At 40.5% G+C, this 72,089-nt stretch overlaps 3 protein-coding genes, 1 long non-coding RNA gene and 2 pseudogenes across 5 annotated transcripts in view; 2 read left to right on the top strand and 4 right to left on the bottom strand.

Annotated features, from left to right (window-relative positions):
• Positions 1 to 32,125: 32,125 nt before the first annotated feature.
• LOC148030982 (uncharacterized) lies at positions 32,126 to 32,669 on the bottom strand. The gene is made up of 3 exons (XM_087685650.1): positions 32,607 to 32,669; positions 32,369 to 32,515; positions 32,126 to 32,284 (listed from the first exon to the last, which is right to left on the bottom strand). The coding sequence occupies exons 1-3, from the start codon at positions 32,667 to 32,669 to the stop codon at positions 32,126 to 32,128; spliced, it is 369 nt and encodes a 122-aa protein (XP_087541776.1).
• Positions 32,670 to 34,608: 1,939 nt separating this feature from the next.
• On the top strand, positions 34,609 to 36,734 carry LOC148030981 (uncharacterized). The gene is made up of 4 exons (XM_087685523.1): positions 34,609 to 34,794; positions 34,885 to 35,243; positions 35,336 to 35,518; positions 36,605 to 36,734. Exons 1-4 carry the CDS (start codon positions 34,609 to 34,611, stop codon positions 36,732 to 36,734), a joined length of 858 nt encoding a protein of 285 aa, XP_087541649.1.
• An 8,006-nt stretch (positions 36,735 to 44,740) lies between these two features.
• Positions 44,741 to 51,499, bottom strand: LOC148030978 (uncharacterized). 2 transcript variants are annotated; one of them, XR_015691833.1, is made up of 5 exons: positions 51,222 to 51,499; positions 46,200 to 46,258; positions 45,596 to 45,809; positions 45,100 to 45,204; positions 44,741 to 45,005 (listed from the first exon to the last, which is right to left on the bottom strand). It is a non-coding gene; the product is annotated as an uncharacterized LOC148030978 (long non-coding RNA). The 2 variants fall into 2 exon arrangements; XR_015691834.1 differs by having other exon boundaries at positions 44,741 to 44,903.
• Positions 47,133 to 48,680, bottom strand: LOC148030980 (glutamate receptor 3.3-like; annotated as a pseudogene).
• LOC148030979 (U-box domain-containing protein 1 pseudogene) lies at positions 48,733 to 50,684 on the top strand (annotated as a pseudogene).
• Positions 51,500 to 69,946: 18,447 nt separating the features above from the next.
• Positions 69,947 to 72,089, bottom strand: part of LOC148030977 (uncharacterized) — a 24,407-nt gene continuing 22,264 nt past the window's right edge. The window contains exon 3 of the mRNA XM_087685522.1: positions 69,947 to 70,200. Coding sequence (XP_087541648.1) covers positions 69,947 to 70,200 — 254 coding nt within the window. The remainder of the gene's footprint in view (positions 70,201 to 72,089) is intronic.

Below are 72,089 nucleotides of genomic sequence, written 5' to 3'. Positions count from 1 at the left end.
ATAAGATCCAATCTGAGATGGAGATTTGGTGGATTGGTGCAGCCCAGGTACCAATTGAAAATCATCAAACGTTGAAATGGTTGTTCAACCATACAGGTATTCCAAATATCATTAAGTCTCAAAGTGAAGGCGAAATGTTGGTAGTTGATGGGGTTGGTAAATTTAATGTGGAATGGCATATGAGTGCTGATTTGAAAACTATCAAATGTATGCTTGGAATATGTAATGGTGCAAATGCAAAATATCCTTGCATTTATTGCATGGAAAGTATTGGATCCAAAGATTGGAGTAGTTTGCGACCAGTAAGAAGAGCCCCAAATAGAGACTCTATAGATTTGAGTAAATTTAAAAACATAGAAGACATCTGGGATCCCATTCTTTCCATCTCTCTTAAGAATGTTCATATTTGTACTTTGCATGCAGAGATTAGAATAATCGATAAGCTTCTCAGGTTGCATCTTGACTACGCATATTCCATTAAGCCATTATCCTTATCAGATGAGTGTATTGATAAATGCGAGGCATTGCTATCGAAAATGGGATTTCATGGGGGCAAAGTTCACTTGAGAAAGGATCCAATACTTTGAGGAAAAACAAGAGATATCTTGGCCGATGTCTCTATGGGAGGCTCAAAAGCTAGACGATTCTTAGGAAATCATTCAGGAAAGCAGGTGAATGCGGCTTGGGAGTGTTGGAGAGAGCTATGTGAGATCACAACAAATGTTGCAAGCATGCCGAGGCTTGCGTTTCTTAGAATGGAGGTCTGGATACACCTTGATGTTTTTTTGAAACTCCTCAGGCAACATAAGACAACATATACATATGGGGAAGAGTTCAAAAGATCAATCACAAAGCTTGTTCAGGCGATAAAAGAGGCATGGGGAGAAAAAGATATCACTTTTTATCTGGTAAAGTAATAATTATTTAATATCGGCTTATTTTGACAGGTTTTTCAATTGGTATAAAATTTGTGTTACTTTGTATTGCAACATATTCTTCATATTCATGGACCTTTCTTTGTGGAGGAGCATGGCCCCTTAGCAACTTATAGCAACCAAGGCATGGAAAAATCCCACTATCAAGCACGCACAAGTTATTTTCGAAGCACAAGGCATGGGGGAGGAGTTACAAAAAGCAATGCTTTGGAGGAGCTATTCAACTGGTTTTTTCGACGACAACTTCAAAGAATGCAAATAAAAGACGACAATGACACATGAGCAATCGCACTTTTATATATAAGAAAGAATATATACAAAGCTAGTTTTCCAAAACTCTCACATTCTCTTCCTCCTCAGGAATCTTTCCTCTATAACGTAGAAATTTTTTTCTCTTGTAGCCAGCTATAGATTTTACATCAGTTCTGTCTGCAGCTAAGACATAGGATGAAAACGCCAAAAAGTATCCTGCTCTAGAAGCAGAGTAACCTAGACCGTAGCCAAAAGTCCTAATTGCTGCAGTCTTTTCCAACAACATTATTTTGTGGGCATTATATTGTAATCCTGAGAAACCTAGAAGCCTTGTAAGAGCTTTAATACGAAGTATCGGCCATGCTGTGTCCTCTGAGAAACTACTATGAAGTACAAAAAAGGATTCAGGGTCAATCCTAGCCAAGTAGTGGCCGAGTGCAATGTCTTTGGTGGTGTTACTAGCAGCTCTCGATCCTTTGCCACGCCCGAAGAAGTTATCTGTATCGGCAATCTCCAACTGCAAATAAAAGCCATACTGAATGAGCATGAAATGTAAACCTACCAATGTGCAAAAGCAAATTCAAAATTATCTTACCACTTGATTTTCATCGTACTCCAATTTAAACGGATTCCATAAATTAATTGATGATGCTGTCTCATTGGTATTAGTCAATTCTTTAACATATTCAGACTCCTCTCTTCCAAAATTGGAAATGCCGAGCTCGCTTTGAATGTGATCGAAGTCCTCATCAGTAATACTCAACTCTTTTTCAGCTTCTTTGGCCTTTTCAAAACAAAGAGAGAATGCCTCACCAACATCAATAAACTTATCATCTAGAGTTTCTTTATCAAGTTTCAGAATCTCTTCCTTTGATTCATTTTCTGTGTCAATTATCCCATTAGCAGCATCAGATGCCTCTGCAATAATTGCAAGACAATAATCTTCCCTGAGATTAAAAAGTTTTTGAATATCTGATAGTAAAATGTACTCCTTGTCCTTGAAAGGTATACATGGCAGGGAAGGAACAATATGGTGAGAACTCTCATCAGGTTTAGGGTTTGTATCTCCTTGGCTCTCCTCAATGATAGTCTCAGCTTTGAAGTGAGCAACATCCAAATTCTCAGCAATGGAAGCCTCAAAATCTGTATCTACAACCTCCTCTGTTTCCCTTTCATCTGCCAGATCATCCAACATGCAAAAGCTGGCACTCTTTGCTCCTTCCAACTGTTGCTCCTCAGCTTTCATAGGGTATTTGACAAGGATGAATATAATAAAAGCAACAGATTTTCTCATCATCTTGCAGTTTTTGGAATGAGTGCAACAAAATATGTCTGTTGAATGAAACCTCTCCAGAGAGTGGGCCCTGCACTTCCTAGTAAATACTGCCTTTTCATTTCCTGTTGACCCAATGGGAATATGGACATATTCAATTGTGCCAACTTCAACAGAAGGACCTGCAAGAGTTTCAAACTCCAAAAAGTCCTCCACAATATATTTTTCACAAGATTTCAGAACTTTGTCAAGTTCCCAATCAGGATTAAAAATATTTTTCACAACTCCATAGAATGAGAGATCCATTCCATTCTGAAGCATAAAATCAAGTAGCCTCTCTGATGGAGTGATATCAATGAGCTCTGATACTCCTTGACCTCTCACTACTGGCGTTCGCTTCCCTGGAGATGTACTTGGCTTTCTCACACTGGTGGCAGAGGATGGAGAGGAAAAAGAATGCACAGGCTGATCAGTTGTTGATGCACTTGAGCCTTTTGAAAGCCTTCTTCTTTTACCAGTTCCTGAAGAAACCTTGGATTGTATGGGTTCAGACATGTTTCCAACTTCTGACGATACGGCGCGATAAGAGAGAAACGATTCAGACGGAAAGGCCCCCTCGCGCCGTATCGGTGATCCCAGTAAGAAGCGCAAGAGCCACAACAAAGGTGGTCACACGAGCTTCACGAACGCTAAAAGAAGACTAGATCTATAGAACCTCCAAAACGAAGCGAAGAGAGGAAAGCGAAGAAAACCAACAGTCACCCTCGCGCCGTATCAGCAATAGAAACAAAGATCAGAAACCGAAAAAAGCCGTACAGATAAGAAACACACCCTTATGTAGGCGCGGATTATGCCACCTGGCAGTATCCGTTAGTCTCATACACGTGGCAGTAGCCGTTGGGCAACACGTGGCCGAAAACCACGTGGCGAACAAGTGGACCGGTCATTACTTGACACGTAGCATACGGACCATAAATGCAGATACGTGGCACAATCAGTATCGGACACGTGTCATGATTTACCTGGGTATATAAGTGGTCATTTGTCCGACGTGTACACTTTTCATTTCTCGAGCTCTTCGCTAGCAAAAAGAGGTGTGCCGATACGGAGCGAGGGCGTCCAAACGGTGTGGTCGTTTTCTCCTAATCGCGCCGTATCGTCTTCTCATCTCCAATACGGAGCGAGGGCATCCAAACGGTGTGGTCGTTTTCTCCTAATCGCGCCGTATCGTCTTCTCATCTCCAATACGGAGCGAGGGCGTCCAAACGGTGTTGTCATTTTCTCCTAATCGCACCGTATCGGCTTCTCATCTCCAATACGGAGCGAGGGCGTCCAAACGGTGTGGTCGTTTTCTCCTTATTGCGCCGTATCGGCTTCTGATCTCCAATACGGAGCGAGGACGTCCAAACCGTGTGCTCGTTTTCTCTCTATCGCGCCGTATCAGCTTCTGATCTCCAATACGGAGCGAGGGCGTTGTTCCATTCTGCTCGCTTTGTTCATATCGCGCCGTATTGGAATTGCTCATTTCGTCACTTTCCTCGCCAGTTTGTGTTTTAGTTATTGTTCTTCTGGTTGTTATTTTTCCTTTTCTGGATGGCAAGGACAAAGCAAACTGCAAGAAGAGTGTATCTAGATGGGAAGGACAGTGGGGGTAGAAGAAAGTTAAAATTTGATGAATCTAAGGGGGTAGAAGAAGCTGGTCCATCACAGGCTGGTCCATCACAGGCTCCAGAGCATTTTACAACAGAAATCCCTCCTACACCAGGTGTTGTCCTTACATCTTCCATAAATGTTTCTTCACCTAAAGTTGAGGAAGCAAAGGATGAGGCTAACCTTGTGAAAGATTCATTCCCTACAATGGTACCTGAGCCCACATCTGCTGAAGCCACTGAACACCCCAAGCCACAAAAGAGAAAGAGGAAGTCCAGGTTCTTCTATATGCAAAGATGTTTCAGTGAGATCAGGAAAGCCCAGAGAGCTACACAGCATGTCATTCCAAAAGCTGCTTTTATAAGGGTGGTTAAAGAGATCTCTGATAGATTGTCTCAAGTGGCAACTGTCTCTGGTCTAAATAAGAAGTGGCAACTCTCAGCCATTCTTGCCCTACAAGAGGCGGCAGAAGATTTTGTTATTGATTTCATGAACGATGCTTACATTGCTGCCGCCCATGCTCATAGGATCACCCTTATGAATAAAGATTTCAGCATCATTAGCAGAGTGAGGTATAGGTTTGACAAAGTCCTGAGGCCCTTGCCTTCCAATGATCAAAAAGCCTTTGAAATCCCTAACATTCCCCCAAAATTGTCCAGGAAAGAGAAAAAGCTAAATGTTGAAGATGTTAGTGACCTTTACCCTACAAGGGGTGCCACCCAGCAGGAGGCTTTCTTGAGTGAAAAAAATCAGGAGGTGTTTGAAACTGAAGACGATGTTTACAAGAGGAAAGCCGCATCACTTGCTCCCGTCAACAGCGAGAGGATGGGCAAAGTGTATGGGCAGATTCTTGTGAATGTTGCTGGGGAATCTGAGGAGGAATATCTTAGTATATCTCCCGAGGACAAGCCCATGTTGGAAAAAAGGGATGTCCAACTATCTGACTCCGTGGTATTTTGTTGCATAAGGTAAGGTTTTTTGTTGCATAAGTTAAGTCTTTTCAATTATATTTTGGATGAAATTGGTATTGAATAGCTTTTGCTATTATCTGCAGGGCATTGGTGTCCTCTCTCACTCTCGATATCCGAAGAACCATATACATTGTTGATCCACTTCTCTCTGTGGGACTTTTTACAAAATCTGGTTGATCGAGCTGATTCTAGACAAAGCAATCACACCGTATGATCCTGACTCCCCTCTTCCTCCCAAAACTTCAATGGCAAAGGGCACAAGCAAGGGAAAGGTCAAGGGAAAGGGTAAGGACAATGGCAATGGTAAAGACAAGGGCAAGGGAAAAGGCAATGGGACCACTGCTGCAGAGTCTAAGAAAAAAGGAATGCCAGTGCTCTCTCCTCTTAAATTTGATCCATCCCCTCTTAAGCCCCAAGAAAGGAGACTACCTGTAAAGGTCAAATTTTTTCAACAATCAAAGAAAGGCCCTGTGAGAAAAAATATCTTTGAAGAAATCGATAAAGAATGAAAATAGCAAACATAAGCATACACGAGCCATTTTATTTTGGCTTTGTACATTTATATGCAATTTTTGTATCTCATTGTGTAATGAAAATTTTCACTTGTAAATTGAATGTAATGTACATTTTATACACGAGCCTTATTATTTTGGCCTTGTACACTTTTATGCAATTTTTGTACCTCATTGTGTAATGAAAATTTTCACTTGTAAATCGGATGCAATGTACATTTTATTTATACACATTCGAAAGGCGACTTGCTTCACGATAGCTTATGAAGTTCCCATCAAAAAATATCTTAAGGACAGTTTGTTAAGATAAATTCCTGCCAAGTTTTCATTCTTAAGGCCCCAAACTTACAATTGTGGGAGACAAACAACTCGTACAAAAGAAAGAGCGCTCGGCTCTTTTACCAATTGTTACACCATTCACTTTGAACTTATATCTAGGGGATGTATTGTCTAGCAATTCCAAGGTATCCCTCACATCTTTCAGACTCCAATTGGAAGTAACACTCACCTTCTTTACTTCTTCATGCGGAAAAACCTGCACCACAAGTTTATATGTTGTGTTCTCTGTATCAGAATCCAAGGGAACCCAAATACCCAATCTTAGTTTGTATCACCTCTAATCAAAGGCCAAAGCAAGATTTTGGCGAGGGATACTGTAAGCCAAAGCCAAGGATTGAGGGCATGCACTGCACCTCAAGATATCACCTTTATGATCGCACTCTCTAGATTTCCAATGCGTCCCTATAGTGTTGTCCAAATCCTCTTCCGAAAAGTTTCTACTTAACCAGGATACCTTCGTTCTTTGTAAATTTGCTGATTTGAAGCAAGCCACGAAGATATGGATGGGTACAAACCATGATAAACGTATTCTTCTTGAGATCCTTCCAGCTGTCATGGACTTTTTAATATCCTAAGATATTTTGAATTTGAAACTCTGCACTGTTACCTTGTCAGGAATCTCCCAATTTAGAGATGAAAGACTTGGCAATGGCAAATCTTCAATATTCCCATACCTATCCGCTTTAGAGGGAACCACATACTGTGCATAATATATAAAAACCTTGCATTCACTATAAAAAGACACAGTTTGATCGGCATAAATAATGTCTGCCAATACCTTATGAATGGCATGGAAAGTCCCACTTAGGCTTTCCACAGGTTGCCATTCAATACTTGTTGACGGAAAGATATGTACAATGACGAACCGTTTGTTAGAACTTGCATAAATGGAAAAGAATTATATACGTTATTCAACTTATAACTTACAATGTGTTTGTTGGGGAACACGTTCGTTTGGAGGCAAGTGCATATCCTTGGCCATGTAAACATGTTGCACCTTGACAAACCAGCCTTCGGGCATAATTTTGAAGGCAATGATACGCCCTTTCCAGTGATGTTTTATATCTTCTTGTTTTCTTCTTTTCACCTTATGGGAGCCCTTGCAAGATGGCAGCATGGTAACCCAATCATTTACAGCAAAGGTTTTGGGCTCAAAATTTCCATCTACTCCCTGGCTATAGACTATGCAAGAGTGTATTAAACGAGAAGGGCGCCTGGAGGAAGCCATGAAAAGAATGAAAGCGCAGAGAAAGAAGCTCAAAGAGGGGTGAATGAACTAAAAAGTAGCACCAAGAACCCAAATGAGTATGTATTGGGCGCTAAAAACAATATTAAAAGATCTCTCGACTTTCAAAAAACTCATTATTAATTTCATCATATCTCTGTCATGTATTTTGTCAGATTTGTAAGCAAATAACGTCTTTGGGACTCCAAAACATGTCAGACTTTAGGGGTTTTGGCTAAAAAAGAAGAGAGAATCACGAAATGGACTCCACTATCTCTAAAAAAGAGGAGACAAGAATACCATATTCTTGCACATGTGGCGAACTCTCTTTGGCCCTTTCCTTAATCCCGTGATTAACAAAAGTGCATTTTTTGAAGCGTTTTTGGCCCTAATGATTCTCACAAGGTTCATCTTGTACTATATCATGCATATCATCCATTATGGTGTCATCATGTACATCATCATTAATTGTTGGATTGCCATTTGCTATCTCTATGTCGGTAATATTACCATATATTGGTTTTGAACGATTAGATATAGGGATGACATACCACCATCGGTTATTGTTTACCATTGGATGATACACAACCTGTATTTAAAAAATAAAAGAAAGAAACTTAAATATTTATTATATTTTGTATATGTATCATATGTATATATATAAAAATTTTAGCTTTTACATGTATACCTGCTCGCATTGTTGAGGTAGTACTAATGTGTCATTCTTGTTTTGGTGAAATTTTGTAGAGTCAATGATTACAAAACCACTTGGATGATGTTTGATTGTGCAATGCTTACCATTTGTTACCACTTCTTTAAACCACTTCACATCCAGTACATATATAAAGAATGGTCTAAAGTCAAGCTTCAGAATATCTTGGATCAAGCCACAATAACCTTCCATGGTACCATTGGCATCCTCAAAGTGAGCAAGGACACCACAATCTTAGGTATTTCTCTTTTCATCTATATGTTGAGTTCGAAGATGTTTACCCTCACACCAAATAGCATTGAATAATGTGCACTAGTAGTAAAAGATTAAGATCAAACATGTAAATTTATTATATAAAATATAACTAGAAACAAATTAATTGATAGTATGTTTCACCTCTTAAAAGCAACCTCGTGCGTATTCCCACTTTTCTTGAGATATATTAATGTCCTCTGCTTTTTCCATTCTCTCCATTTCCTCATGTAACCAATCTATATCAATATGACGTGGGAGCGCATTTAGATGATCTGGAAATGAGACATTACGTCCATATCTGGTGCGAAATGCTTGTCTTTCGCTTTTTCTTCTTGCCCTTGCTTCATTATATAATATCACCCATTTGCTCTTTACATCATTATTGAGCACACAAAAACTATTTAACTTACGAAGTTCTTCTTTTGTTAGCACTTTACTCATTCCTTTTCCTTGAGGTATTATAGAGGTAATCCTCAAGTCTTCATCGTCTTTCCATAGTCGTGGTTGAGATGGGTCCACTTCAACAAGATATTCAGAGATATAAACAAGGGATGATTGCACTAACCAACCCTCAGCCATGCTTCCCTCAGGCCATGCTTTTTGCCTCACAAAATCTTTCAAGGTTTTCATGAAGCGCTCAAGAAAAAACATCCACCTTGCATGAACTGCTCCACAAAGTGTGATCTCATCAATCAAATGTACGAGTAAATGTAATTGAGTAGTCAAAATGGATCGAGGAAAAATTTCCTCCACCAAACAAACCACCTCAACAGATAATACTCGAGCATCTTGCAATGTGTTTCGATCAATTTCCTTTGAGCTCACGTATCTATCAGGATGTATTTGACAATTGTTTATTTTTGTGTAGAAATTCAAAGATATATAATGAAAAAATACAATGTATACACACCTCACAAGCTCTCCCATCTTGTAAATGATATCATGTACATCTTTGGATATACAATGGGATATGCTAGTAGGAAGTACAAACTGAATGTAAACAATATTCATAGATCAAATTATTAGTTGAGGAAAAAGTCATCATACCCCAAAGTTTACACATAGTTACTCCACTAATTATTATGTTCATGGTTAGAGATATCCTTACTTGAATCATTTTGTGCCAATCATGGGACTTCAAACCAGATAGTTGCTCCACATCTCTTTTCTTTTTCTTTATGAAGGCTCCCTTGAGACATCTCATACATCCTGTGGGTGTTCGAAAGCTACATATTTGTTCTTTCACTATTTTTTCCTCGTTCTTTGACAACATCCAAGGTGCATGGGGTAGCTCAATCTTTCCTCTTGGTCCAATGCGTGGCCAAGCTCATCTCATGCGACCAATGTTACGTAAATCCTCCCTTACATTGACTGAATCACGAGCCCCTATCAAGTGATCCCATAATGTAGATACATCATTTTTGAATATGTGCATGGGATCCAATAGGTGATTGATCTTGAGTTCAATCCAATACAAAAGACGAACAAATATAGAGAACCTAACAAACAAACAATATATTATGTAAAGAATTCATCATGCTAAATACTTTAAAGTCAATCGAGAGAAATGCACTTCTTACTGACTCATGCTGAGTGGAGGGTGACTGTCAGCATTAATCCATCTCTCCTTCCAATCTCGAATAGTTAGAGATTGTGGAGTCATTCCATTAGTAGGGAGAACATATTTGGGATGGTCAATAGGAAGAAATCGATGATGATTGTCATAGATAACCTTCTTTAAATGTGCCGGCCTAGAGGAAACTAGAAAGGGACCGCAAATAGGACATGAATGATATCCTGATGTGGTTAAACCTGAACAAACAAGTGAATTAATAATATGCAATTAATTTAAGTCTTGAATTTCAAATATAGAGTTATATACATGTACCTGAACACTCTCTGTATACTGGAAAGTCATGCATGGTCCACAACAACATGGCCTTCAATGTGAAATCTCTAGAGGATGCAGATGCGCTTGTATCTTGCACCTCAATACCTTCCCATAACATTTCTAACTCTTCAATCAAAGGCTCTAAGTAAATGTCCATGTTTTTTATCTTGTGCTTTCCAAGAATTAAAAGGGACAACATTACATGTACCTTTTTAATTGCCATGGATGGCGGAATATTATAGTTCACCAATACCACTGGCCATACACTGTATGATGTGCTTTTGATGCTAAATGGATTGATTCCATCCATACCTAAACCAAATATCAAATTTCTTGGCTCTTCTTTGAAAACAGGCCACAAATTATCTATATGTTGCCATGCTAGTGTGTCTATAGGGATCCTCCATTTTCCATCACTTGAACGATGACTAGCATGCCATGACACGAGCTTTCCAATAGACTTACACTTGAACATAAGTTGAATATGTGGAACAATCGAAAAATGTCGCAAAACATTACGAGGCACATCCATTGACTTCATCTCCACTTTGTATCTTGATTCGCCATAAATAGGATACTCTCGTGTGAACTCATGAATCCCACGAAATAAGACACAATCATTGACACATGCATGGATCTTGACATAATCGAGGCCTCCCAGAGATGTCAAGTAATGTCTTGCTTGCTCTCTCTTAGTTGGTAATTTTTTTCCTTTTGGAAGCATTTATGATAATAACCTGCATATATTTTTAAAAGTAAGTTAAAAAACCACCAACATATATTTGTGTCTCATTTCAAAATAGAACAATTAATATTATGATTCATAAGCCAAACTGAATTGATACCTACTTCAATAATGCATTCAAACTAACATTACTCCATCCATAAATTATTTGCAAGTTAAGTATCTCGAGGGACGTACGAAAAACGGAGTACGTACAACCTTCGTACAACGGAGTAGATGACGCTATGTATAGTGGGTCATCTGGCTTTGTAGAGTGAACTTCTCCTTGAATCGGTTGCGAAAATCGATTGTGTACTATGTTTTCCAAAATCTCATCCTCTACAACTTGATGGCACATTTCATGAGGGCTACTATCATGGTCATCAGTCTCCACTCTTCTTGAAGACTGCCTCCTTACGTCAACATTTTGCACCCTCTCGATGCCCAGGAGGAAGCATCTGAGGATGTGGCACCGCATCCTACCCAACCACAAAAGGGGGTTTCATGTACGTTGATATATATTGATTAACATAGACTAGCAATCTTAGTGTTAAAAAAAAATGAATATGGGTGATTTTTCTCGGTCCCATTCTCCATACATACTGAGGTGTGACATTGCAACTCGACGTGCTTGAAAAATACACCCTTAACAATAATTACACATGCATTTAATTTTTCATGATAGCCATGCATCTCGATTATGAAGATGTAATGTTTCATCCTCACTTGAGGATGTACTCATTGACTTATCAGCATGCACCACACTAGGTGATGACGACGACATGATTAAACCTAATTCATGACAACATCAAATCTGTTATTCATATGTTTACATAAAAACTTCAGGGCATATTATTTATACCTCTACTAGTCTCTTCATGTCTCACCTCCTCATGAATCACCTCTTCTTTCACTTCAAAGAGACAAGATGGGAAAGAAGAAAGCCAAGAAGAAGAAGAAAGAGAGAACAAAAGAGAGAAGAATAAGAGGAAGAAGAAGCAAAGAGAGAAGACAACAAGCAGCAAGCATCAAGGGAGAGTAACTCACCAAGGAGAGGAAGAAGGAGAAGGAAGAAGCGCCACCACCCGTCCACACCAAAGACCCAAGGTGAGTCCTCTCTCTCTCTCTCTATATATATATATATATATATATTAGGATCTATGATTGAACTTGTTATCGCACAAATAATCATGGATGGCGATTGTCCGATTGAAATCAGCCGATTGAGCACGTTTGACAGTGTGTGTAGATTTTAGTATAGACATCGACATAGACGCGCAGCTATATTTGTTGTCATCGTGTCAGCAGTCGCGTCTCCTAGCACGTGTATTCTGTCTCTCAGATGTAATAATACACACGCTCTGCCCAGAAGCTTTGACTTTAGAGTTGCGTCTCCAGGTGCGTGTATTCTGCATCTTAGACGCGAGAATACACGCGCTCTGCCCAGAAGCTTTGACTTCAGAGTCGCATCTCTAGGCGCGTGTATTCTGCATTCTAGACACGAGAATACATGCACACTGCCCAGAAGCTTTGACTTTAGAAGCACATCTGAGAGCACGTGTATGCTGCATCTCAGATGCGGATATACACGCACTTTGACTAGAGGATTTGACCTCAAGGACGCGTCTGAGAGCGCGTCTATCCTGTATCTTAGACGCGATTACACACGTGCCAGCCAGCTCTGATAAAAAATATTTTTTTATTTTTAGAATTGTATGAATTTGTCTTTTTCCTGTGTTTTGTTTGCAGAGGTTGCATCCTCGTTCATCTAGCAATGACCCAGATTTAGATCGCATGAATGATACATTGGGCTTGTTCGACAGAGGGGTTCGTGCTTTTTTTGGAGGTTTTCTTAGTAAGGAAGACTTCATGGGAGAGATGACTAGACACCTTGGTCGCTCTCCCACAACAGACGAGGTGTTGAGCATCATGTCTGGAATGTCTCTGACGTCTTTACCTGGCACTGCTTCCCAAACACCAAATGTCCAAACTCCAATTGTAGATACTCCACGTGCTGCACTTGTATATGCATCGATTGAAGCACAAGCGTTAGCCGATGCACGTGTATTTACAGAAGCATGTGTATCCAGCGAGGCAGAGGGTAGTCGACAGAGAGGGAGGAGGGAGAGTCGAGGGGGAGGACGAGGCTTGTGTGGGGGTTGCCTAGGAGGTGGTGAGGGATCACCCTCACCAGAAGATCACGTAGAGGAGCTAGTACGCCAATACTATAGAGTTACAGATACTGGTGGCATCTTCCATAATGATGAAGGAAGGGATGGAATGGCGTACATGAGGACTGTCGCGCATGCAACGTAAAAAGATTGTTTCATTTACTTCAAGAATCAGAAAAGTGGCTTGTGGCAGGAGGTATTGAGGGTACTCCATAGAAGGTACCCAAATCCTAAGGGTCAGCGATTCTCGAATGATTGGGGATGCACAAAAGTGAGGGATTTGCTTCACAACAAAAGATCCCATCTCATGACACGCGCCAAGGAGTCGCTGCAGAGACAGAAAGAGGGGGGTGGAGCATATAGCCAACCACCTATGTGCCACCGCATAGAGTGGAAGAAAGCCACGAAGAAAGCAGCAGAGAAAATGAAGAGTCGCCAGCACGCAGAGATGCGACGCATCCAAATGGAAACCATGGGATCGTCGCATTACGGATCGCAGCGCGGCAGAGAGTCATGGGAGGTAGAGTTTGTAAGTATATTTTGATTTTTAGTTTTTTAAAATTTATATTTCTTTCAATTCTTTATATAATTTGTTCTTATACATTGTGTCTCATAATTGTTTGTATATATCATAATTGTTTTGCAGACTACTATCGTTGGTAGGATATCTATTCCTAGAGAGGTAGGTTACCATCAAGGCCATAACCGCGCAGCCACATGGCTTCACTTCTATGAGGAGAGTCTCATCACTGAGGAGCATCACAACTGGGCTATGAGGATTTGACAGCTAGAGAAAGTATGTTTTTCTTACTTTCCTATTAATTATAGCTAATTATAACTTTTATTTGCAATTGTACGTAAGCAACCTTGATCTTTTGTGTGTGTAGGCGAACCCTGATGTGGAGCATAGCGAGGAGGGGGATAGCGACACTAGTAGCCATGGTGGTGCTAGTGAAGATGTTTCTTCTTCAGATTCGTAGAGGAGCACCATACCTCCTCTATGGCCTTGTTTCCTTGTATATCTATTATCCATCTTTGAGCCTACTGCTTGCGGCTACACTTTAGGTTGCAAGTACTTAAACTCCCCATGTAAATGCGTTTATCTATAATGAATACATGGATTTTTGTTTTCAATTCTCGTGCCTTCAGATCCATTGTGTTTTTTTCAAATGCACAATTTGATGTATGGGAGGGGAAAAAATAAACCAGAGAGCATTTGCAATCACATGCTCTCTGGTTTTTTTTTTCCAGTTCCCTTCTTCACGTCTATTTGCGTGTCTAAATTGCAAAAAACACGCATCTATACTCGCATCTAAAATGCAGAGTACACGCACTCATACATGCACTATATAATTCAAATTTAAAAAAAGAAATTAAACATCTTTTTAAAAAAATGAGATTTTTGGTTTTACGTTCGCGTCTATTAGCACGTGTAAAAGCGCATCTATTAACGCGTCTATATGCCTATCTAATTTTCCATGTAGACGCACAAAAGAAATTAAATAAATAACAATTTTTATTTTCCTATGCACTTGTATTCATGTGTGCGCATCTACCGCGCGTCTATTTTTGCGTGTAAATTTCCTCGTACATGCAACTGTAGACGCGAAATGGTAAATGCGCAAATAGATGGGCTGGTAGACGTGCTCGTAAGATTTTCTCTCAATTCAAAAATCACGTCTAAAAGTACGTCTAAGAGGCCTTTTTGTTGTAGTGTTTAACAGTTAGTATTTTGTTTTCTTTGCAGCACTCCATTACAAATCGCGATCCGACCGGCCTTGAGACTCGATATGCAGAGAGGTACAGTCTCATTGCATTGATCGACCGATTGTATAGATATGACGGCCCTGTAAGTCACTCATCTTTCTTGTCCGTAGTTACCATGTTTAATTAGAACGCATTATTGTATGGTGGACTGATATGTTGTTCTTTTTTTTTTGCAGAGTCCGCCGTTCGATGCTCCTTTGCAGCGGGACGAGCTTTTAGATGGCGAGGATATGTAGCTCGCCCTTGGATCCCTGGAGTTCACACACCTTTCTTTTTTGGTCGCATGATTTGTGTAGACATTTTCTATATAGTAGTAATATCTTGTCATGATTGTACCAGTTGCTTTCCTTATGTGATCATGTATTTATTTCATGTATGAGCGTTATGATTTCAGTATACTTTGTTTTTGTTTATATGAGTATTGTACACAGTGCAAAAACTATTTTGTATGGCCCAAATAAAGCACACGGTGCTATATGTGCTGCCACAAAAATTTTTCCCCTATTACCGTCGCTATTAGCGTTGCAAATTTACTCCTCGCGTTGTTATTGGCGTTGTTACTAGCATCGCAGAGCGTTGGTATCAGTGTCGTTATTGGCATCGGTATCAACGTGCAACGCTGATATCGACGCTGATACCGACTGTTCTATGGCATCACCAATAATAACACTTTTTGCGACGAAGGGGGCAAATTTTGTTATTTACATTTTCTTCACTTTTAATGTCGGTATAAGGCCTATATCTTGTAGTGTCATTGATTAAAAGTATGGTCAAGATACATGTGTTCAAAAGACTATTGGTCAAGGGAAGTTAAAGGATATGATAAAAATATATATGAAGAGTTCGAGACAAATTTTGTGATGAGAAATTATTCATTGATATGATGCCACTCACTGGAATGATTTCCTCCTCTTCCCTATGAATTCACTCTCAACTTCTGCCTTCAACAAGAAATGGGTAGCAAAGATAATGAGGCCATTGTAGAGAAAATCTCCATGTCTCAATGACTACATGAGCACCCATAAAATACTCCTTATCACATTTAAGGGTTGTCACAATTCCCCATAATTCTCTTTTAACCTGTGGATATCTTCTTTGTCGTTCAGTCAATACTTTTGCACCAAAGCGTATTGCATACCTTTCCCCTTCCTCATCATCTTGCCCAATTGCCCATTCAATCCCGATTGTGCTTGTATCAACAGTAATAATGATAGGCTTTCCATGTGAATAGTCAGCCTTTCTCAACGTAGGAGCATATTTTAAGAGTTGCTTCAATTTCTTCATTGCTTTCTGATGCTTCCTTTCCCAATCAAATTTCTGACCTTTCCTTAAAAGCTGATAAAGAACATCGACTACATTTGCAAAGTGAGGAATCCATATCAAATAGAACACACATGCACCCAAGAATCTACACACCTCTTATACATTCGTGCATACATCTTGCATTCTATCAATCCCATCTATTTTTTTTGGTGATGGGCTTCGCCCATAAGGCCCACACATATGCCCAACAATCAAAACCTCTTCAACTCCAAAGACAGAATTTTGTCAAGAAAGAGTTAAATGCACCTCTTCTAGACGTGTCAAAATCCTCTCACAATCCAAAATATGATCTACAGCAAACTGTCTGCATCCATGAGCATCCATCTCTTCATTATTTTCATCCACTGCACACCCTTTGATTGGAACATCATCCAAGAAGGGTGTAGTCAATTGTGGTATAAAATCCCTGAGAACCCTATTCATAGCATTTGTCATGTGTGCCAGTGAGTTTTTTGCACCCTGTGGGAGAGTACACATTCATACTAACCCCAAAGGAGTCTTCATGGTTGTGATATCCCTGCTTTCAATTGCAAGCTAAAATTAATCATACCCCGAGTAAAGATCACCCAGAGAATAGATCGCTCTACCTGCACTGCAAATTCATCAACCACAGGACCTGCACCCACATTTCTTATGGTTACTTCATTGACCGATTGCATGTCTTGAATAAATCTCAAAGCCCCATTATTTTTGGACACAGTAAACCAACGATTTGAGTGCAAGGTTGAAGAAGGCTCCAAGATCTTCATGCAAATATTTTCATTTAGAAAATCCATCAGCTTTGGCAAGTAAGCTTTAGGCACTAGAATAGGCCTCAAGTTCCATGGTACATGTGGCAATTGCAAGCTAAAATTAATCATACCCCGAGTAAAGATCACCCAGAGAATAGATCGCTCTACCTGCACTGCAAATTCATCAACCACAGGACCTGCACCCACATTTCTTATGGTTACTTCATTGACCGATTGCATGTCTTGAATAAATCTCAAAGCCCCATTATTTTTGGACACAGTAAACCAACGATTTGAGTGCAAGGTTGAAGAAGGCTCCAAGATCTTCATGCAAATCTTTTCATTTAGAAAATCCATCAGCTTTGGCAAGTAAGCTTTAGGCACTAGAATAGGCCTCAAGTTCCATGGTACATGTGGCACAGTAAATATGACCATAGGAGAGAATACAATTGCATAATATAATATACTAAAACAAGATCTCGATTGGGTTAGGGTAACCCAAAGATAATGAACATTGAAGATGAATGAATAAATACAATGCTCAATATAGCAAACACGCTATGCAAGGTAAGCATTAATCTTCAAGCTCTCGTGTCTTTGAAGGACTGTCACGTGCCTGCGTAACAATTCCCTGGAAGCACGCCTTAGTAGTCCATCTGGGAACTATCCTAAATGACTTCACCCGACACTCGTGAGAATGTACGGGTCTATCGTCTAGGTTTCCTAAATCCCACCTCATAACTAAAACTATAGGTTCTCCCCACGAGAATCAACATGCAAGCTCGGGGTCCTAATTTGACAACTGAGTTCTCAATACATCAGCTATTTCCATCGGAGGTGTCCCACAAGGGCTTCTCGTCCAACTGGAGCGATCATAGTTACCCTTGGTTCATGGAGTACAACACTTTTTTCCAGTAACTAGTTAGGATTTAGGGAATCTTAACAGAGTTCTCGGGGGGGGGGGGGGGGGGGGGGTCACTCGTGAATATATGTATATATAACATGAGTTCAAAATAAGGGGTTTTTAAAACACCATTTTTATACATTTTTTACATACAGAAGGGTGTCATATAAAGGGATTACTTACAGATTGAATAGAAAAGGGTTGTGTTTTATTCAAGAAAAATTCATAGGCTGGGATATTTATAAATAGGCCATGAATGCACGTTATATAGAGAATATATATATAGTGAACCCCTTGAGACAGAGTTCTGGCAGCATAACCACCACACCTTTCCCCTAAGAAAATTTTTTATCAAGATTTTAAGACCTAACCCTAGGTAAGTCAATGCTTAGCCCTACCTAATTTTTCCCAATTAACGTTTCATTCAATCTCTTGAGAGAAGTACATTAGGTGATAAATTACCTGAGGAAATGCTAATCACCACAAAATAGCTGGTCACCCCATGTGAATAGTGTGACCACAACCTCTAGCCACACTAAAAAATGTTGAGTTAGCTGCAATGGAGTTTCTATGTAGAAATGCAGGTTGAGAGAGAGAAGAGATAGAGACACACAATTTGTGGTATTGAAGAGTGTACCTCAATAATGATTTTAGATTTGTATATGTACTATGTACAACCTGGCCCTTACAGGCGAACATGGGCACTGCCCTTTATCCTAAACAACATCCCCCCTAAAGGCAATGTGCCCAGAGGTAGAGGAAAAGAATTAGCTAAGTCTAAGTATGTACAAAATTGAAGAGACTATACCTATCCAATATCCATCATTTGTCGGCAATGGGCAAACCTCTCTGATGGAAGACCTTTCGTGAGAAGGTGTGCAAGGTTATCATCAATGTGCACCTTGACCAGCTCAATGCTCTTGCTGTCAAGTATCTCTCTGATGAAATGATACTTCACCTATATGTGTTTTTTCTTTGCATGAAAGATAGGGTTCCGTGCTAACATGATAGCACTCTAACTATGACAGTAGAGAACATGAACCTCAGTAATCCCAAGCTCAACAACCAAACCTAATAGCCATAAGGCTTCTTTGCATGCCTCAATGGCAGCCACATACTCTGCCTCCATACTAGACATTGCAACACACTTCTACCAACCTAGATATCCAACAGACAAATCCCCCTGTGAAGCTAAACACATACCATGTAGTGGACTTCCTGCAGTCTGCATGTCTAGCATAGTCTGCATCCGTAAAGCCAATGACAGATGTCTTCTACTTACCAAAGCAGATGCACAAATCCTTTTTGCCCTTGAGGTATCTCGTAATACCTCTCAGTCCTCATGCATATCACCATGTAAGAATGAAGTCTTTACCTTCATCTGTATGAGATCCATTTTTTCAACTACAACCAAGCCCAAAATTCTTTTAAGAGTAGTCATCTTGACTACGAGAGAGAAGATCTTGTCAAAGTCAATTCATATCCTTGCTTGTACCCCTTTGCAACTAACCATACTTTGTACTTTAGTGAAGAGCCAGAAGTGACCTTCATTTTGCAAACCCACTTGCATGGAAGAGTTTTCTACCCTTTAGGCAGTTGCACTAAGTTTCAAGTACCATTCTTATTAAATGATTCCATTTCTAACAACATGGCGTTGAACCACTTCTTGTTGTTCAATCTATTCATTCCTTCCTTGATGCATGATGGCTCACCACAATCCATGAACTTGTGTGTCATGCAAAAAAAACACACACAACAAAGAAAAAACTCATAATGACACTGACTAAAGAGTCCAAAACCTTGGCAGAAAACTCCACCCTCACGTTTGTAGAGTGCTACATGTGCAGCGTCACGACAATGTCTTCCTTCTAGACTTGGTCTCGTGCATTCTTGTAACATGTCCCCTAGTATCATCCAGGACACGTCTTAGCAGTCCATCGGAAAGGATGTCTAGAAAGCTCCGCTCGGCACTCCCATGGAATGTTACGGGTTTTGCGATCTAGTTCTTCCCGTGTCTGCCACGTAGCGGAAGTATCCTGGCCGTTCCCACTTAGGATCGACTGGAATTAGGGTTTTCCTAATGGGTCATTGGCTAACAGCAACTACGTCAGACCCGAGCGAACTACTTTACGCAGAAACGCCAGGTCTGAAGCGGATTCACGCTGCACTTGGTTCAAGGAGAATGGGAAACGAGAGGGATGCAAAGCTCAACCTCTCTGCCATAAGGCATAGTCCCATTTCGTTCCCCTAAAACAGCGTAGATCGGGTAAGACGTAACTCGAGGTCATCGTTCTCGTTATTCCTTTTTGATGATGATTATCATTCCGCTGTTCTTCGAGATTTTTGAGAAAAGTTCCCGGCTAACCGGGACCACCCAACCGTAGGACGGACCCATGGCCCATCCTCCGCACTTTCCTTGGTTTGTTTTAGTTATGTAATTATCTAACACATTAATTTGACATATAACAATAAGCTTCTTTAATTAACCTTGTTAAGCACTGGTTCCTTCACGTAATCTTATCACGTGACATAGAAAAACAACATCAAGCAAGTTCTTTTAACATTTCATCATTTTATCTTTGAAATACAAGGAGTTCCGCCCGTAGGCTTTTCCATAATCTGCCCGAAGGCTAACAAGTAATCTCCAGGGATCACTATTCCAAGCTTTCGCCCGCCACCGTCAACTAGTATGTGGGCCTCGAGATCCAATCCCGAGTCACGTTAGCCTCTTGTGCAGGACTCGGAAGGCGAGGGATTTACGGCCAGAGCCCCCCCTAGCACCCAAGCGTCCTCCTGCTCCAAGTAGAACTCAGCAGAGAGACCTCGCGCGGCGGGTTCGGTCCACGTTCCCGACACGGTCAAACAACCCCCTTGGTTAGGGTCAGGCAGGCAGTCGGGGTTAACTGAAGCTGCCTCTCCCTTCAGGCTTTTAACCTAAAGTATAGGTACTTATTTAATTTGTAATTCATAATTCAAACAGAGCCCTAAAATCTCTAGCAAGCACAAATATTTCCATTAACCAACCCAGTTATATGGCAAACTGCTAAGGAAGTGTTCTTTCCTTTTTGAGTGTATCAGCAGTCGTTCTCAAGATGTCTTGTAACTTGGCAAGATCCCTTATATTTGGGTGTAGGGTATACCCAACTTGGTTAACCCTAAGGTACCTTAGATATGCTAGTTTCTGGTTTCTAACTTCCCTTATTTAGAAGGATACCCAAAAATACGTCTTTTTGCAAGATAGCTTGCGTAAGGATCTGCCGTCCTTGATGAGGGTTTTCCCCTTTTCTCCTTGTGAATCAATCACAAAATGATTTCATACATGTTGCGCAAGTCCTGCGATGGAATAATCTGTTTAGATTCCTTAAGCTGACGTATGTCAGGCCTAGGGTTTCCTAGTTTCTTATCTTTATGAAATTATTGTCCTTACGGTAAGGAAAGTAGTCAAGTGTTTAGGGTATGAATGTTTCTATGTTTAGATTGGTTCGGTTAGCTTTTGGAAAGATTGGTTCGGTTAGCTTTTAGAAAGTAATCTTACTCGTCTTGTCACGTTTTTACTATCCTTGTGACAATTAACTTTCCCAATCAATATAGTTTAATTTGGCATATAGCATAATGCCAAGATGATACAAAGAGCGACGATACTTCTTGGGACAAAGGCCTAGCTAAGAAATTAGTGTATACACACTTTATTAGTCCCAAGTCCTCAAATAGCAGGGGGAAAGTGTTAATAGAGTGTCATCCAGCAATTCCCTATTACATTTTCTTTCCAAATGAGTTCGTATATCTAATTTTTATACTTGTTAATTCCTAACATTTAACTTCCGTTTTCTTTAAAGATGAACTCATGCCAAATAACAGCAGTTGCTTTGCTAAGATGTGCAACTAGCAAAGATAACTCCCTTATAATTTGAGCATCGAAAGAAACCTTTCATGAATTTAGCCATTTTACCATGATTCGTTGCGAAAGAAATAATACTAATGGTGCAAGATATAATTTCTACACTTTAGGAATATATTACTATAGTAAATGGTTAATCTTGCTTATAATTTTATAATGCTTGATGCAATTTGAAGAAAGCTAATTTGTATACATTGACATTCATAAGCTAAATCCTTCGTTAAAAATAACTCGAACAAATATATCTTTTCTTAACAATTTTCCTTTGCATGATTGACTTAAAACCGAATTAACACCAAGAATAAAAACCTGGCTTTGAGGTGAGATATCCACATGGATACCGAGAGATGACCCTCCCACAGCTACACCTTGGATTTCTTTGGCGGCATCGTAGTTCGAATGCGAGATAGCCTTTTCCCTTTTCTTCTTGGAATTCCATCGTCTTCTCCTTCCTTATCTTTTACCTTTTTCCCACTCTTCCTCCTTCACTCCCTCTTTTTACTCCCTCTACTTCCCTCCCTATCTTTTCTCTCACGGCTATTTCTTCCTTACGGGATACCATACGAAGCCATGATGATGAATTTGATTTTTTTTTAAAAAGGGCATGGGAGCGTGTGGACACCGGCTTGTTTGATAAGATTAAGAACACAAAGCTCAACTACGAGAGCACTTGCACAAGAAGATTTGAAAGTGAGTGAAGGGGTTAACGCAAGAGAATGGAAGTCTGTAAGGTAGCCTAAGGACAAGGTAGGCCTATGGTTGTGACCTGAAAAATCTAAAGAGCTATGAGGAGGGAAAAGAGCAAGGGCTTGGGGGGGGAAATTAAAACCGGAAGGGGAAACAAGGGGGCTTAGGGGGGAAAATCCCGGGGGGGGGGGGGGGGGGGGGTAATAAGGACTTTTGGGGGATTAAAATTCGGAGGGGAACAGAACAAGGCTTAGGAGGGGATTATACCGGGAGGGGGGGGGGGGGAAACAAGGCCTTATGGGGGTTTTAAAAAAACCCAGTAGGGGGGGGGGGACAAGGCCTTAAGGGGAGGTTTAAAATCCCGGGAGGGGGGGGAAAACAAGGGCTTAGGGGGGGGGAATTTAAAACCCCTGGAGGGGGGGGGGGAGAATAAGGGGCTTAGAGGGGGATTTAAAACCTTGGGAGGGGGGGAGAATAAGGGGCTTAGGAGGCCCACCTTGGAACCTTCCAAGGCTTTCTGAAAGGCCACGTGGGGGAAAATAGGACTGACGGCGTGATGGCTAGGTGGCAGGGCCTACGAAAGCAAGCGACGTGCTGGGAGGCGGCTGCTGACTGGCACAGCAGCCCACGGCTCCTCACGACGGACTGGGGTTGAAGAATGGCGATGTGGTGGAGGGAGATGATGGCAACTCGTCTCCTCCTCGACTTGGTGTTATGGCGGCACGGCCCAGCCTCCTCTATCCAGCGGCCCCTCCCCTCCCCTCGTTTAAATAGTGGAGGGAGGGGGATCTTCTCCTCCTGCGTGTCGACACGCATGTCCTCCCTCCCTCCACAGGCTCCACCAAGGAGCTTACAACTCCTTCTATTTCCCTTCCCCCTCTAGCTCGTCCGTCCCGCTGGAGGGATAAGGGGGGGAAATTTTAAAAAATAAAACAAAAGTCCGATTTATATTTTTCCCCACGCGGAATTTTACATTCTCTCCCCCTTGGAGGAATCGAGATGTCCTCATCTCGAGATAAACTGGGGATATTGATGGTTGAGAGTGCCTTCATCTACCCAAGTGGCATCCTCTTTGGGATAATCTTTCCACTGGACAAGGCATTCTTTCAAGGTTCTAGATCTTAACTGTCTTTCCCTAACATCTAAGATCCTTTCTGGCCTTAGTTCAAGGACTCCTTGACTAGGCATTACAATTTGTTGGTCATTAAGTACATGATTAGGATTGGGTACATATTTTTTCAATAGGCTGATATGGAATACATAGTGAACCTTTAGGTTCTCAGGGAGTTGCAATCTATAAGCATTGGGTCCTAGGCATTTGAGGATTTTATACGGCCCACAATACCTTGGACTTAGCTTCCTGCATTCTCCTAGGGATAGAGAACTCTTTTTAGGGCGTACTCGAATGAAGACCATGTCTCCTTCTTTGAAGACTCTTTCTTGACGTTTCAAATCTGCATAAGCCTTTTGTCTATCCTTGGCTGCTTGTATGTCTTGTCCTATTGACCTTACTTGATCATCCATGTCCTCCAACATTTATCTTGAAGCTTCAACTCTTAGGGTTGGATCAGAAAAGTTTAGGGGACTTCGACAATCATGACCATACAATGCCTGGAAAGGGGTCATTTGAATGCTCTGCTGGTAAGAAGCATTGTAGGCAAATTCAACTAATGGCAAGTATTGAATCCACCTCTTCGGCTGCAGTATGCCCTAAGCATATCCTCAACGATTTGATTCACTCGCTCTGTTTGTCCATCCGTTTGGGGATGGTAGGCGGTGCTAAAACAGATTTGAGTCCCAATAGCTTCAAAGATAGCTCTCCAGAAGTGTGATGTGAAGAGAGAATCTCGATCACTAATGATTCTTTTAGGTAACCCATGTAGCTTGAATATCTCCTTGATAAACAATCTTGCAATGTCAGAGGCTTTATAGTTTTTATTTACTGGAATCAGGTGTGCTATCTTGGTAAGCATGTCAACCACAACCATAATGGAATTGTATCCTCCTTGGACTTGGGGTAAGCCCACAACAAAATCCATACTGATGAACTCCCATTTCATTTGGGGAATGTCAAGCGGTTGCAGTTTCCCTGGCATCATGACATGTTCGGCCTTGATACGTTGGCAAGACAAACATTCAGTGACATACTTGAGAACATCACCTTTGAGCCTCTCCCAATGGTAGCTCTTCCTAACTGCATTAAGAGTTTTTGCATAGCGAGGATGTCCTGTGAAAGGAGAATCATGAGCTTCCCATAATATCTTCTGCTTAAGTGACTGGCTTGTTGGTATACATAGCCTTGTTCTGTAGTAGACAAGTCCATTATCAATGGAAAAATCCTGATACTTAGCTTGTAACTTTAGATTCTGCTCCTTGGTAGATATTTCTTTTATCATTGTTTGGTAGGCCAAATCATGGCATGCTTCCTCTCTAGCTAGTTCAAGTATAGGGTTGTTTGGCATAGATACCTTTGTAGCCAGAGATCTGGCCGTTGATGGATTCTGCAAGATTAGGGAATTTAGGAATGCCTTGCGACTGAGTGCATCGGCAACTACATTCGCTTTCCCTGGTCGGTACTTGATTTCAAAATCATATTCCTCCAATACTTCGATCCACCGACGTTGCCTCATGTTGAGCTCGTTCTGGGTAAAAATCCATTTGAGACTTTTATGATTGGTTACTAGAGTAAACTTGTTACCCAACAGATAGTGTCTCCAAAGATTTAGAACATGGATGACAGCTAATAATTCCAGATCATGCGTGGCATAATTCTTTTCATGACTCTTCAATTTCCTTGAAGAGTATGCTACTGGATGACTTTCCTGCATAAGTACACACCCCAAGGCAAGAATGGTGGCATCAATTACTACCTCGAACTCTTTATTGAGGTCAGGAAGTTTTATAATAGGTGCTGATACCAAGCTTTGCTTCAATTTGTCGAAGCTATTTTGTTCGGGAGTTGACCATATAATAGAAGTCTGCTTCTTTAGTAAGTCTGTAAGAGGTGCTGCAATCGAAGCATAGTTTTTGATAAAGACCCTATACCATCCTGTCAAGCCAAGAAAGCTACGTATTTCTTTGACGGATACTTGTATTGGCCATTCAAGCACATCTCTGACTTTGGCTAGGTCTACTGATATTCCCTCTGATGATACTATGAATCCCAGATATTCAATTTGACGCTTGAAGAATGCACACTTCTTCATTTTTGCATACAGCTTATGAGACCTCATTGTCTCAAGGACAATCCGAAGTTGAGGTTCATGATCTTCTTCCTGTTTAGAATAGACTAAAGTGTCATCGAAGAAGACAAGCACGAAATCATCAAGATATGGTCTAAAAATTATCTTGCATTAATCTATTGAAGGTGGCAGGTGCATTTGTAAGCCCGAATTACATAACCAAGAACTCAAAGTGCCCATATCTTGTATTGAAGGCCGTTTTTGGAATATCTTCTTCCTTGATCCTTATTTGATAGTAACCTGACGTGAGATCAATCTTGGAGAAGATCTTTGAACCTTGAAGACGGTCAAGAAGCTCATCTATTCTAGGAATAGGATACTTGTTCTTGACTGTTGATTGATTCAACCCTCGGTAATCAATACATAGTCGAAGTGTCCCATCTTTCTTTTTCTGGAATAGTACTGGAGCTCCCCATGGTGAGTTGCTAGGCCGGATGTAACCCTGATCCAATAGTTTCTTGAGTTGTTCCTTCAACTCAATTGCTTCAGGTATGGACATTCTATAAGGCCTCTTCGCAATTGATGCAGCTCCAGGCACTAGCCTAATTTCATGATCAACTTCTCTTGGAGGTGGAAGTTCAATCAATTCCTCAGGGAATACGTCAGCGTATTCCTTTAGCCAAGAAGGTCCTTCATGAGACTCTTGCTTTTGATCTAACTTGTTGAGTTTGATCAGGTAAACGGGTAATCCTTTTCTGACTCCTTTTATGATCCGAGATACTTTGGCTAATTGGATTCTTGGCACTCTTGCCTCACCTTGAGTTGTGACAAACTCCCTTTCAGAGTTTCGAAAGGAAACTTGACCCTTTCCACAGTGGATGTGGGCGTCATTAGGCTTAAGCCAATCCATCCCGAGTAGACACTCATGGATACCTTAATTCATGACTCTGAATTTGACTGAGGTTTTCTTTCCTCCCAGAAAGAATTCTTCCTTAGCAGTTTGCTTGGTACAAGTTACCTCACGACCGTTTGCCAATTCCACAAGCAGGGTAGGTGCTTCTACTGTGGCTATTCCTAATCTTTTTGCACATGCTGGTGAGATAAAGGAATGTGTACTGTCACAATTAATCAAGGTTTTGAAACCTTTACCTTGATAGTCCGACGGTGTTTGAATCACCGAGAACTGGCGATTCAGCCCTTTCTTGTGTAAAGCGGCATGGACTGTCGCTCTTTCGAATTCTGCTTCCATAGTCGGATCTTCCTCTTCTTCTGCTTTGCATCTTTGCCTATTGGTAATGCAGGCACTTCTTCCTCTTCCACGGGTGGCGGCTCCTTGACCGCGGCCTGCACCTTGGAAAGGTGTTTGACGATGTCCCCCGCTGAGCTTGGGACATTGCCTCTTGAAGTGACCAAGTTCATTGCAGTGGAAACATCGGAGGTCTCGGCCATTACTTTGAGTAGGAACAAAGTTGTTGACGTTATTTGTCCTTGTTGTCTTCCTTTGTCCTTGATTGTGAACTTGAACTCTCTTCACTTGAGGTCTGAATGCTTCTCTGTTCGGGTCACTATAGGACCAAGTTTTATTACCCCTTGGTCTAGCTTGCACCTCCTGAATTATAGGCGCTGCTCGAATGAGTGCATCCTGAAGATCTGACGAACGCATAGATTCGAGACGGGTATTTACGGGTGGATTTAAGCCCACGCAAAATTTGGACACCTGCTGCGTCATGTCCATTTGTGGCGCATACTTTAAGAGTGAGACAAATTTAGAGTAGTATGCGTCAAGGGTGAGTCCTAGCTGTTTTAGCTCGTAGAACTCATTCATTTTCTGTGTACGATATGCAGGTGGCAAATATCTCCCCTGCACGGCTTTCTTTAACTTCTCCCAGGTAACGGACCCCTCTGAAGTCCCTTGATCCCTGCATCATTGTTTCCACCATAGTCTAGCTTCGCCGGCGAGTTTTAACTTGGCGAGCATGGCCTGATTGGTAGGTGCAGTACCAGCTGCTTCAAAGTAATCCTCCATAGATTCAATCCAAATTTCAGCATCAGACTGAACGAATCTGCCTCTCCCGTCAAACTTGGGTGGCTTTATCTGCTTGAGGAGGAACTTCTTCTCCTGGGTCACAGCAGTACTTGATGTAGGGGGCGAATTTGGAACCTGTACCTGGGGTTGTGCGTGGATAAAAGTTTTCTTAACGTTATTATATGATAATTGACGTTAGCTTATCTTTAGTTCAGCTATCTCGTAAATCGTGAAGCTACTTAACTTTTTTAACAACTCTGATGCACAGCCAGATATTGATAAAAGAAGTCCTTATTTATATTTACATGGGCGTAGCCTTATACCACGTCTTGTGTGATGATAATTCAATCATTACATTCAGTTTGGGGAGAACAACGTTGTATTGCATTTGTCTACAGGAATTGTGTAATAGTAGGGTTTTGGGTCATGGATCTTTAGAAATCGATAATTCATTGGAAGTTCGGGATACCCTTTTCGTTGGAATCCATACTTCTCATGGTGGCCCAACATTTTAATCCTGTCGGCTGGGATTACACGAGTTACTTCCTCATATACATATGAGTTCATTTCAACCCTCCGACCTTGGATATGTAAAGTCGAATTTACGTGAGCTTCCACAAAAATGAATAGCTTCACGACTTTCAAGTCTTCCAACCACTTGATCCTCTTTAAGTTGGTCTGTAGATAAGCGAACTGGTTTCTTGAAGACCCCGTCCATCTTCGTTCTATGTATAAGGGTGATGGATTATAAATCTGCTCCAGGATGTTCATCATCCCAATTCTTTGTCTAATAAGCGGAGAATGCATTGCAGTCATAAACATGACCCGAAACACCAAAAACTTGTTTCACGCTTCATAGTTCTGCAAGACAACATTTGAAGATGAGGAAATGTTTGGACATCAATAATTTCTTTATTTCATTTTATTGAGAATTCATAGAAACCATTCCGTTGTTGGTCCACTCTGATACCAACTGTAACGTGTTTCCTAGTATCATCCAGGACACATCTTAGCAGTCCATCGGAAAGGATGTCTAGAAAGCTCCGCTCGGCACTCCCATGGAATGTTACGGGTTTTGCGATCTAGTTCTTCCCGCGTCTGCCACGTAGCGGAAGTATCCTGGCCGTTCCCACTTAGGATCGACTGGAATTAGGGTTTTCCTAATGGGTCATTGGCTAACAGCAACTACGTCAGACCCGAGCGAACTACTTTACGCAGAAACGCCAGGTCTGAAGCGGATTCACGCTGCACTTGGTTCAAGGAGAATGGGAAACGAGAGGGATGCAAAGCTCAACCTCTCTGCCATAAGGCATAGTCCCATTTCGTTCCCCTAAAACAGCGTAGATCGGGTAAGACGTAACTCGAGGTCATAGTTCTCGTTATTCCTTTTTGATGATGATGATCATTCCGCTGTTCTTCGAGATTTTTGAGAAAAGTTCCCGGCTAACCGGGACCACCCAACCGTAGGACGGACCCATGGCCCATCCTCCGCACTTTCCTTGGTTTGTTTTAGTTATGTAATTATCTAACACATTAATTTGACATATAACAATAAGCTTCTTTAATTAACCTTGTTAAGCACTGGTTCCTTCACGTAATCTTATCACGTGACATAGAAAAACAACATCAAGCAAGTTCTTTTAACATTTCATCATTTTATCTTTGAAATACAAGGAGTTCCGCCCGTAGGCTTTTCCATAATCTGCCCGAAGGCTAACAAGTAATCTCCAGGGATCACTATTCCAAGCTTTCGCCCGCCGCCGTCAACTAGTATGTGGGCCTCGAGATCCAATCCCGAGTCACGTTAGCCTCTTGTGCAGGACTCGGAAGGCGAGGGATTTACGGCCAGAGCCCCCCCTAGCATCCAAGCGTCCTCCTGCTCCAAGTAGAACTCAACGGAGAGACCTCGCGCGGCGGGTTCGGTCCACGTTCCCGACACGGTCAAACAACCCCCTTGGTTAGGGTCAGGCAGGCAGTCGGGGTTAACTGAAGCTGCCTCTCCCTTCAGGCTTTTAACCTAAAGTATAGGTACTTATTTAATTTGTAATTCATAATTCAAACAGAGCCCTAAAATCTCTAGCAAGCACAAACATTTCCATTAACCAACCCAGTTATATGGCAAACTGCTAAGGAAGTGTTCTTTCCTTTTTGAGTGTATCAGCAGTCGTTCTCAAGATGTCTTGTAACTTGGCAAGATCCCTTATATTTGGGTGTAGGGTATACCCAACTTGGTGAACCCTAAGGTACCTTAGATATGCTAGTTTCTGGTTTACAACTTTCCTTATTTAGAAGGATACCCAAAAATACGTCTTTTTGCAAGATAGCTTGCATAAGGATCTGCCGTCCTTGATGAGGGTTTTCCCCTTTTCTCCTTGTGAATCAATCACAAAATGATTTCATACATGTTGCGCAAGTCCTGCGATGGAATAATCTGTGTAGATTCCTTAAGCTGACGTATGTCAGGCCTAGGGTTTCCTAGTTTCTTATCTTTATGAAATTATTGTCCTTACGGTAAGGAAAGTAGTCAAGTGTTTAGGGTATTAATGTTTCTATGTTTAGATTGGTTCGGTTAGCTTTTGGAAAGATTGGTTCGATTAGCTTTTAGAAAGTAATCTTACTCGTCTTGTCACGGTTTTACTATCCTTGTGACAATTAACTTTCCCAATCAATATAGCTTAATTTGGCATATAGCATAATGCCAAGATGATACAAAGAGCGACGATACTTCTTGGGACAAAGGCCTAGCTGAGAAATTGGTGTATACACACTTTATTAGTCCCAAGTCCTCAAATAGCAAGGGGAAAGTGTTAATAGAGTGTCATCCAGCAATTCTCTATTACATTTTCTTTCCAAATGAGTTCGTATATCTAATTTTTATACTTGTTAATTCCTAACATTTAACTTCCGTTTTCTTTAAAGATGAACTCATGCCAAATAACAACAATTGCCTTGCTAAGATGTGCAACTAGCAAAGATAACTCCCTAATAATTTGAGCATCGAAAGAAACTTTCATGAATTTAGCCATTTTACCATGATTCATTGCGAAAGGAATAAGACTAATGATGCAAGATATAATTTCTACACTTTAGGAATATATTACTATAGTAAATGGTTAATCTTGCCTATAATTTTATAATGCTTGATGCAATTTGAAGAAAGCTAATTTGTATACATTGTCATTCATAAGTTAAATCCTTCGTTAAAAATAACTCGAACAAATCTATCTTTTCTTAACAATTTTCCTTTGCATGATTGACTTAAAACCGAATTAACACCAAGAAGAAAAACCTGGCTTTGAGGTGAGATATACATATGGATACCGGGAGATGACCCTCCCGCAGCTACACCTTGGATTTTCTTTGGCGGCATCGTAGTTCGAATGCAAGATAGCCTTTTCCCTTTTCTTCTTGGAATTCCACCGTCTTCTCCTTCCTTATCTTTTACCTTTTTCCCACTCTTCCTCCTTCACTCCCTCTTTTTACTCCCTCTACTTCCCTCCCTATCTTTTATCTCACGACTATTTCTTCCTTACGGGATACCATACAAAGCCATGATGATGAATTTGATTTTTTTTTAAAAGGACATGGGAGTGTGTGGACACTGGCTTGTTTGATAAGATTAAGAACACAAAGCTCAACTACGAGAGCACTTGCACAAAAATATTTGAAAGTGAGTGAAGGGGTTAACGCAAGAGAATGGAAGTATGCAAGGTAGCCTAAGGACAAGGTGGGCGTATGGTTGTGACCTGAAAAATCTAAAGAGCTATGAGGAGGGAAAAGAGATGGGGCTTAGGGGGGGAAATTAAAACTGGAAGGGAAAACAAGGGGGCTTAGGGGGGAAAATTTAAACTCGGGGGGGGTAATAAGGACTTTTGGGGGATTAAAATCCGGAGGGGAACAGAACAAGGCTTAGGAGGGGATTATACTGCCAGGGGGGCGGGAATACAAGGCCTTATGGGGGTTTTAAAAAAACCCGGTAGGGGGGGGGGGGGACAAGGCCTTAAGGGGAGGTTTAAAAAGCCCGGGAGGGGGCACTACAAGGGATCGGGCTCATACCCGCGCTCCTAGCCGCACAAAATGACTTGGGAAAAAAAGTGTCGGGCCCATGTAATAACGCGTGTATCATCGCGGCCAGAGACATGCGTGTAAAAGCGCGTGTACAGTGACAGCCAGTCGCGCGAATACACGACCCCATACACGCGTTCTGCGCAGTTTTGCTGCAAATTTACACGCGAATCTAACAGACTATCCGCGCAAATATACGCGATTTTGACAGATGACACACGCTTATACACGCGATTACAGAGGGGGAAAAAAAATCCAGAGAGTGCTTTTGGGTGCCTGGATGCTGTTCCAGCATCCAGCCACCCAAAGGCACTCTCTGGATTTTTTTTTGGTGCATTGCACCATAAAAAAAGAGCGATTTAGATTTCAAGACACGAATCAAGACTCACTCTCTATGAATACACGATTCAATATTACTATCTAAAACTTAATACACGACTCAAGACTCACGATTCAATACATTGTCAATACATGATACATTTGTGTACAAGGGAGTCCATATGTCAAAATAGCCCATGGCTTTAATTAGGAACAAATATATACAAAGTCAAATAGGGAGCTAGGTGCAAAAAAGCCCATGGCTTCAGTTACAAAAAATTTTTGTACAACCACATCCTACAGTATTCTGAAAGCTAATCAGAGGATGATGAGGACCCTGTGCTCTCTCCATGATCAGAGGAGCTCGCATCGGTATATTCCGATGAGTGGTGCTCGCCTCCACCAGGAGCAGTGGCACGAACATCAGTAGTGGCGGCTGGATCATCAGGGACAGGAGCATCAGCAGCTTGTGCCTGTTCAAGAAATATACCGTATGTAAGTATACATATATATGCAATTAAATAAACCGAAATCATTCATTTAGAGTTTTCAAGTACCTGTCGACCGTATGGTCTCATGGCCGCGTCAAACTGTGCATTCGTAATACGTCCCTCGTTTCTGAAGATGGCCCATGTGTCACGTCTGCTATTGCGGCGAGCATACCCAGTCTCGTGGGCTGTGGGCCTCCTCCCCATAACCCGTCGCTGTAACATAATCAAGATAGTTTGTAAGATCAAAACAATCATAGAATCAATGAATTTGGCAAACAATCAAATAAAGAGGCAAGTTACTTACGAACTCTGCCTCCCACGACTCGACGCCGCCAGATCCGAAATGCGACGATCCAATGGTCTCCATCTGGATCCGTCGTGCCTCCACATGCTGCCTGCTCTTCACGCCTCCCTCTGCGCGCTTCTTTGCCTCCTTCCACTCGCGTTTGTGGGCAGTGGCAGGTTTCTCACAAGGATAGCCACCCGCAGCTACATTCACCCCATCATCGTACGCGAGTTTCTTAAGGTGAGATCTTTTATTACTTAAGATCTCCCTTATTCGCGTCCTTCCCCATACATCCAAGAATGTCGCTCGTGGGGGATTGGGGTACCGACTATGTACACTATCTAGGACCTCCCTAACTAACCGGCTATCCTGATCTTTAAATTTTACAAAACAGTTTCTATACATGTTTGAAACTACCCCCCGCATATACTCCATCACCTCTTTCCCTCTCGCATCCATGACTACCCCGCCCCTATCTGTAACATCGTAGAAAATCTCTCCCTCCACCTCTCTCGCCTCCTCCGACTCCTCACTGTCTCCTCGTACATGCCTCCCTCCATGCCCTCTCTCACCGCGTGCCCTACTACCCCCCCCACCAAAACACCCGCCGCATAATCCTCCACTCCCGCTCTCCCTATTGCGGCGTCGGCTCTCATCTGTACTGCGGGAGTGGCCATGACTAGGGGTGGCTGCACGTGACTGTGTACGTGACTGTGGCTGTGAGGGAGCACGTGATGGTGGCCGTGAGCCCTCACGTGATGGTACAGAGAAGGGTGTGCGTGAGTGTGTCCGTGCAGGGGTGTGTCTCCTCGGTGAGCGTGTATGCGCAGGGGTACATCTCGCCGAACTCGCAGGCATAGACGGCAGTGGAGAGGCTTGTGTACTTGGGGGCGCGGTGTGACCTGGGAGTCTAGGAGGAGGATGGGCATACATATACTCTGTCAGCTCCACTGGATTAGGATGGCGCCCAAAATGGTTTATCATCTCCATCATCCAAGTGGCGTATGCCCACGGATCGGAGGAAGAGCCTGGATCCATGAAGAATCTGCAAAGTGTCGAAATTCCGCCTCAATGAACCAAGCAAAACATGCATATAAAAAATAAACATATCTCCTACAATATATCTCCTCAATATATCTCCTACAATATATAACCTACAACATATATCTACCATTCTAGAAAATAAACATATCTCTTACAATACCAAACATCGAATTAGTAGAAGATCATAAGCCAAAAGAAGAAGTTCATTTCGAATTAGTGACGAAATTCATGAAAAACAAAAACTCTTTCCTCTATCTTGACGGACATTGTCCATCAAGGGAGAAATGACTAAACACATACAGAAGGGTTCCTTCTTCTCTCTTTCCTCTATCTTGATGGATGTCGTTTGTCAAGAAATAAATAGTTAAGCACATATACAATGTGTGTGAATTCTATCCTCTATCGCTTTCAAGTACACATAGCACGGGTGGAAAGAAAGAAAGCGACAGATTTGGCAAAACAAACAAACGACAACCAACCTCTTTGAAAAGTCTTTGAAAAGTGAGTTCGTTGATTCTTGCTTCTCTCTCCCTTTCTGTGTTGTCTGCACCCTTTGCTTGTTTTGGGTAGTCCAAGAGGGAGAAGGCTGGTTGGAAGAGGCAGGTTCGGGGGTTTGGAAGAGCTGGAGGCAGAGGTACTGTAGCGACAAAGAAAGAAGAAGAAGAAGTGTTTTGAAAGAGGGCTTTTGAAAGAAAGAAAGCGACGCAGAAAGAAGAAGAAGAAGTGTTTTGAAAGAGGGCTTTTGAAAGAAAGAAAGCGACACGCGCGGTAGGTAAACGCGAAAAGCACGCGTGTAAAAGCGCGTGTAAAAGCGCAGCAGAATACATTGTAGACGCGCCTGTACACGCAACACAGAGACTGTTTATACTTTTTTTAAAAACTGATTGTTCTTGTGTATCCATTGTTTTGTGCATAGGATGTGTATGATTTCACTAAAAACTAATCCTACTTCTGTATTGGTTATTTTGGACATAGCATGTCATCATCCTCTTCAAGTAGTTCTGGTGAGGATGAGACAATGCGTCATCGGGATCGTGACGTGTGGCTGGCACAAAGGATCAAGTGTACGTGTAATCGATGTCAAGGGTGCATTGTACGAGCGCGTCGAATTACATTGAATCACATCTCGATGTATGGAGAATGGATTCAAACAGGTTTAGAGGTGAGAAGATGTGAATTGAAAGTATTAAAATAACTCATGGTGTGCAAATTAATGGAGCGCGTTGTAATATATATACTGTGATTGAAGCAGGATGCAGTACCACACCCTAACATGGTGCCATACGCACGGCGAGAGCATGCAAAGCGTCGACGAGATGATGCTGGAGCTTCGGGATCTGTTGTCGGAGATGAGTGGGAAAGGGATGACAATAGCCCTGCACCCCACGAAGTTGTGGAAGAGGAAGTGTTTGATGACATGGTGCGGAATCTTTTTAGGGATGATCGCAAAGGTGTGGACGACAATGATATGGAACAAGAGCATCTCTACAACGCTTCATCGACACCGGTTTTTGAAGGGTGCACATTCTCTATTTTACGTGCTTCACTTGAACTGCTCAATATACAAACAGTTTATGGATGGAGCAATGCAAGTCTTGACGCATTATTGAAGTAAGCATTGTAACTTGCAAATTTGAGTTAGTGGTTTTTGGTTTACAGTATAGGGTTTAGGGTTATGGGCTAATTGATGATATTGGATGCAGGCTATTATCAAACATGCTTCCAAAGGGGAATAGACTACCCACCTCAAGAGACAAAGCGAGGCGCTATGTGACATCTCTTGGAGGATTGGATTATGATCTCATACATGCATGCGTCAATGATTGCATTCTCTTTCATGGGACGCATAAGGAGGCTCGACAGTGTCCCACTTGTGGTGAAGCAAGGTATAGAACAGATGTGAAGAGTTTTGATGTACCTCGTAAAGTCTTGCGACACTTTCCTATAATTCCTCGCATCAAACACATGTTCAAGTGCAAATCCATAGCAGAGCTCATGTCATGGCATTCCTCGCATCGATCGGATGATGGCATGTGGAGAATTCCTGCAGACACTCCTGCTTGGAAGCATATTGAAGATGAGTGGCCCAGCTTTAAAACAGAGCCCAGAAACTTGAGACTTGGCCTAGGTATGGATGGAGTGAATCCGTTTGGTTTCAAGAGCACCGCATACAGCGTGTGGCCGGTTGTGTTGGTGAATTACAACCTTCCACCATCAATGGCGATCAAGAAGGGACATCTTATGTTATCCCTTCTGATTCCAGGGAAACATAAAGTCAAGCATATGGATGTTTATCTTGAACCGTTGATTGATGAGTTGGAGGAACTATGGAGAGGTGTTGCGGTAGTGGACATTAGTAGGCCTCCCTCCTCTCGACACTTCGACTTAAAAGCAGTGTTGATGTGGACAATGCATGACTTTCCAGGATACAGCGATTGTTCTGGTAAGAATTCTAACTACCTCCCGACTCTAATACTACTAGCTATATCAATTATAACTATTGACTTTATTATTCTAACTTTTTTTTTATTTTAACAGGTTTGAGGACATCGGGTAAACATGCATGTCCTATATGTGGCCCTTCATTGGTACATGAGTATGCTGATGGTTTGTGTAAGACCATATTCGATAATCATCATCGATTTCTCCCATCAGATCACCCTAAATATGCTCCTAGTAAGAGGAACATTCATCCACAGACACTTCGTGCAAAAGATTGGAAGCGTATTTGGGAGTCTTCAAATGTTCTTCCTCCAGATGGCATGAACAGGTACATCTCCATTGTTTTCAATCTTGTTTTGTGTAGTCTCTAAAGTTGGAATAAAGATGACAGTCTGCAATCCCTTGTGTAGGTACTCCATTTTTTTCCGGCTACCATATTGGACCCATCTCAAGATCAACCATCTTCTTGATCCCATGCACATCTTCAAGAATGTGGGATCTAGTATTTGGGAACATGTTATTGGTAAAAGAGACAATGTTAGCGTACGGGAGGACTTGCAGGTCGCAGGACGTATGCATCAAGCTTGGCCACGAGAGGAGGGTGGGCACGTTCATCTTCCGCCTGCTCCCTGGATTATATCAAAGAAGGAGGAGAAGTAGGTAAAGCAAGCCATCACCACTTTGCGTACTCCCACTGGATGCATGAGATCGTTGAAGGGAGCGTTTACAACCACTAAGAAAAGAGGGGTTGAGCAACTACATGGGTTGAAGTCCCACGATTGGCACAAGATGCTCCAAGTAAGTGTTTTCCAATTATTGTAGGTTGAAATTAAATTTTGTAATGCCCTAACCCAAATATACATGTGCTCTTATGTGCGCAGTTCATACTACCTACTAGCATCGACCATTGTGCAGACAGGAGTTTGAAAAGATGTATTTATAAGATGGGCGAGCTTGTGAGGTATGTAAATCCCATGTAAGATCACCCTTCATTATACCTTGCAAAATGAATGTGCATGAGGTATAACGTACTGTGCATTTATTTTTCAGATATGTTAGTTCCAAAGCAATTGATCCAGCCACATTGGATGATGCGCGTGTTATGGAAGTGGAGGTGGTTTGTATGGTAGAGGAGACTTTTCCGCGAACCATTCTCACAAGTCAACTACATCTCATTGTGCATTTAGTGGATGAAATTGCTTTATGTGGCACTGTGCATGCCCGTTGGATGTTCTTCCTAGAGCGCTTCATGAAGACCTTAAAAGACTTTGTGAGGCAAAGTGCAAGGCCCGAAGGAAGCATGGCTGAGGGTTGGTTGATACAAGAGTCTCTTGTATATATATCAGAATTTCTTGATCAGGTGGATAGCTCTTTGCCGCGACTATGGAGCAATGAAGAGGACTTGAGGATGACGTCTATTGTGCCTCAAGGAAAAGGACAGAGCAAAGTAATTGAGAGAACATTGATTGATGATCTTAATTTCACTTGCATCCTTAATAGTGATGTGATGAGGAGATGGGTTACAAGATACGAGGATGCAAAGACAAAAAGGCAAGCAGACAGAGCTCTCTTTCGGAGGCAACATGGCTCTCGTAAGGCATACCCTAAGCATCTAGCAACACTTCCGAATGATATTCATGTTGATTGGTTGCATGAGGAAATGGACAGAGCAGAGAGAGATGAGGGGCTGCATATCACGGCGGAAGAATGGGAGTATGCACGAGGATGCATGTTAAAGGTACATAGAACAAATGTAAATTTGCATTCTTTGTAAGTGATTGGCTTTTCATATTTATTCACATTAATTGCTTACATAGATATTGCTTATATTTTGGTCCAGTGCACTATGTTTAATGCTATATGGTGTGAAGGCAAGCATTTTCGAACACAAAGAATAGATGAAAAGAGGAATACACAAGATTGCGGTGTCATTAGTAGCTTTGAGGGAGCCAATGGAAAAATTGATGATTATTGTGGCACAATCCAAGACATATACAGACTTGACTTTCGCCGCTTCTTTGTGTATGTTTTGGATGTCAAATGGCAAATGAACGTGGTGGAAAAAGGGCCTAACGCAACGATAAAACGCCATGCAAGTGGCTATGTAACTATTGACTCTACAAAGTTTTGGCAAACAAAGAAAGATAGGCTCGTATTGCCACAACAATGTGAGCAGGTATGCATTTTTTTACAAATGTGTTTCATGTACATATATATCTAAGCTCGCGCACCCCTTGACTTTTGATATGCTAATTAATTAATGAATTATGTGTATTTGAGCAGGTCATCTATCTGCCAATGGTGCATGACAGTAAATGGTGGTATGTCATCCCTATTGCACCACGTTCCAAAGTAATGTATAATACATTCACTGATATGGAGCATATGGAGGATGTGGCAAGCCGCAAAGAAGATGATGTCGAACATGCCAATGTAGATGATCATGATAATGAGGATGAGCGTGCCATTTCTCATGATCATGAGGATGACCCTTCCATTGAGGATGATGGTGATGATGATGAGAATGATCAAGGCATCGGTACCATTATCAATGGGCAAAATAGCGATAGTAGAATAAATTTAATCGTAGCCTTACAAATTGATCAAATGGATATTGATGTTGATCGTTTGGCAAGGATGGATCTTATTGAAGATGAGATCGAACCCTAACCAATCCATCACTGTATTGTTCCAAATTCATGACATTTCTATTGTATACTTTGTCTTTCAATAACCATATGAAGATATATTTTTCAATATATTACGTTGTTGTAAGTGCATATAGTGGGATTTTGTAATGGTTTGTAAACACTGCAATGCACAATGACATTTTTAAAACTTAATGGTTTTCTGTTTTGAAAAGAAATGGATTTCTGTAGTTAGGCTGTGTGTCGCGTGTAACAGAGCGTGTATTATGACAGACTTAACGCGCAAATACACGCGCCCTCACATGCAATTATACACGCGCTGTTACATGCATGTATACACGCGCCCGATATTGCTGTAAGTATAAACGACCATACACGCGCCCGTAACTTTTCGCGTGTAATGGACACGTGTATGGCGGCATTGTGTTGTAGTGGGGGGGAAAACAAGGGTTTAGGGGGGGGATTTAAAACCCCGGGAGGGGGGGGAGAATAAGGGGCTTAGGGGGGGATTTAAAACCTCGGGAGGGGGGGGGGAGAATAAGGGGCTTAGGAGGCCCACCTTGGAACCTTCCAAGGCTTTCTGGAAGGCCACATGGGGGAAAATAGGACTGACGGCGTGATGGCCAGGTGGCAGGGCCTACGAAAGCAAGCGACGTGCTGGGAGGTGGCTGCTGACTGGCGCAGCAGCCCATGGCTCCTCACGACGGACTGGGGTTGAAGAATGGCGATGTGGTGGAGGCAGATGATGGTGACTCGTCTCCTCCTCGGCTTGGTGTTATGGCGGCACGGCCCAGCCTCCTCTGTCCAGCGGCCCCTCCCCTCCCCTCGTTTAAATAGTGGAGGGAGGGGGATCTTCTCCTCCTGCGTGTCGACACGCATGTCCTCCCTCCCTCCACAAGCTCCACCAAGGAGCTTACAACTCCTTCTATTTCCCTCCCCCCTCTAGCTCGTCCGTCGGCTGGAGGGATAAGGGGGGGAAATTTATTTATAAATTTTTTTTTTCAAAAGTCCGATTTATATTTTTTCCCACGCGGAATTTTACAATTCTATACCATGTACTCATACTTATGGTTGATGTTATGTACTTGGATTTGATTTTGAAATGCATTTGAGCAGTGATTAAAGCTAATTTTTGGAACAACTTTACCTGCATGTCTATTGTTATACATTCAGAATAGTTTCTTGCATATTCAAGACAACATATCTCACTACCAAGAATTTTGATATGTTTCTGTGCAAGAACATTATGGTGATGTTTTGAGCAACTTTGCATGATGTTTAGAGCTCAATCTCAATCAGTTTGAGAAATTATTTCAATTCTAAATTTTCAGGAAAAATTCTTCCTGAATTTCAAGACTGAACTCCTGAATTGTAGGTTAGCCACATTTAGTGTCAGGAGTTTCACGATTGCACTCCTAAAGTGCAGGATAGCCACCTGTATTGTCAGGAATTTCAGGACGACACTCTTTTTTTTTCAAGAAATTGGTATGTTTACTATCATTGAATGCTTTTGAGGCATTTTGGGCAATGAATTGATGTATATTCTTTACTCCTACATGGGGATATTCTCACATACTACTAAGAGGATTTTGGAGCTTCCATTGCTTGTCATTAGCTACCATTTACTATCATACAATTATTTGGTAGTGAATCATGACTAGTAGTAGTGACAATTATCTTATGCATATCAAGAAGCTTGAAGGAGCACAAAACTTTGTAGTTTGGCAAAAACAGTGCTATAATATATTGTTGCAGAAGAAGCACACAAAGCCAATTATAGTAAAGGGAACAAAACCACCTGATGTAGAGCAAGGCAATTAGGATGAGTTGAATGAGCTTGCATACTCGACCATTGAGCTACAGATTTTTGATGCCTTGCCATTTAACATTGAAGGGTTGGATTTCGCTAATGAAATTTAGAAGTGATTGGAAGATTTGTATGCCTAGAATAGTATTGCAAGAAAAGTCTATTGGCTCTGAAGAAACTCATGGATTTGCATATGAAAGAGGCTACTGCAATGTCTACTCACCTTAGTGAGTTTAACTCCATTTTCAGACAACTTTCCGCTTTGAAGTTCAATATTGATGATGAGTTCAAAGCTATGTTTGTGTTTTGCACTTTGCCAGAGAGATGGGATACATTCAGGACTACTATGAGCAATTCTAATTCTATTCTTTTGTATGATGATGAAGAGAGTGCTCTACTCATGGTGGAAGAAATGAATTAGCAGAACAATGCATCCAATAAGTCTTCCAATGCTTTGCATACTAAAGGCAAATCACAACAGAAAGGAAAATCTAGTAGCAAGGGACACAGTAAATCACATAATAAGGATGTTGAATGCCATCACTATGGCAAGAAGGGTCACCTCAAACGTGATTGCTATAAATGGATGAAAGAGAAAGGGAAAGGCAAGAAGACAAATGACAACAAGGAAGAGAAGAAAGAAAATCAACCTGCTAAGAAGTGCAATGTAAAGATCAAAGAGGTGAATGTAGTTAGCCATGAAGTGACATTGGAAATGATGTACTCTTTGTCTCTTCATGTCTTAGTGCACATGCTTTGATCAATACGGATGATGACATGCACACTTGAATTTTGGATTCAAGTGCCTCTTTTCATGTCACCCCTCACCATGAGTGGTTTATAGACTATACGGGAGGTCAATATGGTGTTGTCCATCTTGGGGGACAATTATGCATATGACATTGCAGGTATTGGCAGCGTGTAATTGCAATTTTAGCATGGATCTATTCTTCAGAATGTAAGGCATGTACCACAACTCAAGAAGAGATTGATTAGTACTCGACAGCTAGATGACGATGGATTTTATACCACCTTTGGTGACGGGAAATGGAAGATCTGCACAAGCAAAGCCATAACACAAGCATGTATTGTCCACAAGGTATTGAACTGAAACTTCCCATTTGCATCTAATATAGCATGGCTCAAGGCTTTCTCATCAAATGGCGAATCCTTGTGACCCTTAGGACATGCATACTTTAATGATGTACAACCAAGCAAACAATACTCCACACAAAAATTATGAATGTACTGAAAGAATGTGCCTTCCCTAACTATGCACACCAGGAACAAGCCTCTCAAGTGGCCTCGATGGTTGGGTCAACCTACGAAGTGAAAGCTCAGCATGTGCTAGTTATTGCACCTACAAATATGCATTTACAAGTTGTCCTAAAATATGGGCCTGTAATTCTGCTTGTACAGGTTGCTATCCTGAAAATTCAGCATACTGTCTTGATAGTTTAGGATATCCTAATTGCATGTTTTCAAGTTGAAACTATGGTGTATCATGGGCAATACCTTGCTGGTCATTTCCAACATCCTTTCCTACATTTTGAGGAGTATTTATAGCACTATACACAGCTGTGTCCACTAGGCATAAACTGTTGTCCAATAGGTACATGCTCCTTGAAAACAACCCTCTTGACTTCCTCAGTCTTCTTAGGCTACTTATACATGTGACCTTCATGGAAGATGACATTATTGCTAAGTACTATCTTTCTTTTCTCAAGATCCCAAAGTCTATACCCCATCTCACCCTCATCACCATATCCTAGGAATATGCATTCATAGGACTTTGGTTCCAGTTTGTTGCACTCTTCTTTCCTTATGTACACAAAAATCTCACAGCCAAACATTTATAAATGAGCATATGAAGGCGGCTTGCGCGACCACTCTTCTTGAGGGACTTTCCGGCCCAAAGATCTGTTCAGTGACATGTTAATCACATGAACAATTGTTATAATAGCCTCTATCCAAAAGCCATGGGGTAATGTAGTATGAGATAACATTGTACAGACCTTATCCTATATGGTCTGATTGATGCGCTTTGCAACTCCATTCTGGGGTGGATTATGAGGGGCAGTAAGCTTCCTCTTTATCCCCTTGCTTTCACAAAATGTTTAAAAGACTTTGGACACATACTCCTCGCCGCTGATAGAGCAAAAACACTTAAGTGTCTTATTAGTCTGGTCCTCAACCAATGCCAAGAAATTTTTAAACCTGTCAAGCACTTTATCCTGGCTATGAATAAGGTAAACCCATATCTTCTGAGTAGCATCATTGACAAATGTGACAAAGTATTTCTTTCCTCCTAGAGATAACCCTAGCATTCGACATACATCGGAATATTCTAACTCTAGGGGCAAAGATTTGAGTGAAAGAGACTTTTTATGAGATGTCTACGCATGCTTACCATAAACACAATTATCATAGTGCTCAAAATCAGCATAACGAAGATAGGGCAAGTAACCCAAATGAGAAAGTACTTTCATTCGTATTTGAATCATGTGTCCCAATCAACCATGCCACAAGGAAACACTTGACTACTTGGTCAGAGCAACAACATGGTCACGCATACTAGATACATGGAGAGGATACAAAGCATCCCTCTTTGAGCCTCTAGCAATGTGCCTAGATCTTTCTAGCATTGATCTTGAGGGGGTTGCAAAGTAGTTTACTTCACAATTTGAGAGTTTGCTGATATTCTGATCTTGTGCAAAGGGCTTACATTAACCATATTGAGTGTATACGGTGCAATTGGGCTTAGGTAAGTTACACATGGATATATGTGTGTATCACCTAGGTTCAGAATAATGTATTTTTAAAATACCATTTTTATATATTTTTTACATACATAAGGGTATAATAGAAATTGGTTATTTAAAGATTGAATAGAAAAGGGTTAGTTTTATTCAAGAAAAATTCATAGATAATGATATTTATAAATAGGCCTTGAACACGTGATGTAGAAGATATACATATCATAACTTCCCCGAGCTATTGGGACTCTACAATATTCTTCTTGAATGTGTATACCCTCAAAATTTGATGTCATGAATTGGATTGAATTAAGAGGCATTAAGATTAGACATAAAAGCTTTCAAGGAAAGCGATTCTACTTGCACAAACTACGTGCATGGGATGCTAAACTTCAAAGGTTTCCTTGAAAGCTTTTATGTATATCTTAATGCCTCTTAAATTGCATAACATTTAAATTATGATATTTGTGATCTACGATGGTGGCTGTATATCTTCTATTTAATTCGCTAGGAAGGAGACGAGGTGATCTGGGCAAACAATCATTACAAGCCAAATTGATAAAGTATAATTCAAACAGCGCAATGATTGATTAAGCTTGATGAGAAAGTGATGACGGTGGCCTAGAAACGCAGGTTGACAGAAAAAAATGACTGATGTTATCAATAAAAATATAAGCTTTTCTTGAGCTTTTCTATCAATCACGAGCTTTTTCGCGAGAAAGAAAGCCGCATTAATGACTGTGTTTTTTTGTATAAAAAGGTTGTTGTAGGAGGCCGATGGAAATTAGGAGGTGAGGAAAGGACGAAAAGGAGGGAGTTGACGACAAGAATCAATCAATGTTTCTCAACTGAAGACATTGCAACAATGGTCAAAGAAGGAACTAAAGCAATAGCATAGTCATGACGTAAGGTGGCAACGAGACAGATGATGAAGGCGAAGACCTCGTGACCAAGATGGCGGTCTGAGAACGCAAATGGAGGGTTCAACAAAGATTGCATTGGGTGACAAGTAAAAGCGACAATGGGAAAGTTGACAATGACATGAAGATAATGAAGACTAAGTCAAGTTGTAGTAATGGAACGTCACAAATGTGAGGAAGAAGCTATAGAGAACATAAGAAAATGCCAATGAGAGAGAAGACTAAAGGTGACAAAGACTCTCGGTCAAGCTCTTTCACAAGGAACTTTAAACACTTTTCCATATAGTAAAAAAAGAGAAATTTTCTAGATACTTATCAAAGTATCTAGAAAAAGTCTCAACTAGTAAAAGTGGAACACTTTACAAGTTAGTGATCTAGTAAAATATTTCTATATAGAAAATTTTTAAAATTCCTAGTTGATCTAGTAAAATATTCCTAGATAAGAAAACTAGTTGAAACCATACATATAGTAAAATTTTCCTATAGAAAAAAACTGGTCGGAACCATTAATACAAGCCATTATCACACTAATATATCATGTTAAGAAAACTAATCACAATTTGTTCACAATGTTGTATTGTTAGCAATAGAATTATGATTGAATCCACTAAAAAAATTGTCTTGAACACTACATTCTCTTTGCTTCACCATGTTCTAGAGCACCTAAGGTAGGTCTAGAGTTGTCATCCTCTTCCGATCTGCTCCACCGTTAAAAAAATTAAGTCTTATTAGCTCTTCCTAAGCCTCCCTTCCTTTTTTTTGAAATGCAGATCCTTGCTGCTTCACCCACAATGTTGTCCCTAGATGCATTTTGTGTTTACAATTACCAAGGATATCAAAAGGCTTAAACATGCACATAGCAAAAAAAGCTCAAAGCAACAAGAGAAGACCTACCATTTTTAGTAAACTTCCTTCCCTTGATCCTAAAAGCACTGCAATCTCCCATAGCTCCACAACATAGATCTACTCTACTGGTTGTATGCTTCAAACCCTGTAGTCCTATCCACAACAAGACAAATAATGAAATGATATTTAAATTATTTGCTCATGGAACCATATTGTATCATACTTACTAATGGGGATAAATGTAATGCCCATCCAAATCAATGCATACTCTTGTGAGAATATGCATTGTGGGAATATGCAAAGCTATCTACACTCTCAAACAATAAGGTTGACCAAATACATATGCTAATGTTGAGTTTGCCCACAAGATAGAAATCCAATATATTAAAGTATCATACGAAGTCAAATTTATTTAGCTTACCACTACATGCAAATAGGATATCAAAACCCTCAAGTTACATTCTTCATTTTCAACGTTTTAGCAAGTTGTTAGATAGTGGATGAAACGTACAAATCCATCAAGCTCAAATTCAACCAATCTAACCTTTTATTGGGCTTGCTACAACCAAAGTAGCAAGAGGTGCATCTAATGTAAGAGCACCAAAGTAGCAATAGATGTATCTTCTATGGATTTCCTTCATAAACCTTGTGGTGGTAGTCCAGGGTTTGATATGCTTCCCCTCCTCCAAGCACCTTGTTGGCATTGCCCGTGTCTAGAAGAGATGCTACCATGACCACTCTAACTCCATAGGCAAAAGCTGCTAGATAGAACAAGCCTCTCAATAGTGAGGTTTCAAGTGCGCATAGGCTTCATCTAAAATATTAGACAAATATTCACAAGAAATAAGCCTTGATTTGCTCAAATGCTAGCTAAACATTGATACTATTATTACAAATGATGATGTCAATGAAAAATGTCCTATAAGCAAGCCAAATTCCACAAGAAGTTAGATTGGTCTTAGCAATTGAATATCCAAGGTGAACTAAAGTACCAATCCATAGATAGTCTCAAGAGAACTCAAGTACCAATCCATAGGGGGTGCTTCAAAGGAGAAAGGCATGCACTGTGTTGTTAATTGTTGTCCTAAAAAAAGTTTTGATAGTGATTGTGCATCAAAATTAAGATTTTTGTTGGTGAAAATTGGTACCTGAGCAATGTAGGGATCAATAACTTCAAATGATGTGTTGCTGCTCCCTCAGCCATAACCTGTTTGAAGAGTTAAAATTAGCACCATGTAAAGTTGTAGCTTGCGATCCTTCACATGATGACTGCAAATTTTGGAGTTAGTATACTAATAGCATTATAAAGAAACCAAATTCATTGTTTATACACTCATACAGACAAAGCTTTTAGTTGGTTACACCTTGACACCACCTAATACTACAAAATCATAGAAAAACCTATCAATACTGTTTTACAAAATCATAAGGCAGCCCCTCCCAGCTTGACGTGCCCATCCTTACTTATCCTTGGCCTTATCCACCCCTCTCCTTCCTAGTGTATAGCTTTCTGTACATGATACATCAGCTTCCTGCCCTGTTATTCCTTCCCGAGCTTTGTCTTAGACTTTCCTACCCATCACTTCAGCCTTTTCTGGAAAAATAAAGTGTGGCTAATTGTATTATTAACAACCATTGAAGAACTACCAAGGGCTCAACAACATAGCTGGAGCTGAAAGCTAACATCACACATCATGAATACAAGGCCTCCCATGGCCATTTGGGGGGGTTGGGAAAGAGAAGCCAAGGAGCTAGGCAAACCAGGTATGAAGGATCTTGGCAGCTTACATTCAAGTCACAGTCTCCATGAACAGGCTTGGTAATTTTCTTAGGGATGATGAGCTGCCTGAAGATGCAGTTCAGAGGTTAAATCTCAGTGTTGCTGAGTTCGCCATCAAAATCACTGATTGTACCATGTCATGGAATCCTGAATCTCCAAAACCTACATTGAGCAACATTAACATTGCATTCAAAGCTGGTGAGAAGATAGCAGTATGTGGGGCTGTTGGCTCAGGAAAGTCTTCTCTACTTTGTGCAATCCTTGGAGAGATTCCGAAGTTGTCTAGAGATGTTCAAGTAGTGGGCACCACTGCTTATGTTGCCCATAATGCCTGGATTCAATGTGGAACAATTCGTGATAACATTCTGTTTGGGAAGCCATATGATAAAGTGCGATATCAGAAAACACTGAAAGCTTGTGCTCTTGAAAAGGACATTCAGAGTTTCTCTTTTGGTGATCTTACAGAGATTGGAGAAAGGGGTCTTAATATGGGTGGGGGTCAAAAGCAGAGAATTCAACTCGCAAGGGCTGTCTACAATGATGCAGATATTTATCTGCTGGATGACTCCTTTAGTGCTGTAGATGCACATATGACAGCTGCTCTATTCAATGATTGTGTAATGGGAGAAATGGTGTTAAATGTCCCATTTTGAAAAGCTGTGGATACAAGGACGTCCAAACTTGCATTTCTACTGTGACCAGAAGAGGAGACAGACAGCTGTGTTGCATTGTTCCAATGGCCAATCACATTTAATTTCCATCCTACCACATTAACAATCTCAAATTCAGACCGTACAAGGTCACCTTTCACACCTACTTCTATAAGACCTGAAGTTCCAGGAAACTTTGTTTGCAGGATTTTTGTGCGTAGCAGTGGTCCTTCACTTAGGATTTTCAGCCTTCCAAGCTCTGAAGTACCCCTTGACTCTGTCCTTAGGATGGTAAAATCTTTGAAAGTGAAATTGAAACCATCATTAAGAAAGCTATTTAAGGCATGAGCAATCATCCAAGTTGCATCATAAGCATACAGACCATATATATGGGGTCCATTAGAATTGTTGCTCCAATTCTTCCACTTGGAAAGAAACGATAGGAATTCAGGTGACTTAGAATAATAGGCCCTTGTCCCAATAACACCCTCTAAAGTGTTGAGAGCATCAGTATCAAGCTCTGTAGAGCCCAAGGCGCCAGCTATTGAGTCCGTTATAATCCACACATAGCCAGCAGTCATCATACCAAGATATTTGGCCTCAGAAAAGAGCATGAATCCAAGATACTGTGGCATATGAACGACAAAAATCCGTGTCTGCATTGCAGCCAACTCTATGAGAATGTTACCAATACCTGTCCTGTTGATATCTGGAGGAAAATCTTCCTTTTGCACTAGCCTAGCTCCTACAGACCCAAGTGCATCACTCAAAGCTGCAGCTCCATTTGTTCCTAAGTCATCATCTATGTACAAAGCAACCACCTCCCTCCAGCCATAATTTCCCATGAATGCTGCTATTGCTTCCATTTTTACAGAATCTGTATGAGCTATTCGGGAAAAGTATGGATACTGAAACTCTGAAAGAGCTGGATCTGTTGCAGCAAATGACAGCAGAGGGGTTTGTGTGGAACCACCTAAATGTGCAACAAAATGTGAAACTGATGTGGATTATGGGCCAACAACTGCCACCACCTCTTGTTGCAGAAGTTCCATTGCGGCGGCGGTGCCTAAAAAGGCACTGCAATTGGAGTCCAGGATATGAAGGATGATCTTTGATCGGTTCAGCAATCTATTGTCCTTGTTGATTTCAGAGACCGCTAGCTCTATTGCAGACTTTGCAATCCCTCCAGGCCTGCTGACCACTTATTGCGGACTTGAGCCTCATCCCAACTAGATGGCAACAGGTCATACCATGGCTAATTTGAACAATCCACAGGCCTTAATCAAGGGCTTGATCACCATGTCTCAGACTGTAGCATCCTTTGGACCATTTACTGTGCACCACCGGCGCAATACATCAATGATGGTGAGAAGGATTAAACTGCTCACCATGCTTTTTGAAGAATTAAGCATTTCCCAGGCTCCCCTGCCTTCATCATCTTTGATATGCCTTAAACAGCTCAGCTTCACCATTAGAACAGCTGAACTCTTACTCAAAGATTGCTTGGAGTGCAACAGCATGTGGCAGATAGTCTACAACGAAGCCATTGTTCATCAGCTCAAGAGAATTGCTGAAGCTATGGATCAGGCCTTGGATGTCTTTCCCTTACAGCTCATGGACATACCCGAAGAGCTCCGCGAGCAAATAGAATTGGTTCATGTACAATTGAAGAGAACGAAAATTATCAAGAAGGCAGCTGACGAGAGAGTTTGTTTAGCGCTGCTGTCTGCAATTCATGACATCTCGAGGCTATGGAGTTATATCACACCAGATCTTGCCATAAAGAGATCAGGTTATTGGAACAAGAGATACATAACCAAGCATACACAGGCAAACTTGCTACTTTATCAACCATCAGCAAGCTGATCACATTCTTGTGGTATGCCACATGTGTCATCTATGGCCAAGGCAGCCCTAAAAACTGCTACTTAGCTGCCCTTAATCCACACCTAGATAAAATTGCCAATCAAGCTTCTATAGCCAACATTAGTGATGCTGACTTAAATTCAAGGGATTTAATTCTACCTGATGAATTTAGGTGCCCAGTCTCTCTTGGACTGATGACTGATCCTGTGGTGGTGGCAACTGGCCATACATATGACCGATGCTCAATAACAAGGTGGATCGAATCAAGCCACTCAACATGCCCCAAAAGTGGGCAAATACTCCTTCATGTCAGCTTGATTCCTAATTATGCATTAAGAAGTTTGATTAGCCAATGGTGTGCACAAAAGAGTCTCTCTCTTGGCAATGAATGTGGTGACAAAATAAATTTGAACTGCCAAGCAACAGATCGTAGCAATGTAACAATTACTCATTCAGCTCTAGAAGATGCCAGGACAACTGCTTCTTTTCTTGTGAGAAAATTAGCTACAGAATCACCTGAAATACAAAGGCAGGTAGCCTATGAAATAAGGTTGCTGGCAAAGAGTAGTGAGCACAACAGGATATGTATAGCAGAGGCGGGTGCTATACCCTTTCTTGTTTCTCTTCTATCCTCCAAAGACCCCCAAACCCAAGAGAATGTGATGACTGCATTGCTCAATGTATCCATCTATGATCACAACAAGGCCTTGATTATGGCTGCAGGTGCTGTGGATGCGATCGTGAGTGTCCTACCAACCGGCCAACACATGGAGTCCAGAGAGAATGCAGCTGCCACACTTTTCAGCCTTTCTCTGGTGAATGAATACAAGGTTGCAATAGGGAACCACCCACATGCTACCTCATCTTTGGTTGATCTACTAAGGCAAGGGAGTCCAAGAGGAAAGAAGGATGCAGCAACAGCCTTATTCAGTCTATCGATATTTGCAGGGAACAAGCCTAAGGTAGTGGTTGCTGGAGGTATCCCAATGCTTGTCAGTCTCTTGACTGATGGCAATGCAGACTTAACTGATGATGCCCTGGCAGTGTTGGCCATATTAGCACCGTGTGCAGAGGGCGTGATGGCTATAAGGAAGACTAGGTCCATACATTTGCTGGTAAAACTGTTAACATTTGGGTCCACCAAAGGGAAGGAGAACTCTACTGCAGTCCTCTTGGCTTTGTGAAAGAATGGAGGAGGAGAAGTTAAAAGATCTGTCTTGATCCTTCCTACTGCTCTCTCCTCTTTGCAAAGGCTAGCATTAGATGGTTCTCCTAGAGCCCAAAGAAAAGAATCCCTGCTTTTGAAGATTCTTAGAGAATCTGATATTGAGCAATAAAACACGTAACTGGGAGATAGTACCTGCTCAGATAAGATCATACACAAAACCCAAGTCCTAAATGTAGATTAAAGAGTTCTCTGCCATAAGTAGGTTCCAACCTACTTGTGAAGATCAATGTCTCCTTGACACACTCCATCACTGTGAGTAGGCATTAATTTTGCCTGCATCTTTCATTCATCCTGAATAACAAGCCATTCCTCTAAGCCAACATCATGGATCCTAACCTCATATCTTACCATTTTAAGACATCGCTACTGTCACATGGGCTTTCTCCTGCATTCAATAGGCACATGCTTTCTTGATTTCACTACTTTTTCATTTAGTGTCAATTGCAAGGTCTCAGTGGCGGAATAAATATTCTTTGAGATCTTCAAAGGCTACTTCAGCATTGTGTTGCGCTTGTTAAATGATTCAACAGTTGGAAGCCCTGAGAGTTACCATTAAATTGATCCCTTTTTTGTATTGAAGCATTCAATCTTAAAAGTTACAAAACATAAAGACTATCAAAAGCCATCGTACATGCTCAAAATATACCTGTATATCTTCTGGCTAATAAGGTCTGATGGCTAATAAGAGATAGGGCATTCGATGTGCTGAATTAATTAAGCAAGATAAGCATCCGGTGGACTGTATATCTTCTAGCCCTCAATCTTCTCGTGTGTCTGCCATGATGAGCCCTCTTCATGCCAAGAAACTGCTCCACAGTATTCAAACGACAGTCAACGCTGGACCTATCACAAGGTCGATGGACGCGATAATGGTCTTCATCTACTTCATGTGCAATATTGTTGCATGTAGTGGCAGAGCCCCTGCCCCATTGTTAGCCCTTGATTATGCACAGTCTGAATGAGTGCCCGCGCTGTTGTGAAAATAAAAAGAGAACTCTATTCTCTCTTTCCTTCTTTTAATGTGAAGGTTAGTATTTTGAGGTTCATGGAAAAATATGCTATTGGGCTCCAAAGCCTTCCCACAGGCTTCAAAAATTTGTCTTTCTAAGGAGCTTGTACCCCCAGTTTGAAGACATGCTCTCTCCTCCTCATCTTTCTACATGTTGCAAGCACTTCTCTTACAGTCTATCTAGATAGTAGATCATATTTGAGAATTCTTATTGGCCCAAATGGTGCTAATGTTAATGCCCTGATGACATTCCATAGGTTTAATATGTCTTTGTCCAATACACCTTTGTCCCCAAACAATGCCATCTTCATCATAACCTCTACATTAAGGCCTACAATTGTAATCCACCCTGTCACGTTCTTTTAGACAAAGCTTGCTTGCAAGGCAATGCCAGAGAACATGGAGAATTGACTCCCAAGATTGATGGCACATGACACACCATGCATGGATTTTTATAAACTTATTGAGCCTCTCCTTCATGTTTAGCTTCTGCATATACACCTTACATAGAGGGGTGTTCAATTTGTTTATGGAGTACTAGACCACACTTTTCTAGTGCATTTCTGCCATATCTTCCAATGTTCCCTAGGGAAGATGGATCTCCACTCCATCTACTGCTGCTTGAGGAACACATCATTCTTCCTGAATTCCAAATGTTTCTTATGCTTAGCTTGAATCACCTTTTTACCTCTAGCTATGACTTTCCCTTGAATTCCTCTTCGTATGAGTTTAAAATTTCTAACCATCTTCTCAGACTTTTCTTCTCCATGACTTTGGAATTCTCTATTATCTTTTTTTGGGCCTACCCAATGCTCCTAATGATGATTTTTCCTTAGCATTTAAAATAAAGAAGATAGAGAATAAGGTATTTTGAATTTATTGTTTTGATCCTTTGTACCATTTGACTTCCTTTTCAAGTCGTATATTTCTTGAATATATCTTCTTTGAGTCCTTAATATCAAGGTGCTCCTAATTTCCCATCAAGCAAAGTATGTTACAGATGCATGAGGGATGCATGAGGAATACACTCCCAAGTTGAGTCTAATATGCTTCTTGACATCAGAGTCTAGGGCATAGCTACTACTTAAGATGGATGCCTATTGAAACCCAAAACAACTTACTTGTACCAAGCTTCTCAAGAGGATTACCACACAACCTACTTGTACCAAGCTTCTCAAGAGGATAGGTTGAGGAGTGTACTAGATAGCCTACATGAACCAAGCTCAAAGGACTATGCCAGGGGACTATGTTCAGAGGACAATGTGGTGAACAATGCATTACATGAATTTATGCAATGAGGCTAAGTCTCCTCCTAGTGGTCTAGAATTGTACACATGCTTTAGTCATTTACTAGAATTTCTTCAAGCTATTTTGATAGAAAAAGATATAGATAATTGCATGTTAGGCTTTAGATTTGCAAGCATTAGTCACTACATAAAGGACGTCATTAAATTTTTTTAGTTGTTATCTTTAAGATAACACACAAATTCAGGTGTATCCGCCTATAGGTGGTCTGGATCAACTCAAGCTGGCATTGACCATCCCTCTCTAATTGTTGGCCATTGCCCTAGTTACAATGCACGAAACAAGAGTCCTACTTCACTTCTAGTGTCTTATACGATAATCTAGGCTATGGATCTTCAATCTTTATTAATCTCATTGGATTCATGATGCCAAAATTAGGCCTTTCCTGTGCATGTATTTTTTATCATTGTTGCATGTCACTTGGCTCACAGCATACATAATGTACAAGATAATCAAATGAATTCCTCCATCATATGCTCAGTAATTAAGTCCCCAACCCAAACACATGCATGTTACTTGGCCTATGATAGATATGAACAATCGTAAAGGAGTGTTATAAACTTACTAGCATATATAGATCCCAACCCAAACACATGCATGCTCTCTTGATAAAGGGCATGCCTAAGCACAAGTTGTTGACATTGGTACCTTTAAATCTCAACAAGTAACCTAACGATCCATTGTTGGTATGTTATTATAAAAGTGTAGTTAACTCATCAATATTCAAGGACTCAAATAATATTCCTAATTATTATCTCGAACATATCTCTTTTAATTTTTTGCATAACATTGATGGCACTCCATCTTTTAATATTTCCCTATTATTCATTTCAAGCTTTAAGTTTTTCCAACCTCATTTATGATTTGAAAAGTTGTGTGAAAGTAATTCACTCAATTCTTATGCAAGAGTTAGAGGCTGTGGGGGAACCAATACAATTCACAAACTCGGGCCTCCTTACTCCAATGGAGAGGACTAAAAGGGCACTTAGGTAACTTCCAAGTTAGCCCATAAAAACAACTTTACAAAGTAGATGCAAAAACATTCAACTTAATGACTATCACTAAAAGAGTATTAAGCTAACTTCCAAGTTATGGAGTTTTTTATCTGTCGAGTGCTTTGCAATTTACCATCTTTTTTGACTGGGTAGATAAGAACTTAAGACCTTATCATATTATTCCAAGCATCCTTCAATTATGGGTTGAATCCTTTCCTTTCTAGAGAGGAGGCGCTGAACCTAAATAGAGACTGGCTTCCATTTCTTTCTCCAACTAAACCGATCCTTCTTAGATGGACTTCCTAGGAACCTCACATTCCGAGAGATCATAGAGAGCCAACTAATTAACTTTGTAACTTTGTTTGAGCCTCCATAATCCTGAATAGAAAAATAGTCTTGTCAACGAAACATTTGCAAGAAAGCTTTTAAAGGGAAAGCTTTTCTTTCTCCACGGTGAAACAAGAGTTCTACTTCACTTCTACTGTCTTATATGATAATCTAGGCTATGGATCTTCAACCTTCATTAATCTCACTGGATTCATGATACCAAAATTAGGCCTTTCTTGTGCATGTATTTTTGGTCACTGTTGCATGTTACTTGACTCACAACATACATAATGTACAAGATAATCAAATAAATTCCTCCATCATATGCTCAGTAATTAAGGTATGATGCTAAAAATCTTGAAAACGCCCAAATTCTTTAGAATCAAGCAACTACAGCTCTAATTTTGCTACTTGGAAGCCTAGATCCCTTAGCAAATTTGCTAACTCATTCAATCTTAGGTAAATAAGCTTGATTTTGCTCACATTAGTCACAACCCCAGATAGCTCTAGAAATCTTTCATACACTTTCATCAAATACATCTACTAGTTGCCTCTCTACTTGCACATTGGTAAGTTATTGTTGGCAAAGAATTGCGAGACCAAGTGTCTTCTTAATGGTATAGGAAGCCCCTTGCTTACTCCATGTTGCACCTTCAAATCCAAATTCCTAAGCAAAGGGTTGGTGATTATGGTAGCGAAGAGTAATGGGACAATGGGACACCCTTTGGCATCGACATCTTTACCTCAAATGGACCTAAGCATAGACCATTTACAAATACATTCCAAAGAGGATGAAACATCCCTACATAAATTCCACTATTCCTCCTCCATCATCTGTCATAGTGATGAACTCTTGTTGCTTCTTTTGCTTCATCAATTCATAAAATTAATTGGTTGAAGAACCAATCCCATAAGATACCATTTCCCTTTATGTTTTTGCAAATCCTCCATGTAATGCTCCACTTCTTTGAGAATTTGATAAAACATCCCATTACTAGAACACTTAGAAAGAGTCATAATAATATACTCACTACATTGCTAACTACTAACATGCAACCCTCTTTGAAGTCAATCTTGATCTTTGCCATACATATTGGTAATCTCAGTTATGATAGCAATGGATCTCGTCTAGTTCTACGTTGGATTAGACATTGGATTGTTGGTTTGTTTCCAAGCATCCTTCAGCTATAAGTTGAATCCTTCCCTTTTTAGAAAGGAGATGTTGAAAGAGAGGGGATTCCATTTCTTTCTCCTACTAAACACATCCTTCTTGGATGGAATTCCTAAGCACCTCACATTCTAAGAGATCATAGTGAGCCAACTAATTAACATTATATCTTTGTTCGAACCTCCATTATCCAAAATAGCAAATTAGCCTCAACAAAACATTTGCAAGAAGCTTTTAAAGGGAAATTTTTTATTTCTTACCTCCATTAGAGTTCAAAGAATTTGGTGGTTGAAATTATTTGTTTCCATCCCGCTTTAACTTCAGCATCTCTAGACTGATAATTAGGTTTCTCCTTAGGTTCCTCCTTTTGAGGCTTGTTTGTTTCCTTGAATTTACCCTTCTCAACCTATGTTTTTTCCTTTTTGCTTCTTTTGAAGTTCTTCCTTATCTCCACTATTTTTTCCTTTGCTTCTTCTTATCTCAAGGCATTCCATTGCAAAGCACCCATCTTCTTTGCATTTGAAGCATGTATCCAAGAAGAGGGAGAATTTGACATTGACCAACAACTCAATCCCATTAGGATCAAAAATCTGGAGCATGTCAAGGATCTTCTTCCTCTTATCCCAAAGTATAAGAGGTCACTTGCTCCACTAGTTGATATTATTGTAAGAACATAGAGCACTTCTACTAGCACATTACTTCTCCATCTAGCAAAGTAGGAAGTCCATGAAAACTAGCCCATATTGGACATTCAATTTGCAAGACCTCCTCAGGAATAAAATCAGGATGCCATGGAAGCATGTAATTAAGGCTCACTTTAAGCCAAACACGTGAACCCAAAACCCAATCTCTTTTTCCTTTAGATGAAAGCAAGACCCAAAAGAAGTCTAATGGCAAGCAAAACAATGTGAGCACCACTTTGATCCATAGGTGAGCCAAAACAATCTAGCAAACTCATCCTCAAGGGGGACCTTCCCTTAAAATACATGTACATGTTGCATAGAGAATACTTAGCATTGCTTTGCCGAATGCATGGCAACAAGGATGCCACTCATGCATATAGCACTTGGTCCCCAAATTCTATTGTGACTCTCTTTTAATTCTCATTGAAACATTTTTTGTCACCCCACATCTTCTTCTCTAGCTCTTCCATGTTTATGCTAGCAACGACAATGTTAGCATAATCCATCTCCATCCCATTGTCTTGCTTCTATTGCTTTATGTTAGTGCTATGTGTTCCATCATCTCTTACTCCTTGTTCACCCCCTGAATATGCTACATGCATGAAAGTGAGAGTATATGCCACATGTTGGTAGGAAATGTTGCTTTTTTAATGAACTTAATACAACTACCCTAGTTAATAGACCATGTGCCTTGACTATCTATTGAGAGCTCCCCTCTTCAATTTTCATCATACTCAAGAGGTTCTATGTCTTTCATTTAAGGAAAAGGCTATTACAATTTGAACTGTTTCTATTTTGCTAATGGATGGATATGCTCCTTGTTTGTAAGGGGCTCAAATAACTTTTGATAACTATTTGTGCTTGTATGGATGCTAGGTATATCCCACACTTCAGGGGGATTTGAGGGGAATTTCAAGATTTAGAGCCATGGCATTGAGTTGAATTGAATGATATTTTTCTTTGTTTTAATGTGACAAGGAAATATTTATATTGTTAAAAATAATATTTTATTTATGGATGTGTAAACTATTTGTGCTATGTGAGTAAGAATTAAAAGTTATCAAAATGCACAAATGTATCTTATAGCACATGTACATTTTGGATGCATACAGACATATCCATTACAAGTGTGTATCGACATTGTCTTATTTGAGATTGACTACATGGTTGATGGTTAGGCCTATCAATTGTGATGTATATTACTTAACATGACTATATAAGCATAACTATGTTAGATATTCTATACAAATTTGCTTTGATTTACTATGCATGCACATTATCCTATGATCCATAGCTTCATAATTTTATCCAATAAACATGGCTATATTAGGTGATATATAGAAATTTGCCTTACTTTACCATATAGACACTTATTTTACTAGTTATAGCTTCACATCTATCCAGTAAAATTAAAAACCTAGTTCCAATTTAAAAAACCCTAGTTACTAACTAGAAAAAAATGTGTATTTACTAGTTATAAGGCTATTTACCATCTAGTTTAGTGTCTAAAGTTCCTTGTGTTTCGAACACAAAAGGTCACCTCAGGAATCCTGTGAGCAGCAGGGACGCCGTAGCGCAATCCATTGATTTTGAGTCCGTAGCTTCAGCACCATCACCACCTTTCTGCTATGCTCTTTTGGAGTGTCATTCATAGGACCTGTCGGTCATCTTTGGTGTGAGGCCTTGGAGTATGTTGTGATTCATAAGCTACATATGAAACCAAATTCATTACGGCTCCTTGTCACTAAGGATATGGCCTCTTGTTCAATTTGCTAGTTTTCGTTATATTCCTATCCAAATAAAGCTTCTAAGGATCTATATTTTGCTATCTGAAAATTCAATAGCCTCTTATATTGATTGTCCGTATATGGTCATTTACCACTATGAAGAAAAATCTTTTTGAGTATCACCTTCACAGAGATAAAAAAAGGACATGAAGATGACATAAGGCTACAACAAGACCAAGGCTTCAGCAAGTTCATAACTTTGTCCAAAGCATTAAAACAAGGATGTTTCATCATTGTACTAAACTTCCAAATGACGTATATCAAATTGTTCTCGCATACTCACATCTCATCATACAATTGTGATATCCTCTATCCTCACCTTCTCTAAAATACCACTTTGCTTCTATATTTTTGTGCTTATACCATGGAGTGGATCTCTTACCTTGAAAGATTGCTCCTTTGTATCTTGTTCCCAAGTACAAAGCAAGTTTGAACGTTTACATGACTTCTTCCAACTTACCTTGCCACTAATGTATTTGATTATTCTACTTCACGTATTGCCCTTAAGTTGAGTACTCTTTATCATCCTTTCCTCCCATCTTTCTAAGAGTCCCTGTGGTAAGTGAATTCACGAAACCCCCCCCCCCCTGCATGAATTTCGTTATCCGACATATCTGGTGAACCCGATGTGAAAGCGTTGCTTCTGATATTGAGATGGGACACTCTTCGAATACTCCACCCAGTTCATCATCGAGTGATTCTTCCTTTTCGACCGATGAGATGAATAATTTTTTGCAAACTCTTTCTTTAGTCATTATGATGCAGAATCAACAGATGTAGTTATCTGTGCAACAACAGCAGTAGCTTCATTAGTAACAATTGGCAGTAAAAATTGGATCAACAACGAATGCTACATCAAGGACAAGAGCATATACATGAAGTAACCAGAGTGATCGAGGCCATGGTAAGTGAATGCAAATTATTTAATGTCTGGAATGTCTCAGCTTATCTTAAAACTTTTAGAATCCAGATTCGCTTCTTTTGAGTTCCTACCAATTGGAGCAACTATTTCTTACGGCTTGTTACACCTGCTTTGCAGGTTAGAGTGACTAACTTATTTGTGCAAGATTCAAATTGGAATGTCTTCAAGAAGGCACTCAAAGATGAATATTTTCTGGAGGATTATGGTATTACTACTCAGAAGACATTCAGAGAATGGGTCTATCAGCCCAACAAAGGACTTGTTTCTTTCGAGTTATTGCATGAATTTGAAGAACATTACAACCAATTGGATATACTTGAGCAGCAAAGAGCCCTAAACTCGGAGAAAGTGGAGTTATTATTGTAGGCAGTTGATCCTGCACTTTAGGACAAGTTGGGAGAGCTTCTTGAAGACAATATGCAGCCTCTGGGATTGAAGATGGATTAGTAAGATGCCGTTGATGTAGTTTCCACATTGACGAAGGGGCAAAGACGGAAGGCTCACTTACAGAACACTATGCAAACACCTCTAGCGATTTCTTCTCCTACCTCAATTTCTCCTACTTCTCTTGTTGCTCCTTCCACTTCTTCTCCTACTTCTCATTCCATGTCTATGCCTATGTCTATGCCTATTCCTACTGTGGTTTGTCAGACCATCTACCAAACCAACTGTCAAAGACATGGTGGAAGAAATTTCAAAGAACTTGAAAGATCTTCAAATAAAGATGACCAGAAGAGAACCACAACCACTTAACCCAGCTCCAATTTTTGCCCCATACTCTTCTACACCTATGAATTCTTCCAGAAATGATAATGTTCGCCATTGCATATGGTGCAATAGTCCAGACCATGAGCATAAGGACTATCAAGACTTTGAATAGGAAAAAAGACTGAAGTTGGTGGTGTGGAAGGAAAGGATGATATCTTTTGGAGATATAGATTCAGCAAAGGAGATATGAAGAAATTATTGGAGGAATCTCTCTTACGTTCTTCTTATGTGAAGCAAGAAGTAGCAAGAGAAGTTGTTGCTTATGTTCTTCAATTAGAGCAGTTTCCAAAAGATAAGTCTCCTTTATGGTCTTATGCACTACATGTAGAAAAGAAAGGTAAAGCTTCATCTTTCGAACTTTCATCAATAGGAGATGCAATTAGAAAAGGGGACTAGAGCAAATGATCATGTAGATGTCTTCTCTATCTATGCTTACATTGCAAAATCTCAAGGATTTGAAGCACTTATTGAAGAAAAGTGCAAAAAAGATGATGATCAACCTGAAGGATCAAAGAGAGAGCAACTAGGAGGGGTGAATCAAGTCTTTAGCCTTCTTCTTCAAGACCAAAGCAGAGTATGGCCGATGTACAGAAGCCAAAACTACAAGAAGACCAGAAGGCCCCAAAGACAAAGGATTCAGGTTGCTTTCCAACATCCAGACATCCACAAACTTGGAAAAGGTACTTGAGGATCGAATTGTTATTTGCAAAATTGAATTTACACTTAGAGAAGTCTTGGGGATTTCCAAGAGACAATTTCATGACCTTATCATTGACATCATAAAAAGAAAACAACAAATTATTTAAGAGCTGACACATGATATGATCCATCAAGAGGCTTTAGTTGTTGTCGAGGCATTTCTCTATGGGTTGTAGATTGAGGAGATTGATTCTAAAGAGAATACTATTGAGGAGTCTACAGATGGAGCTCTATGTAAGTCTCTTCATCCTTTACTTCAGCCCGTACAATATGATGAGAGTGAAGATGTGCCTAGATTGGTGCCTTGTAGCCATTTTTCTTAAAGTCACTGGGCTCATGTGACTACAAAAACTGTCGTCAAGCTTGGTGAGACTGAGACTCCTTGTGTTGCTCTTTTGGATCATGGTTCCAAGATTAATTTAATTGTGTGAGGTTTATATGATACTGGTAGATGGCCAGTTGATGTGGATCATGGTTGGCACATGCGTACGGCCAACAACACTGTAGGAGATTTATATGTTGCTTGTCCAAATCTGAAGATTTCTATTGGAGATGTGGGTGAGTCTTATCATTTCTTTGTACAAAACTCTTGTTCTTATACTATTATTTTGGGGCAGCCATTTATTACTAAGTCTCGGATGGAGACTAAGGTTATGGATGATGGGTCTGCCTTTGCATGGATCCGAAGCAAGGATGGAAAGAGAGCTATCCAATTCATGACCGTTTGTATCAATCATCAACGAAATAAGGATTCTTTGAGGGATTCCCCTCTTCTAGCATGAGAGCTAGATTTTTGCTAGGTACCATTGGTGATGTATTGTGAAATTTCTAATTTCATGCTTCAAAAGGATTTGGGTGCTAAGGATTCTCAACAAAAAGTATTCTCTACTGACATATTTCAGCAAAAAGGTTTGGGTGTTGCTGTTTGTAGACAGCAAAATTTGTGTTTACCAGGATATTTTCATCAAGGGGTGAAATTTGCAAGTTGTAGCAATGAAGCTAGAGTTCAAACAAAATATAGGACAGTTGACAAGAAGGTTAGACCAGTTGTAGGACCTCTACCTTTAGATAGTGATGCGGTGATTAGAAGAGTTGCTATGCAACCTCCTTTGCGAGATCTTGCAGGTATTGGACATAAGTTTTCAGCTGAGACATTGAAAGAGATGAAGATTGGGCTGAAGATTTTCTACTTCCTAATGAAGAGGTAAGATGTTTTGAAGAGATGTTATGCAGACATGAAAAAGCTTTTGCTTTCTTTCCACATGAGATTGGATGCGTTGATCCTAGGGTTGTGACGTCTATGGTTATTTTTACCATTCCGCATGTCCCTTGGAATCTATGGTCTATTCCTGTACCGAGGGCTCACTTGCCGAAATTGGTAGAGCTTTTGAATGAGTGAATCAGGATGGAAATTTTAAAGCCATCTTTAGCTCCATATTCCAACACGTGGTTCATAATTCCTAAGAACAATGGGACATTCAGATTCATATAGGACCTACATCTAGTAAACAAGGTCACTATTCAAAATGTTGGTGATGGACCTATTGTGGATGAGTTCCTTGAAGCTTTTGCTAGACGTGTTATCTATTCACTCAGCAATCTTTATTCTAGATATGATCAGTTCTAGCTTGCCCTTGAAAACAGAGATTTGACTACAATGAAGACATCCTTAGGCCTTGTCCCAATGTGTACGCTTCCACAATGGGCTACTAATTTGGTTATTGATATGATGAATGAGATAAACAAGGTTCTTTGAGATTTTTTTCTTGAGCGCTTACTATGCCTTTCATTGATGATCTACCTATCAAGGGTTGTTTGGAAGAAGGAAAAGATGAATCTTTAGATGGCCATGGATGCAGGTTCTTTGTGGCTTCTCATATTAGAGATGTTGAGAGGATTATTTGCAGACTAGAAGAAGTGAATTTGACCTTGTCAAGGTTGAAGTCTATTTTTGGAGCTAGAGAATTTTTGGTTGTTGGACATATGTGCGGATATTATGGCAGGAAGCCTTCTCCTGCGAAGGTTGATGCCACAGAGAAGATTGCGGAGATTTGCTCTTCTACTTTTGAGGTTCGCAGGTTTCTTAGAGCTTGTGTGTTTTATCTTATTTGGATTCCTTATTTTGCTTATATAACAGATGATCTCTACCTGCTCTTAAGAGAAGGGTAATGTTTTTCTTGGGAGATAGAACACACTAAAGTCATGCAGAAACAGAAGAAATTACTGAGAGCTACTCCGACTCTTTGAAAGGGAAATTATGAGTGTGGGAGACCTATTGTTTTTACTATTGATACTAGTCCTATCGGCATTGGATGGCCTATTGGCCAAGATGATGCAAATGGGAATAGGTATGCTATTTGGTTTGGGGTGAAAGTCCTGAACAAGCGGCAATGAAGGTATCCACAAGTTAAAAGAGAGCTCTTAGGAGTTTTCACGGCTCTCAAGAATGACAGAGAGTACTTCATTGGAGCTGTTGTGGTAGTCGAGACTGATTGTTTGCCTCTTCTAGGTATGATCATGAGCTGTTCTACTCTAGATATTGCCATGCTTAGGTAGATTGGATACATGAAATCCATGAATCCTGAGTTCAGGCACATAGCGAGTAAAGACAACCTAGTAGTAGCTGATATGCTTTCACGAGTGAGGTATGATGATATGGATTTTTTTTGCATTGAGGATGCTGATGATGGGACTGATCTTTTAGCCATGCATGTTAATCATATTTGTCATGAGTCTGTTTTTTGGAAAGCTTTGATGAAACTTTGTATACATGAGAGTATTTGTAGATTGGTCATTATTTGAATACTACGTCTAGATAAGATGGATGGACTGATGCAGACTTCAAGAAGATTAGAAGAAAAGCTATTGGTTCTTCTTGCGAAATGGACTACTTTGGAAGCATCCACAAAATCGAGGAGGACAACCATTGATTGTTTGTGATAGATCCTCACAGGTGTGGATCATGAAAGACTTCCATGAAAGTGTTTGGGATGGGCATCGAGCTGTTTGGGCAACCTATGAGAAGATCAAAGAGCCTTATTGGTGGAGAGGCATGTATAGAGATATCTCACATTTTGTTGAGACATGAGCTGATTGTCAATTGTTCTCTTCAGTGAGGCATAGAGATGAGCTTCATCCTACCTACATGGTAGGTATTCATTATAAGTGGGTTATTGATTTGATTATTATGCATGTTGGTTGCAAATGCGCTACATTGTTTTGGCACAAGAAGATCTCACAAATCAAGTGGAAGGAAGAGCATTACGAACGAAATCTACTTCACTCGTTTGTAAGTTTCTATTGGAGGATGTCATTTACAGGTATGGATGTATTGAAAAAGTTACTATAGATAGAGGTGAGTTGGATGTTGATGCAGCTAGGGAGTTTTTCTCTCACCTTGGCATTAAACTTGCTTTGACTTCGGCATATTATCTAGAAGGCAACAAGAAGAGCAAAAAAGGCCATCTACCAATTGTAAAAGCCTTGGCCAAAGCATGCGGTGGACGGATTCGAGAGTAAGGTTTTGCCTTATGCCTTGTGGGCTGATTGCATTACTCACAGTGTGACTACATCATATATACCAGCTAAGTTGATGTATGGGCAAAAGCCATTCATGCCTACAAAGACTCGCACACTTACTTGGAGTGCTTTACTGTGATAGCAAGAAGAGATGACTAGAGAAGATCTTTTGGCTCTTCGTATTCCTCAGTTAAAAAGAATACCTGAAGATATTGAAAGAGCAATTCAAAAGCTCAAATAGTCTAGGATTCACAACAAAGACCACTTTGATAGCAAATGTAGATTGAGGCCTAAAGAGATTAAAGAGGGAGATTGGGTATTGGTCTATGACATCAGTCTAGATAACTAGTATAGTGCTATCCGCAAGGTCTCCACATGATGGTTTGGGCCCTATTTAGTGTAGCATGTGCATGACAATGCTACATATTCCTTGGCAGAGCTTGATGGTACGGCCTTGTGAATTCTAATTGCAGGAACAAAATCAAACTATTCAAGAGAAGAGATGATACAACCTATGTAGCCGAGGAGTTGGATGATGCTATTTTTGATGGACTAGAACCAAGAAAGAAGACGAATATGTGGACATTAAAGATGATTTTATAGAAGATCAAGAGATTGCATTGACCGTCGAGGTTGGCACTGATGAGGATGGGTAGCTGTGGCCCATCCAGAGGATGTGCAAGTTTGGAGGGGCCGGATGTCGTGACGCTGCACGTCTACCTCTTCAAACCTAAGGGCGGAGTTTTCTTCCAAGATTTTGGACTCTTTACTCAGCATCATTATGAGTTTATTTTTTGTTGTGTATGTTTTTTTTGCATGACATACGAACACGAGTAGTTAGGCAAGGCACATTCTTTCAGTACATTCATAATTTTGTGTGGAGTATTGTTTACTTGGTTATACATCATTAAAGTATGCATGCCCTAAAGGTCATGAGGATTCACCATTTGATGAGAAAGCCTTGAGCCATGCTATATTAGATGCAAATGGGAAGTTTCAATTCAATGCCTTTTGGACAGTATAGGCTTGTGTTTTGGCTTCGCTTGTAAACATGCATTTGTAATAGTGATCTTGAGGGGGTTGCAAAGTAGTTTGCTTCACAAGTTGAGAGTTTGTCGATCTTTTGATCTTGTGAAAAGGGCTTACATTAACCATATTGAGTGTATACGGTGCTATTGGGTCTCTACAACATTCTTCCTGAATATGTATACCCTCAAAATTTGATGTCATGAATTGGACTGAATTAAGACGGATTAAGATCAGACATAAAAGCTTTCAAGAAAAGGGATTCTGCTTGGACAAACTACCAGCAGGGGATGCTAAACTTTAAAGGTTTCCTTGCCTATGAGGCACATCAGATTGCTTGACATAAACCTAGGAAACTTGTCATCTAAGGATAGAAAATGGGGTGCTACTTAGCTCTCGATTATGGCTTAATCAGCTAGGAGGGAGAAAAGATGATATGGGCAAACGGTCATTACAAGCCAAATTGATGAAGTATAGTCCAAATAGTGCAATGATTGATTAAGCTTGATAACGAAAGTGATGACGGTGGCCTGGAAAGGTAGGTTGATTTTTTTTAAAAAAAGGCTGATGTTATCAATAAAAATATAAGCTTTTCTTGGGCTTTTCTGTGAATCACGAGCTTTTTCGTGAGAAAAAAAGCGTCGCTAATGATGGTTTTTCTTTAGTATAAAAAGGTCATTGCAGGAGGAGGCCAATGGAAATCAGCAGGTGAGGAAAGGACAAAAATAAGGGAGTCGACGGCAAGAATCAATCGATGATGCTTGACTGAAGACACTGCAACAATGGTCATAGAAGGAACTAAAGCAATAGCATAGCCGTGACGTAAGGTGGCGACGAGATAGATGATGAAGGTGAAGACCTGCTGACCAATATGGTGGTCAGAGAATGCAAATGGAGGGTTCGACGAAGATTGCAATGGGGTAGCAAGTAAAAGCGACAACAGGAAAGTTGACCGTGGACATGGAGATAATGATGATGCGGTGAAGCTGTAGTAATGGAATGTCACGAACGTGAGGAAGAAGCTGCGGAGAACATAAGAAAACACTGACAAGAGAGAAGACTGAAGGTGACAAAGACTCTCGGTCAAGCTATTTTGGACAAAGAAGGTCACATCGGGAATCATGTGGGCAGCATGCTACGCCGTAGTGCAATCCATTGATTCTGAGTCTATAGCTTCACCGCCATCGCCGCCTTCTACCACACTCTTTCGGAGTGTCGTTCATAGGACCTGTCGGTCATCTTTGGTGTGAGGCCTTGGAGTACGTTGTGATTCATAAGCTACATATGAAACCAAACTCATTACAGTTCCTTGTAGCTAAGGATATGGCCTCTTGTTCAATTTTCTAATTTCCGTTATGTTCCTATTCAAATAAAGCTTCTAAGGATCTATATTTTAGCATCTGAAAATTCAACAGCCTCTTATATTGATTGTTTGTATATGGCGATTTACCACTATGAAGAAAAAGCTTTTTGAGTATCACCTTCGCAGAGATAAACAAAGGACATGAAGACGACATAAGGCTACAACAAGACCAAAGCTTTAGCAAGTTCATAACTTTTTCCAAAGCATTAAAACAAGGATGTTTCATCATTGTACTAAACTTCCAAATGGTGTAAATCAAATTTTTCTCACATACTCATATCTCATCATACAATTGTGATATCCTCTATCCTCACCTTCTCTAAAATACCACTTTACTTCTATATTTTTGTGCTTATACTATGGAGTGGATCTCTTACCTTGAAAGATTGTTCCTTTGTATCTTGTTCCCAAATACAAAGCAAGTTTGAACGTTTACATGACTTCTTTCAACTTACCTTGCCACTAATGTATTTTATTCTTCTACTCCATGTATTGGCCTTAACTTGAGTACTCTTCATCATCCTTTTCTCCCATCTCGCTAAGCGTCCCTGTGGCGAGTGACTTCACAAAACTCCGGCGTTCCCCCCAATGAAAATTTCCATGCAACAACGTAATGCATATGCAGTCGAAATGTCATTCAGCCCTGTTATTCTAGCAACCAAATCTCTATCAAAACCAAGAAAAACGATTACCCTAATCACCCCAAAATGATCTCTAATCATGGATATAACATCTCCAAGTCATGTAGCACTAAATGGGCATCAGATAGTCATCACATAAGTGAATCATAAATATTATTCACTCAAGATATAGTTGTTGCCCTAATTATTTCATATTTGAATATTGTGCATTTCGTATTTGAAGCTGAATGTATATAAGCCCCAAGTGTAATACTATACTTCAATACTCAATGCTAAGCATTAGATGCAAAGTCTAGAGCACACCCATGATGCCAAATAAATAGGAGCAGTTGTTGTAGGTCCTGAGTATTGCTAAAAATGAGATCTGTATACCCATGTGCATGACACCTTCAGTCGTGAAGAGATTGGAATACTGGTCCAAGTGTTGGGGATGATGGGGAGGGTCCCCAAGTAGCCAATGATGGCTGGTAACAAGCTCAAATGAAGAGGGAAGCTTCAAGCTTCAAGAATAAGCTTCAAACCTTCCTGCCATGTTCGCAAAATTTTCACAGCAAACTCTTCTTCAACTTCAAGCTCTTGCACTGAAAGAAATGCCAAGCTCTCGATTGCCTGAACCAAGCTCTAATACCACTTTGTTGAGTTAGCTACAATGGAGTTTTTGTGTAAATGCAGGTTGATAGAAAGAATAGAGACACACGATTTGTGGTACTGACGAGTGTACCTCAATAATGATGTTAGATAGGTATATGTACTATGTACAACCTCGCCCTTACGGGCGGACATGAGTGTTGTCCTTTATCCCATGAAAAATAGATGCATTAAGTTGGAAACGATACTCAACCACTGTGAACAAACTAAAGCTAAGTGAAAAATGTAATGCATTGAAATGTATACTAAAAAGAGTGTCCACGCCTGTCAAAGCACATGAAATGAAAGATAGACAGAGTGTCAGAGCTCCTAATGTATCTATATATATGACTCAAATTGACTCACATGTGGAATGGATGCATCAATGAAAGTGTAGAAAATTGCTGTAAAAGATTCTGTAACATAAGAGAGATGAAAAAGAGAAACATTGCAAATAAATGAATACTACAAGAGGAACTCAAAATGAAAGAGATGCTTGGGAAGCAGAATCCATACAACAAGATATGAGACAATACAGATCAATGTTAGTCATTGGTTGTGATGGCACTAGCACTGGCTTCCTCTCTACAATGGAACCTATTGTGGAAGTACATAGTTGATATAGAGTGGAGAGAGTGCTAGCCTATAAATAGCTACAAACATGAACATGTCACGGCCATAAATATAGGGCTAATAAAGTTCTAGTCGATTGGCATAAAATGTACCTATAGACCATACAATAGGTGCCAAATTTGGCAACCACATCATAGTGAAAAGAAATGAGTCCATTCATTAGGACATGCACTAACTCATATATGAAATGATCGTTGTCGAAGGGTTTGTGAAAGCAATGTTGCAACCACAGAGGAGCTTGATTAATTTCAGGATAGAAGATCAATCATACATAGAAGCAAGATGAGAGGATTTGTATGTTATAATAGATCCGCCAAACTCCCAACGAGACCTCATCTTCACAGACATATCACCAGCAGTTGCAATCTGACTTCTGAGGTAATGTAACTGTTCAGCAACAAGTAAACTGAACGGTCCAAGGCATATGCAAATTCAATCTTCTACCGTGAGTACAACAAGGGAAGATACAAGAGGCTGGAGTGAAATCACTGCCCATCTATGAGAAACATACTTCAGTTAGCCAAACATTTCCACTTTGGGTCTATCCGAGATAGCATCTTTCAGGAAGCAGAAATGGTTATCATCCACAGACAGAAATTTCAGTTTTTAGCTTCTCAAGTTCAGAAGTAGGATGATCGGAATCGAGGAATCTAACACATAAGATTTGTTTTACAACTACAAGGTCCTTCTGCTCATCAAAAATTTCGGGAGAGAATTCAACTCCTTCAACCATCTTTAAGCTGACAATCTTAAACTTATCTCTGATCTACTTTCACTCTTTGGAGCTGTTGTTTGGAATTTGATAGTAATCAGTGAGTGGCTAACATTGTTGATCCTCACAGCACTTGTGGCATGTTTTCCTAGTTCATATGGGAAGTCAAGCTTCTTGTCTGGTTTTAAAAAAAAACTGAGCTCTGACTACAGCTTTAATGAGTGCTGAATCACTAGAATTGTCATGTTGCTGTAGGTGAATGCATGAATTGCAGACTTCAGTTGAGATAGGTGTTTGTGATCATGGCGTCTCTGCACCACCTCCATGGAATTCCCAAAACAAACCACTATTTACAACACTGTGGGAAAAAAATCTGTGAAGATGAAGAAGAGGGAATCTCTGGACCCTGCGTCTTCAGGATGAAGGTAAGGATCAATTAAACTGTCTCGCAAGGATTTGGGACAAACACTGTTCGATGCACGTCCATGTTGGCTATATGTCACCAGAATTCAAAAACAAAACAGGAACGACAGTCGCTATAGTATGATCAATGTGATGTGTAGACTGCTGGTAAGCGCTTTAAGGACTCCTATGTGAATCTCGTTGTCCAATTAGGCAAGGTAGCTCTGAAGGGAATTCTTCGATCGCAGATGGAGGAACAAGATGAAGATCTGAAGGAAGTCCAGCATCATCGTCACTCCTCGTCCTCCGTCACATCTGTCATAGCAGCATCGATCATCGTCGGCTTTCCTCTTTTTGTACTCTACACCATCGGCAACTTTAGGTCTTCTTCTCAATTTCCTTGTCTCGACGATGACTAGTGATTTTGTCTTCGACTGTAGCTTCTTCTTCAACGTTTCCTTCATCACCTCCCGTGCCTTCCTTGACGTCAACATTGCCCCCCCCAGCGTTCCCTGTTCTCCTCCCTGATTGCTTCCTCTTTCACAAGCGCAGAGGTTTTCCTATTATTCTCTGTGTAGCCCAAATGCAGCAAGCCTCCACCTCCAGAAGACAATCCTCCCACACTATCCCCTGTTGGTCTCCGTTGAATTCGCATGCTTTTTCCCCTGTTCCTCAATGCTTTCCCAGCATCATTTCGTTCCTTCTTCTATATTCGATCCTAGTAAAGCGGCCCTTTTTTTACCAGAAAAGCGGCCTATTTCGCAGCATACTCTATACAAAGACTATTAACCAGGAACAATTTTCCTTAAAACCTCCTTGACTTCTTCAAGCGTTCTTGTCTCTATCTCAACACCAATATCCAAGTTATGATCCTTCAGATTCTTGCCTACAGCAGCAATGCTGTTAGCAATACCTCCAGCTACGGCAATATGATTGTCTTTCACTAAGATCATATCAAAAAGTCCAATGCAGTGATTTTCCCCACCTTCTATCAAAACTGCCCATTTGTCGATTAGCCTAAGACCTGGAACAGTTTTTACTGCAGTGCAACGTAAGCATTAACTTTTACAGTCGGAATAGTGTCATATACCCCAGTCATGGACTCAAATAGCTGAATTACCTTGTCAACATAGCCAAGGATAAGGGAACTCCAAAAATACTCATTATGTTGTCGCATGCAGTCAAACATGTGTTGAACATCAAGCAAGCTTCCACATTTGGCATATATATCCACCAATGTACTTCAATTTGCATCTCTTGGAAATAGTTTAGTACTTCCTCACAAAGCCCATAATCGGCATATCTTGAAATAAGTGTAGCCCATGAGATTGCATCTCGAGTTACCAATCTACCAAAAACTCCCTGTTCTTCTACAAGCATGTCACATTTGGCATACATGTCAACCAGAGCATTGTTGATTAATTCCTCTTGCTCCAAACCCTCTTCACTATATTTCCCGCATAGAATGAAAGAGCAAACATAACTACTAAGTATGTACAAAGTACCAAATCACACACACAACTTTTGGGTGGTTTTCACACATCGAATACGCAGCAATACGACATCGTATCCACTAACAAGATCATCTTGGAACTTATTCATTTGTTGATGTGGTCCTTCATGGAAGGGGTATAATCAATTGATAATATTTGGAGTTTCTTTTCTGTCATAATATGGTAGGCAAAAATCCTTAGTTCCAATAGAGAGAAGAGAGCTTATCCAAACCTCCACATGGGTTTGAAGTCTATGCACATGCACAAGGACAAAATCCTACAAATTTCAAACTCATAAAGAGAAAAGATCAGGTTTGAGGATTGAGTCAATCCCAAAGCAACTTGATCTATAGTAGAACTAATGTGGACATTTTAACAAAATACTCAAATGTAGAACACTCATAAAATTGCATAATATCATATACTCAAACAAGATCTCGATAGGGTTAGGGTAACCCAAAGATAATGAACATTGAAGATGAATGAATAAATACAATGCTCAATATAGCAAACACACTATGCAAGGTAAACATTAATCTTCGAGCTCTTGTATCTTTGAAGGACTGTCACGTGCTTGCGTAACAATTCGCTGGAAGCATGCTTTAGTGGTCCATCTAGGAACTATCCTAGATGACTTCGCCCAGCACTCGCAAGAATGCACAGGTCTATCATCTAGGTTTCCCAAAGCCCACCTCATAACGAAAACTATAGGTTGTCCCCACACGAGAATCAACATGCAAGCTCAGGGTCCTAATTTGACAACTGGGTTCTCGATACATCAATTATTTCCATCGGAGGTGTCCCACAAGGGCTTCTCGTCTAACTGGAGTGATCATAGTTACCCTTGGTTCATGGAGTACAACACTTTTTTCCAGTAACTAGTTAGGATTTAGGGAACCTTAACAGAGTCCTGGCAGCATAGCCAACACACCTTTCCCCTATGATAATTTTTTATCAAGGTTTTAAGACCTGACCCTAGGTAAGTTAATGCTCAGCTCTACCTAATTTTTCCTAATTAACGTTTCATTCAATCTCTTGAGAGAAGCTCCCAGCTTACTAAGGATCCCGCCCACCCACTTCTCACAAATGGTTTTCTTTAGTTTTCTAATTACCTATCACATTAAGTTATGGCATATAAAAGGAGCTTCATTAATTAATCCCGTTAGCACAAGTTCCTTCACATAATTTTACGGCACAACACAAAGATAGAGAAAACACTCTTTTGGCAAAATATATTTATTTATTATTTCATAAAGTTATTTACAATGATTTTTCCCTTCTGCCTATGGAAAAGGTAAACCTCCGCTCACCAAAAAATCCCTTCTGTCTACACAGAAGAAATGAGACCCTCCAAGATTTTGGTCCCTTCACTAGTACCGAGGACTCTAGGATCCCATCCTGATTCGTGTGAGGGCCAAGCACTTCCTAGGAGCAA

This window comes from Lygodium microphyllum, chromosome 9 (assembly GCF_053477565.2).
Source record: "Lygodium microphyllum isolate KBCC chromosome 9, Lygodium_microphyllum_v1.1.10, whole genome shotgun sequence".
NCBI lineage: Eukaryota > Viridiplantae > Streptophyta > Polypodiopsida > Schizaeales > Lygodiaceae > Lygodium > Lygodium microphyllum.
This window is presented reverse-complemented; position numbering and strand designations above follow the sequence as displayed.

Bases quoted from the DNA above. Each gene is read 5' to 3' on its own strand.
- LOC148030982 (XM_087685650.1), bottom strand. From the start codon at position 32,669: ATGGAGACCATTGGATCGTCGCATTTCGGATCTGGCGGCGTCGAGTCG. The intron at 32,516-32,606 runs GTAAGTAACTTG...ATTATGTTACAG, and splicing joins AGTCGTGGGAGGCAGAGTTC to CGACGGGTTATGGGGAGGAG. The intron at 32,285-32,368 runs GTACTTGAAAAC...TTTCTTGAACAG, and splicing joins TGAGACCATACGGTCGACAG to GCACAAGCTGCTGATGCTCC.
- LOC148030981 (XM_087685523.1), top strand. From the start codon at position 34,609: ATGTCATCATCCTCTTCAAGTAGTTCTGGTGAGGATGAGACAATGCGT. The intron at 35,244-35,335 runs GTAAGCATTGTA...TATTGGATGCAG, and splicing joins AGTCTTGACGCATTATTGAA to GCTATTATCAAACATGCTTC. The intron at 35,519-36,604 runs GTATAGAACAGA...TATTGGTAAAAG, and splicing joins CCCACTTGTGGTGAAGCAAG to AGACAATGTTAGCGTACGGG.